Source organism: Zosterops lateralis (genome assembly GCF_965231275.1).
Source record: "Zosterops lateralis genome assembly, chromosome: 4".
In the NCBI taxonomy this organism is placed as follows: domain Eukaryota; kingdom Metazoa; phylum Chordata; class Aves; order Passeriformes; family Zosteropidae; genus Zosterops; species Zosterops lateralis.
The window spans coordinates 38,266,842-38,325,583 of NC_139765.1; the positions used below are offsets into that span (position 1 = coordinate 38,266,842).

At 37.4% G+C, this 58,742-nt stretch overlaps 1 protein-coding gene across 7 annotated transcripts; it reads left to right on the forward strand.

Moving 5' to 3' along the window:
* Positions 1-14,134: 14,134 nt before the first annotated feature.
* ZFC3H1 (zinc finger C3H1-type containing) lies at positions 14,135-54,938 on the forward strand (the record flags this gene model as incomplete). 7 transcript variants are annotated; one of them, XM_083860049.1, is made up of 35 exons in its annotated part: positions 14,135-14,726; positions 19,044-19,463; positions 22,532-22,596; positions 22,852-23,050; positions 23,228-23,454; positions 25,033-25,156; positions 26,728-26,813; positions 27,742-27,945; positions 28,578-28,742; positions 30,311-30,448; positions 30,847-30,965; positions 31,307-31,453; positions 32,363-32,537; positions 32,747-32,878; positions 33,558-34,106; positions 34,192-34,301; positions 35,552-35,683; positions 36,597-36,718; positions 37,258-37,359; positions 37,716-37,832; positions 38,731-38,902; positions 40,654-40,840; positions 41,269-41,460; positions 43,397-43,634; positions 44,783-44,888; positions 44,973-45,171; positions 45,629-45,723; positions 45,975-46,085; positions 48,369-48,473; positions 48,569-48,734; positions 49,407-49,507; positions 50,645-50,746; positions 51,342-51,381; positions 53,837-53,899; positions 54,025-54,938. In XM_083860049.1, the coding sequence occupies 35 exons, from the start codon at positions 14,135-14,137 to the stop codon at positions 54,160-54,162; spliced, it is 5,940 nt and encodes a 1,979-aa protein (XP_083716175.1). In that variant the 3' UTR covers positions 54,163-54,938. The 7 variants fall into 7 exon arrangements, 6 of the variants coding, with proteins under 6 accessions (XP_083716175.1, XP_083716171.1, XP_083716172.1 ...); XM_083860045.1 differs by having other exon boundaries at positions 26,716-26,813; positions 54,025-54,937; XM_083860046.1 differs by having other exon boundaries at positions 22,855-23,050; positions 26,716-26,813; positions 54,025-54,937.
* Between the last annotated feature and the right edge of the window lie 3,804 nt (positions 54,939-58,742).

The following is a 58,742-nucleotide window of genomic DNA, read 5'->3' on the forward strand; positions in this document are numbered from 1 at the left end:
ATGATGTGTGTTTTATAGGGATACTCTGTGAACCTGAAAGCTTTCATTAAAAGACTGCTCTTTATGTTATCCATTCTAATATTGTTTGGGAAGTTTTTCTTCCAATTTTAGGCAACAGTAAGTTAGCAGGAGAGCACCTGAAGAGCTGCACAAAAGAATTCCAGCCACTCCAGCCAGTGAGTTGGTTTCATCAGGGGGATCCAACTTAAATGGCTCTATGCAAATGCACACAGCATGGGGAATAAACAACAGGAATGAGAGATGTGCACATGCCTACATGCCTACAGGGCCACACTCTTATTGGAACCATGGAGACATGGTGGGATGGCTCCTGTGACTGGTGTTAGAATGGAAGGATACAGCCTCTCAGACATACCAGAAGGATACATCTCTTCAGTGACAGATAGGAGCGCCCTCACATTCACAAGCCCTCACCTTCCTGAGGGACTTCAACCATAACAATATCTGTTGGAAGGACAACACAGCAGGCCATAAGCAATACAGGAGGTTCCTGAAGTGTGTTGATGATAACTTCCTTCTCCAAGTGACACAGAGGCCAACAAGGAGAGGTTCTTTGCTGGGCCTTGTTCTCACGGACCAGGAGGGGCTCCTGCAGCACATGATGCTCAAGGGCAGCTTTGGCTGCAAATGACCACAGAATGGTGACTTTCAAGATACTTGCGGCAGCGAGGAGGGTGCACAGCATGCTAACTGCCCTGGACTTCAGGAGAGGAGACTGGTCTCTTCAAGGGTCTGCTTGGTAGAGTACCACTGACTGGCATTAGAGCTGCATCTCTGCTGTATGACATAGAGCATAGTCTATGCAGAATTATAGCTATGAAGGGAACAGGATTGGCTAGCTTTTAGATTGAGATAAGTTTTAAATGATTCAGAATCATTAAGTTACATACATTTTTATCCTGTGAAAACCCATGTCCTCCACATCTGCCACAGCAAGTAGGTGTAACTTGTCATACATAATGATTCAAGTCAGCAGTTTAACTTGTTTAGGCAGACTGAGAACCAGTGATGGAACTATGCATATATATATTTTCCCCACACTGGTCATAGTTAGATTTTAAGGTCTTGTTGGGGTTTAAAACTAGTTGGCAACTAAGAACCTCACAGTTGCTCACTTATCTCCTCCGCACCCTGGTGGAATGGGGAGGAGAATCAAAAGGATTATATATCTCAACTTATAAGTTGAGATAAGAACAGTTTAATAATTGAAATAAAGGTAAAAAAGAAGGACGTAATAATAATGACAAAAAAAAAAGGAAAAACAAATTATGAACAAAGCAATTGCTCACTATATGCTGACCAATGCCAGATACTATCCCTGAACCCCAGTTAGCCCCCTTTACAGGTGACTCCCTCAATTCATGCGACAAGGCCAAGTGGTCTATAGTGTCGAATATCCCTTTTGCTGGTTCAGGTAAGCTGTCCAAGCTATGCTCCCTCACAGCTGTTTTGTGTCTTCTTCTTGTTGTTAGGGGTTTTTTGTGGGCTTTTTGGTTGGTTGGTTGGTTGAGTTTTGTTTCTGTTTTGGTGGGGGATTTTTGTTTGTTTGGGGTTTTTGTTTTGTTTGTTTGTTTGGTGTTTGGGGGTTTTTGGGGGGTTGAGGTTGGTTTTTGTTGTTGCTGTTGTTGTTGGTTTTTGGTTGTTTTGAGTTCTTTTTTGGTTGTGTACCACCTCACTGTCAGAGCATGAGACCAAGAAAGTCCTTGGATAAACACACCTTAGCAACAACCAAAACACCAGGATGTTATCAGGATTATTCTCATACCGAATCCAAAACACAGCAATGTACCAGCTATCAAGAGGAAATTAACTCTATCCCAGCCTAAACAAGGACAGATCTTTGGCTCAAGAACTCTGTCACATTTCCCTTTAGGTTGTTTAGTAGACAATTCTGGTAAATACCTGTTGCATATAGGTAAAAAACCCTTATAAAAGAAAGGTCTTATAAATCATGGCTTAGGCTTCTTACTTCAGCTAAGTGCAGCTGAATTAATAGCTAGCCTGTTAATTCCCATGAAAAAGAATTATGAATCAGTTAGAGAATGAGAATCAGTTAGCACAACAATCTATTCTTGTAAAAAAGCTGTTCACACCTGTAAAAACAAGAACTCTATCCCATGAGAATCTGGAAAGAAAATATGTAAACACCTGTGGAAAGAGAGTCTTAGCATGTACACACAGAAGTATTTTCTAACCAACAAATTGAGAGGCAAGAAAGTTACTAACCAATTAGAGTTAAATATGATGTCTTTGAAAACTGCATAAAAATGGGCTGTAACATTAAAGATTGGCTTTTCCTGCATGAAGAAACAAGAGTCCTGTCTGTTTATACTGCAACAAATACTGCTAAAGATTTAAGATCTTTCATTGTGCTTAAAATAATTTGTAAGTGATACTGGGAGGTGAGGGGGTCAACCAAAGCTACATCTAGATATGGAATAAAATCTTAATAAAAAAATATTGCCTCCAGGTTGTTAGTGACCTGGCCTGGATTTTGCCAAGCATTTTAAAAAGATTTTTTGTGTCTTCTTGGTTATCAAGATTGAATGTAATGAACTCAAAAAGAGATGTCTGACTGCAGACATGACAGTTTTATCAATAACTTGGAAATCACTGGGCATGTAGAAGACTAATGCTTACTAGTCTTGACTTGCCAGAAATAAGTAGAACAAGGATGGAAATTTGATTTACTATTTTAACTGACTATTCCAACCATCAGACCAATGGATTTTCTAGGGGATGTCCATATTACAAGAGTTTTGTTTGCATTCTGTACTGAGTTTAGAAAGTTTCCAACAACAACGACAAAAAAACCAAACAAAAAACCCCAACAAACAAAAAACAACCAAACAAAAGCCCAAAAAGTCAATTACAACAGGTATGCTTTTATATTAGCTCAGCAGCACTTAGCAAAAGGAAAAAAAATGTAGTATTCTTAAACATTTCTTCCTAATAAAGAAACCACAGAAACAGGCTATAAAGTCCATCTATTTGTGAATTTATGTTTCCTTGTAGAGGTTCAAAACATAGACCACACTGTGAGTCACTGGAAGATGAAGAGCAATGGAAATGTGTGGCTCATTCCAAAAATAATCTCCTTAATGGAATGGTAAGTTATCCTTTCTTTGAACAATGCCTCAAGTGCCAAAATGCTGTGCATATGTAAATAGTTTTTGACTGAGACTTTTCAAGCAGTTGCTCATAATGTCTTCATCTGCATCTGAAATAAAAGAGCACTAAACTACACACTGCCTGTTTGAGGGGTAAACTCTGCCAGTGTAATCAAAGGGCGATAGTGTTTCATCTGTTAGGTCTCCAGTCAGAATATGACTTTATATCTTCCCCAACATTTTGGGGAAGATTTTGCCAACATTGTTTTCAGTTGCTCTAAGCTATAGTGACTCCAGTTCTCCAGTTTTCCATGTGAAGAGAGTGGGATGCTTTTGTAACAAAACAGACTTCATGCATTCTGGAGTGAACCCTCTGTAGCTGTGCGATGCTGCAATGCCACACAAGTCAGGGAAGATGCAGTAATACAATGTGAAGATTTACCCAAAATCTCAAGGGAGATATATCAACACCATCCAATGGATTAATGAAACCATGTGATGAATACTAGTGGGCTCCTGGTAGCTCTGATAGGAGAAATATAGTAACCATCTCTTCACTTCATCCACTATTCAATGTAGTCCTCATTTATGTCTGTTTCAGTTGATTAGGATCAGAGGCACAGTAGAGGTTACTGCATATGTACTTAATTCAGTTCTGACTAAGGAAGTATAGAAAAATAGTTCTCATACCTCTTTTCTGCAGTTATATTTCTTATTTTACATTTATAATCCATTATATACAATCTGCTAAAGCATGTAAGATGCCTCAAATCACCTTCAACTTTATTTCATCTTGTTACTAAAAGCATGGAATAGTTGAAAGTGAAGTATCAAAATTAATATGAATATTAAAACTGAATAAAGGCACTGTTAGTGTTACATTATGGCTGGGTGTTATATGCACAAGAATAAGCTATGAAGACCCAGCTTAAATACTGAGGATATTGTGTCTCTCTGAATTGCAAGAAGTACTTTATGTTTCTATAGCAGCTAATCAGAAGAAGTTAAAAACCTTCACAAATGGGCAAAGTTTAAGGAAGGGAAGTAAAATTGGTCAATGCCTTGTTCCAGATCACATGAAAAAGTTAACAACAACAACATAAACCCAGCTGATCTGCCATTTTTTTATACATGGTGAAACATTTTATTAAACGTTTGTAAAAGTTGCTTTGAGCCCTAAGCAGAATCTCTGGACCCTGTAATAAGATAAATTATAAAATCATTCTTCAATTGTTACCCATGTAACTACCAAAGAAGTTATAAGGAATGTTCATAAGGGAAATATCCAGCTGTGGGTTGAATGCAAATTCAAATCCACAGAACAATGGGACCTTCCACATTTATTACAATGTATTGGTTTGGTCTTGTGCCAAAGAAGACCCTACAATTTAGTAGCAGCCTATTAAAAACTACTATGGACAGCAGTGGTGCCTTATATTTTGGGAGATAATTATTTTTCTTACATATACTGCAGCGATTATTATGAAGTTTATAATATAAATTAAAACTCATAATTCTTAGATTTACTGTAGATTGTGAATTTGTATTTGTACAGATGTATCTGAAAAATTATATATTGTATCTTACCTGGGCAAGTGTTCAGTTTTTTGTTAAACCAGATAAAGATTATTTCCTCAGAGAGATAAATATTAGAGGATAATGCACTTGACAAGTGCACTACAGATTTAGCTGTATTTTGTAGATAGACAAAGCAGCAAGTACTCTGTGATCAATAAACTGGATTTTGGGAAATCTACTTTTTAATAAAGAATGAATTTTGTATCATTGAATACTTATTAAATCAAAAAATTAAGTCACGCAAATACAATATTTTGACTTTGGCAGTACAGAATTTTGATCCTGGTTCTCCCAGGGCAAATACTCACACATCCAACTTCAAATACTGCTGTGGAACTGAAGACTTTTTCTGTTTAGAAACTGGATAATTAAGTACGAAATATGAAAATATCCTGGAAAACTAAAACTACAGAATAAGGAAGGAAAGCTTACTGAAAAGAGGTGGCTGTAACAACACGTGTTCAAAAATGAAGCAGAAATACCCCTTACCTTTTTCTCTTCAGTCCAGATTCAGCAGAACTGGTGAAGAAGAAGTATTTCAAAAGTTAGATGAGTTTAAATCCTATGACAAAGAATTGAAGATTCCCAATGTTTTCAGGAATTGAAGCTTCTCATCAGAAAGACTATTGCACTATTTGCCCTGATAATTTATTCCCATTCTTTCAGTCAACAACAATAAAGTAATGCCACAGGAAATCATTCGGTCCTAAAGCAGATTAAAAATGGAGAAATCAAGACGTTAACAAACAGGGTGGAGCCCAACCCACTCTTCTCATGCCAAAACAGTGTCAATTAAGGATTTATTTTCTTGTTCTCCTGACTTCAGAGATCCACCCAGTGTCAGAAATTGGTACTGAAGTCCCAGAACATCCTGTCACTGTACACAACACTCTAAGGTAGCACTAAAGTTTTAATCTCTAGAAAAAAGTTTTGAGAAGCTGGGAGGGGGGGGGAGGGGGTGGAAGCACCTTCATCTGTGAAAGAAATCTGCATTTATGCCTTATTTATGCATTTCTCGTAACAAACATAAACAAAACTTAGTGCTTTGCTCTCCAAGACATGAAATTCTTCAGTTTTGTGAAGTCTAGGACATCACTATAACAACAGAAGGTTATCTCCCAGCTGCCAAGTCTTGCAATTTATTTATTTTTTCTTGATGACATTGACATTTGTAATGTGGATGAAGAAATGAGAATGAGTAGGATTAAATCAAAATCTTCCCAGAAGAAATCTCAATAAATTAATAAGAAGTGTGTCGTTCCTGAATTTCTTGCTTTCAAGTGTTTGAGTCTTTGCAGCACCTTCTCACGCTGCTTCATGTAAACAATATCGTATTCTTAGAAATTATCTGTATGTTTTGCATTCTTGTTCTCTGAGAGAGAACTTGACTGATGGTCATATTGACCAATGGAGTCAGGAGGTTGTAACCTCCTTGGGCCAATCTTGGCCCTCTGTACAAAATGTATATAAGCCTTTGGAGTCAGATAATAAAGAGCTTTCCATGATTCACCAACCTGCTGCCTGCTGTCCTCTGTCAAGGTCCACTCCCACGTCTCAACATGTTGCCCCTAAAAGGCTGGGGTAACAGAAGTGAACATTTTTAACATCCATGATTACTTTAGTAGAATGGCTCATGACTTTTTAAAAATGTATTTTGGAGCCTTTTGTCCTGAGACTTTATCAGCCTGCTTTTATGTTAATTATTTGAGACTTCCACTTGTAAATATATCCAACTGTCTGGAATTCATCTTATATGTTTAATTTCTCTTATATAAGACACTGATTTAGGTGTAAGCTTTAGGCATCCTGGAGTTTTTGGGTTTTTTTCCTTTTCCTAAAGATTCAAACCTAAAAGAACATTTGTAACATTTGTCAAAGGCTGTGAAAATGAGAAACTCAAGAACCCTTCCAGAACTTCCGGAACTGCCAAATGGACAGATTCTGAATTTGTTTGTTTGTTTTTTTTTTTTCCTGAAAAATGATCTTAAATAATCAGACCACTAGTAGCTGCTGACTAACATAAGGTACTGAAACCGTTGCAGAAATAGCTCATGGCATGATGTTCAAGAATTGTTGTAGGACATTTGCATATATACAGTCAATTTGAGCCTATGGATGTCACTGTCCTCCTGCTAATTAACACAAGGAGATTCCTGCAACGTATCTCCCCTTCTTTCATGTAAAGGAGTCACTTTACATGACGGGAACTGAAACAACCAGTAAAGAAACTTTTCTTTCTGCATTAACTTAGAGGGAAGACTTTGAGTATATATTTATACTGCTAAATGAAAAAAAAAAAAAAAATAAATAGCAGCTGGGTGCAGCTGAAACACTGACCTCTCAGTAATTGACACTGCTTATCTGTAAAGCTGCTCTCCAGATATATTTGGACTGCTCTGAGGAGAGAATTCCAGGAAGTCCCTAGAGAGTGGGGTACTCCTAAGCAGCAGCTGGTCTTGAGAGATTGAATCTAAGCCCACTTATTAAGCAGAACAGGCAACGTCAAATGTCAACTCTCTATGCCTTTGTGACTACCATCCCCTTCAATGTGCAAAGTTTCCTTGCAAAGTTAAGGTTCCTGAGTGTAGGAACATCCGTGGACAGCAGGGAGAGGGAACTCCGCACACCTGAGACACTCTAGAAACGTGGTTTTATTGCAAGGGTAGAGGGTAAAAAGGGCTTGCCTTCAGCCACCAGCCTCGGCTGAAGGGATGCCCCAAAGAGAGAGGGAGAGAGAGAGAGCCAGAGGGTAAGAGGGGTAAGAGAGCGAGGTCCTTGTTACAATACATTATATCTTCTTTTATGTTGAATATTCAAATTTACAGTGAACAACCAGCACGAGATACAAAACCTACAGACTTTGCATCCAGCCTATGAGAACTGCTATATTACCATATAATTCTGTATTCTAAATTCTAAAGGCTACTGTCTTATCTACCTTTTCTGGATCCTTTGGTGTCACTTCGTTGTCACTCAGCCCATCTTCCAGTTAATCAGTCTTCCTGACTGCCATGCCGACATTTCAAAGCTGGCCTTCATTTCTATTTCGCTCACAGGTTTTATATTTTCAGTATTTCTTGCCAGGCAATCGTATTTGTAAGCTTTTCCTGTCTCATCTTTCCCAACACCTGAGCTTTCTTGAAAACAGTGTAAAGAAAAATTGTTTGGAGCTGGACAAAACTTTTAAAATTCTTTAAACTTCCTACTTATTCATAGTTCAGATTACATTTAAAAAGAACAGTGAAGTGCTGCAAGAAAAGCTGAGTAATTGTCCTGGCACTGAGGGTCATGTCACACCTCTTTACACATCAGTTTAATTCTCTGGGCCTGCAGACCCAACACTTCACAGCTACCAACCAAGAAGTAATACTCCTTTTTTGTAATATCACTTTTATAAGGCATTCATTTTTTAAAGTCTGGCTCCCTTGTTGGAATGTTTAATAGTAGAAATAATCAGGCAACCTGGAGGCACAGTCCAGTGGGATGTCTTTTTCAGCTGGTATGAAAAAACATTGAAGGGAAAAAAAAAAACAACTAAATAAAACCTTAGCAAAAGAAATCATGGAAAGTCATTACAGCTGTTTAATTGAAACAAAACCCCACCTTGATACTCTGGTTCTAGGATATCCCCTAACTGTTGCTATTCTCCACCCTCTTTTTAAAAGGGAAAACTCTGCATATTTCCAACTAGCAAAGACACATTTTCCAACAAAAACTTCTGTCAACAGCCATGACTCTTGCTGCTCTGTCCTTAACCCTGTAGCATTACATCATGGCCCTGCCTGTGGAGATTGCCACGACTGCTCTGCTGTCATAGAACAACCAATCTGGAAAACTCTGAAGGCAGAAATTCCTTGTCCAGGATCACAGATGGGAACTGATCCAAACTGATCCAACAGAGATATGCATGAAGCTCCAACTCCTACCTATCACCTGGATTTGGTTGCACTGGGAACTTGTTATTTGAAAGCAAATGCAACATGTCACATGAGACAGAGAAATTCTCAAAATGCAGGACATGATAGGATATTGCTTCTATATGTTTCTACAGTGTTTTTTACAAAAAGAAAACTGTCTTCCATAAATAGATTACGATGCTGCAGTATAATTTCATGCTTCTCATCACTAAAAATTTCAGAAAATTTATGTGAAGTTTATTTCTCCACTTCTTTCACCTTCCAGCATTCTGTGTGGAACCAAATCCATTGCAATATTTACCTGTCAAATAGAAAAGTTACAATTGCTTATATTATTTTAAAACATGCTAACTTGAGCTTTTAGTTTCAGAATTTATGTTTTGAGGAATATCTGAAGTATTTAAAAAGAACTGAGGAAAACATCACAATATTAGAAAGTGCTGCACTTAATCTACTATATATGTACTTGCATATCTATCAAAGCATAAAAAATTACCACAGATGTTTGATCTGTTAAATATCTCTAACTTGTCTGTAGCATTTGCATTCTATAAATAACACTATAAATAACTATAATCAACCCTGTACACAATTTGAAGAATTAAGGAACACCAAACATGCCATTAAAGAGAAAAAAAAAGGCATTACACACTCACCACAGTCTTTGGGTTTAACCATGGGCTAGGTGTCCAATACAAGTACAAACTCAACAGAAAAAGCCTACAGTCTTCTTTGACCTAAGGAGGGCATGAGTTGTATGGTTCAGTTTCTGATTTTGCTTGCTTACTTCTCTTCAACATGTTGCTCACTTCTAGGAGGCCTTGCTCAAAGGCATGTATAGACAGGGTCTCAAGTACCAAGGTGGGATCCTCAGTTGAAAACCTCTGAGGATACAGGGAAGGGTGCTGAGGTTCCTGAGAGGAAATTGCCATTCTTTTTAGCAACATCTATCAGGAGGGAGTTAACTGCTACTTGAGTGTGTTCCATCTGAAGTAATCTGCAGTGATTATTTTATGCTCCTAAAAATAAAGTCGCTTGCAAAAGAAAAATGCTTCTTGTATGCAAGAGTTCTGTCTTTTGGAAAGACAGAACTCTTACAATCAGCTCTTCCATCAGGCTATGAATATCACATTTTGACATCTTCCAGATTTTGAAAAAGTCTTCTTTAGTAACTGATAGGTACTGAATAATTAATTGCACAGTCATAAAAAGGAGATTTTTGTCATCACCAAGTGCACGACTGAGAACATAACAATGTGACTGATTTGTATTTTAGCATTAACTCACCAAAATAAAGATTACAGACTCCATTTTTATTTAAAAAGCTTTTATTAATAGTCTTATGTAAAGTATCTCATTTTCATCTCCTATCTCATATAAATATCTCATACTTTTATGTTATCCAAGGGAAGATTCCTTTAGATATTTAATATAATTTGCTCAGATATATCTCTTGGTGAAATATTAGTTGATTTTAAGCATGTAATGAGGCAAGTATTTAATTCTATCATTATACAGCCCTACCTGCTATTTGAATGTGATTCTTTGTTCTTTTTACAAACTTATGGTCTCTAATTTTTACTTCTTTTTAATTTCATATGTATTTTGAAGGCATTGTGTTCAAGACACTGTGTTCAGATGGTGTTCAGTAAGAACTTACCTACACTTAGTGTTTATTTTGAAGTTGGATGCTTCTGCTTGAATAGAAACTGCTTTCTTCTTTGGAAGATTTCACACAGCTTTCTGTTAAAAAAGAAGAATGAAATAATCCAGAAGAAATGAGTTAAGAAACAGAACAGCAAAATTATGTGAAATTGTGCAACAGTGTCCAATCACAGATTAACTGGACATTGTGTCAGCTGGCACAGACAGAATGCAGGAAAAAACCACAAAACTGCAGAAGAAATGTAAAGAATACATTTATCTTTGTCACCTCACCAATCAGGGGATCCAATCTGAACCTATGATAGTAATTGACACTTTCAAAGCAAGAAGAGCAAAAATAATTTTAGCCTAAGCCAAATATTATAGTACCAAAAAATACTGAATGCCTTTTATATTCTGAAATCTGGCCAAGTCCTTGTAACTCAGATTGTGCTTCTGTAAAAAAAACCTTTACTTTTAAATCATTGAATTTAATTTACATAGTAAACATGTTACTAATTTCTTGCCTCAAACTTTGAAACAAGTCAAATTCTGTGCTCCTGTACTAAAATGTATGGTCTTCTGTATTTTAAATGATTCTATTTGTCCTTTACTGAAAATATATTCACTATTTAATACAATTCCTTTTTTCTCCGGCAGCAATATAATCTGTTTCAAAGGCATGAAGTCAAATGCAGCTAAAATAAAATTTATTTTTGCTCTTAAGTTCATACATTGCAATGAAACCTCACAAAAATTTCTTTATCTATTACTCATGTCATAAGCAAGGAAGATTCATGTTTTCTATTTGAATGGCAGCTCCCCTTCAGTTTTCAAATGTTTCTGGCCTTTGTTCAAATGTGTAGGTAGCAAAACTACCAGAAAACCACATTCTTTTTACACATTCCTTTTTATTCTCTTTACAGAAAAGAATTTAACACTATCAATTTCTCTATTTATTAATTGTGGTGAATCTGCTTCTTTCTGAAAATTTAAACTTACTTGCACGATAACCCTAGATGTTAGCAAAAAGCTCGGAGTATCAGATTACTGAAATGAAAAAAGGGACATGTGATACCACAGGATATACAAAACCATTGGAAGATTCTCAGGGTATTCTTTTGCAGATGGTTAAGTTTTCTCTTAGACAGAAATTTATACTACAGGCCATATAGCATTTTTTAATAAATTCAGCACACTTGTTGGATGAACAGTAATCAAACATACAATAACAATCCAGAGAGGGGGAATACCCACATCAGAGTTATTTCCCATAAAAGAGCTGATGTTTTGCCAATACCTTACAGTTCTATAAACATTTTCCTTTCCTGTCTAAAAGATACTGATACTAATTCCCTACTGGCGCATGAAAACACATAGAAATAAAGGTAACTGGAATCAGGTATATGCAAAGCTCTGGGATGCCCAAGTAAGGATGTTTGCTGGGAGGGAAATTTCTGCAGCTTACATGTAGTGATACTCAAACCGCTTTGTAACTGCAGTGGATTAGATTTCAGAAATGGACATAGGCACCTAGCAATGTTTAAGAAAACTGCTTGACCTCCAGCTACTACTTGAGAAAGTTTTCAGTATGTCTTATGTCATATTTGCATGTTTTTAGTACTGTGGATATGTAAAATAATGCAAGCCTGATTCCTAGAAATACCAACAATTTGAATAGAAGTACTGACACAAATAAAACACTAATGTAGAAAGATGTATATATGGGGTGGGGAGGGGGAGTGAAAAAGCAAACCTTTAACTTGTTTCCCTGTAAACATCTTCAAAGAATGCACACTGCTTTAAACAGAAAAAAAAATTGAGAAATTTACAATATGATACACCTTCCATTACAATACGATATACCTTCCACTACTCTGCCCTGTTTTGTATAAAGTCACTGCAATGATATCTATTTTGAGTCATATAGTTTGTCCCATTAAATATAAAGAAGAGGGTGAAAAGTGTTTTGAGCAAAGAAAAATAAGCTTGTTTGGCACAACATTTTGGACTTTACAAAGCATATGCATTATCCACTCTACTCTTGTTGGATTTAAATGAAGTCTAGAGAGGAAGGGAAAAGAAATAGTAACATGATACTGAGCTTTATTTTGGTGCTTGTGATTTCATAGCACGTTACGCACTAAAAAAATGCCCAACAAAACATCTTAATAATTTACTTTCAGGAAAAGCATGAAGACACAGCCATCTTTCTCCAAGTTTAAAAATCATGGCAAATCTGCAAAGACATTTAGCATGCATAAATGAAAAAATCTCTCAGGTTTCTCAGTTTTAAAAGTCAGGCTTTGTGAGTTTTACAGGAGACACCATTCTGACTTAGAAAGGCTTTATTTAAAATGAGGTTTTTTTCTGCACAAGCAAGTCATCACTGCTCTCCAGTCAGCAGTTGTGGTAGGATGTTGCATCCCTTAACAACCAACTAGGTAGCAAGGGAATGCTACTTAGAGATATTGTGGGGAATAAAACTTGAAGGACCTGCTTTATTGCTGAACATTAATAAAGTTCTCTCTTATTAATTGTTAATTAAATCTATGTAACCTCCATTTGTATTCTATCAGGTTAATTACAGTAAAGTTCTCTCTTGTAATCTCTGTTTGTACCTCCCCCAGTTCCTACTTCCCCTGCGTGGGGTAAGACACTTCTGCTGCTCCCGTAAGGACATGTGTGCATCTACATATTCCAGTGAGGAGGCCTCAGCACTGAACAAGGGACTTCCAGCAATGAGCCAGAATCAAACAGAAGCACAAACTGACCACCTTGAGTGGGCGAGACCTTGAGGAACCCTCGGCTCTCACAAGGTACACCTCGACCTCTCGCTCTAAATTGATCTGAGGTGACGAGACAGACACCGCCAGAGCTTCGGAGGCTTGGTGTGGCCTTGTGGTCTCAGAGCCTTGTGGAGGATTCCCGCAGGAGGGAAGGGCAGCTCTGCCTGCACCACAGTGGACAGGGCTGCGGAGTCCTCCTCTCGCAGGTCGCCCTGCGAGCAGCGGGGCTGTGTGTGTGCCCCCAAGGCCCCAGCCTAGGCTGGTTTAGTAAGGGCCGTTTTAAAGGAGAAAAAAGTCTCTTGCCCGTTCTTAACAATATGAAAATTAAAAAAAAATGATTGAAGGTGTTTATGCACTTGTTTTACAACTCTGTGATGCTCATTTGTTACTTGTATCACTTGTTACTGGTATCAGGCATTAGGGCCAATCTGAACTTCTAGGCAATTACAGGTCTGAAAAGCCTTGCAGAAACCGCCTTCTCAAAGATTTTAACATTAGTTTAGCTACTAGGAGGGTTCTGGGAGTTAATGCCGGAACACTCACTGCTTTCCCTTCTTTAGCAGCCTGTGCACTGTGCAGCAGGGTACGGGCCCCACGGGCCCCACCAACAGAGAAACGGTACCCAGACTCGCAATGAACACCCAGGAGGCCTCTGCCCCCCGCAGCCTGGACAGCACTAAACGGAGCTGTCCCTGACGTCCCGCCGCGGAAGGCAGGGCAGGGCAAGGCAAGGCAGGGCAGGGCAGGGCAGCCCGCCGCCATGCCACGGCTCACTACCGCAGAGCGCCGTGCCCTTCCATAAGATGGCGGCCTCCCCCCTCGCCTCCTCTACCAACATGGAGGGCCGCGCGCCCATTGGCTGAGGCGCCGGCTTCCCCCGGCCGTGCTTTGTGCGGCCTCGCCCTGAGCGGGAACTACATTACCCAGAATACTCCGCAATAGGGGCGTTGCCTCACGCGATTTCCTTTTTGCGCATCGCGGCTCTGTCTCCTCCCGGGCAGGGCGTGGTCTCGCGAGAGTCCGCGCGGGGCGGCGGAGAGGGTGCAGGGCGCGCCGAGACCGTTGTCGTGGGCCCATGGCGGCCGCGGAGGCGGCGGCCGCGCCCGACCCCAGCGGGCTCTCCCCGAAGGAGGAAGGGGAGCTGGAGGACGGCGAGATCAGCGACGATGACAACAACGGCTTCGGGCCCTATGGCGGCGGCTCCGAGCCTGCCGGCGGCCTCGGTAGCGGCTGCAGCAGCAGCAGCAGTAGCAGGCCGTACTCGAGGCGCCGGCCGCCCCCCGGGCTCCACGGGAGCGGCTCCGTGTCCTCCCCCGGGCGGCCCTTCCCGCGATCGCGGCACCAGCCCCCGCCCGACACGGGACACGTGCACGGCCACGGCGGGTACCGGCCCAAGGACTCGTTCCGCTCCCACCCGCCGGCGCCGCGGATGCCGCCGGGCTCGCACTCCGACACGGGCCCCCGGCTCTCCTTCTGGGAGCGCAGCCACAACGCCCTGGACCGGTTCCGCTTCCGAGGCCGGCCCTACCGGGGCGGTGGGCGCTGGGGCCGGAGCCGAGGCTGCAGCGATCGGCCGGGCAACCCTCCGGGGAGGCCGCCCGGAGGGGGAGGCGGCGCCGGGTTCAGCAGCAGCAGCCAGGGCTGGAGGGAGCCCTCGCCTCGAAAATGTATCCTTGAGCCGTGAGCGGGGCGGGGGGCCCGGGTGTGACAGTGCCGCGCTACGTGGCCGAAAGCCTTGCGAGGGACGCCTTTCCCTCCCGCTCTGGCCGTGGATTCCCGTAGCGGTAACGGAGGGAGAGGCTTCCAAGCTAATCCTGGGGCTTGGCCGGGGCAGCCGGCCCTGCTTAAGGAGAGGCTACTGGGAAGTCGGATTATTGCGGTGACCTGGCTTGTGCCTTGGCCCGTCCGTTGGGTGTGGGGAAAAAGGAAAAACGTAGCCTGAAAGGAAGGTTTTGTCAGTTGGATTGCGGGCGGCTGCTTTTGTAGCCCCAAGTGCGAATATTGTGAAGTGGGGTCAGTCTTTGGTGCGGCAGTTTTAATATGTGTAATTAGTGTCGCAACTGTAAAGCTAAAACGCTAAGCTTGTTAATTTACTGTGCTAGGCAATGAAGGATCTACTATTTTTTTCATTTTTTGCTCTTATCCTTTCAGAGCATTAGCTAGGTTTAGCTTTAGTCAGTTTTAGCTAAGCTGGAGTGGGTCTGCACACACAAATTGTAGTTTATATGGGTATTCAGATGAAAGCCATACCTACCATTTCTTGTAGGATGTTCTCCACTGATTGCTCTTAAGAGTTGTTTAGGTGACTCATGAGGGTTCTGATATTTCGTCCTTTTAGGAGCCGGAATTGTGAAAGTGATTGAAAAAGCTTCCCTGATTTTTCTTGTTCACCATGGGAAGTAAGGTATAGAACCGACGCTGAGTGTAGCTTGGGGCAGCCTGGTTACTTGATGTCACTACATTGTGAAAATGAAGATGAGTGTGAAAAAACAGTGAGCAAGAAATAGGATGGTTATATCCTGCTCTCCGGAATTTTACAGAGTTTTATTGTCCATATCAATAGTCAAAGGGTGTGTTTTTGCTAGACTATGGGTTGATTTCTTGAATCTTGTTTTTGATACAAGATTATTAATGTCATTAATATTTTTATTTGTTTAAATGTGTATGGAATATGTAAACTAGAAAGAGAGATGCTTTTATTTAATCTCACGTGGTAAAGTTACAGCATTAGGGAAGGTCTTCATTCTAGGGTTTTATCTTAAGAGGCAGCAGGTGAAGATGTGATTTGCCCTAGGTTTCACAGTAAGACATTTCTAAGGCAGAAAATAGCTTTCCAGTCTCTCACTTTGCAGTGTAGCTCTGAGTACCTGGAAGTGGTTACTTTCTGTGTAAGGAGTAATTTGCAGGGCAAATGTAGAGGTTGTCCTAACCAGACCTTGCAATGTTTCTTAATGAGACCTATGCAGTCTTCTTTTCCCTTTTAATTAAAAGAGTATTCAGAAATGAATAATTCGATTTTCAAACCAAAAGTAGAAAATGAGGATGTTGAAAGGATGAGGATGTTTATTGCTGGCAGTTAAGATTCACTCACTTGTTGAAACATGGTAGGTGGAGAATGTTCCATTACTCCTGCTTTTTAATAAGTGACTATTCAGTTGTTTATGGATCATATAGTTAAGGAAGGTCCATGAATTTCCCTCAGTATGAGTTACTTTCTGTATTTTTTGCATCCTTGTCACCTTATACAGTCTATATTAGAGAATTTATAAATACTAACGTACCTCTGTGTTGCTGACATTAATGGAGTACTGGTGTAGTTCATTGGCATGGTACTTCAGAGGACACTCTCATATCAACTGGTACAAGGAGGCTTGTGGCTGGAATGGTATTTGAGGTTCCCTCTGGAAAATAAAACATTTTAAGTGTCTTGAGTCCTGGTTTTGGCTTCTTCATAGTAGCCAGTACGGTGCTGTGTTTTGGATTTAGTATGAGAATAATGTTGGTAACACACTGATGTTTTAGTTGTTGCTGAGAAGTGCCTGCACTAAGTCATGGACTTCCAGTGTCCCATGCTCTGCCAGTGAGGAGGTGCACAAGGAGCTGATAGTGTGCAAAACTGAGACCCAGACCTAGCTATAGTGGGGTTGTGTACCACAGAATGTCATGCCCAGTGATTAAACTGTGGGGAATTGGCTGAGAGACACCAATTGCTGCTTGAGGCTGGGCTGGCCACCTCTCAGCAGATAGTGAGCAATTGTATTGTGTATCACCCTCCTTACTGGGGCATTATTCCACTCCTTTTTTGTTATCTCCCTTTTCATTATTATTACTATTTTACTTGATTTCTGTTATTAAACTGTTCTTTTTTCAGCCCTTTCCCCTCAATCCACATTACCTTTTTCCAAGTTCTTTTGGCATCCCATGGAATGGAGGGAGGAGGAGTGAGAGTATGGGATAATAAGTTACTGATCAGGGGTGAACCATGACAGTCTCATAAGACAGAGATTGTTTACTTGACTTATCCTTGGAACTTGTGCTTTGCACCACATTTTATAGGAATATATATGTAAGTGGAATAAAGAACATGGTGGACCACTTAGAGAATTCTTATTACTGTTTTTGGGGTAAAGCTTTTGACAGGCTTTTCTCTTTCAGTTCTTGGCAACTTTAATGTATTATATAGTAACTTTCCAGGAATTCTTGCAGTAGAGAATTGTGGAATTTGAGTCTGAAATACAAAACCGTTATGGGACTTGCTGTTGCCATTGAATTCTGAACTCTTCACAGTGTACTTTTTTTCCTTCATTACTAATGAAATGAAATTTCTTCTTTTTGGTTCTCAGATGAAGTTTCTCTTGAGTTGGTTGAAGCACCGTTGTTGTTTTAACATATACATGCCTGTCTGCCTTTCACAGCACTTCATGGAGTCTTGCATTCTATGTGTAGAACACATAAAAAGAATTTTCTACGTATGTGAACCACAGAATTTCTGGTTAACTCCATTGTGGGAGATTCTTGCAGTTGTATTATCCTGAGCACCAAAAAAATCTCAAAACTGTCTTGTTGCCCGTCTCCAGATGACTTTAGAAGCTCCCTATTGAAATAGTCCAATAGCAAATGGCAGTTAAGACTTACTTTTATAAATGATAGTAAGTCAATTAGTTTCAGTATTTGCTGTGACTTATGAAATGATGAACGTAGCTGGCTCTTAGGAGTTTCGTAAATGTGCTTGTTGCATAATTTGGTGTTATACTGCATACAGCTTTTAGTATTTTCAGCATGTTTATGGACTGTTTGTTTGCTTTTTGGATTTTATGTAGTTTATTTTTGCTAGTTTCTGTGTTTTGTGCTGATACTTAAGAAAGCAGTGTATAGCAAAACATTTCCTGGTATCATAGAGGTAGCTTTTGCAGGTTACATACCAAGATTCTTCATACTAATGTTAGAACTTAATGTAGCGAAACATCCAAATAGTCGATGCTTGTGAGCAGAAGACAAATAGGTTTTCCTTTGGATTCAGTATGTCTGCCTTCAGAGGACACCTATTTTAGCTTCTGGTTTTACTCTGTTTATTGTTTTAAGAGATGATGTTGTTGAAAAAGCATTTTGCATAACTGGGTGTGTGAGTCAGCTGTTATCACAGTGGGGTTGATACTGTGAGTCAAATGAGTAAACCCTGACTTGGTATCCTGGAAGATTTCCCCTTGAGCATGATTATTTTACAGGATCATTTTCAAAGGTCAGGTTAAGGTAAGAGTAGTTGAACCTCTAATGGTGACAACTTTTGTTCTGGGTACGGGTGCCTAAGAATATTTCTACTGCTTTCCTTGGACTTTCATAAGTAACCTTTTCCTGAGTAATTAGTAATTCCCAGTTGTCTTCAGCATTTCTGAATGTTTTGTTTGCAAGTCTTTGTTACTTTTAAAAATTCCCTTCAGTTGTTCATTGATTCTTCTGTGCCTTCTCATTTGCTGAGCTGCATTTACTGTAGCATGTAATTATCCTATGGCCAGACCTAGTATTGGCTAGATGTGGCATTTTATGAAAAGCTAAAATAAATGAGAAAGAATTTACCCTTTTTTTTTTTCAGAATGTTAGATGGGGAGTCAGTATTGGAGTTATGAACTCTGGAAGTCTGACTTTCCATGATAGAGAGCCATCCCAGCATTATAGCTGTTGTTTCCAGGAGGATGGTGTAAGAGATGAGACTTCTCAGCAATTCATGACCTTATGAATTGCTGAGAATATGACTCATGTCATAAGTATTTGAATATTTGAAATGTTTGTCAATATATAATAATAATGGCTACAGCTTTTGCATGCTGCTTGTATTTATTAAAGATACTTTTCAAACTAGCCTTAAGGTAAAATATGTGAGAATGGTTTTAAGTTGTGTTTGTCCTAATTTGATCTGCAGTGTTAATATTGCCACTGTTTTAAGATGATACAAGTTCTTGTCGTAAATTTCTTGACCAGTAATTCAGCTAAAACTTTTGGAAGGTCCCCATCTAGAAAGCAGAACTACTCTTCTAAAAATGAAAGCTCTGTGGAAGAAAGTTTTGAGGATCTGCTCTTGAAGTATAAGCAGATACAATTAGAACTTGAACACATTAATAAAGATGAAAGACTGGCTTTGAGCAACAGGGAAGAAAATGAGAAACAAGATGATGAAAAAACAGTGGACACTGAGGACCAAAAAACTGTAGAAAATGACAGTATTAAAATGGACACTGTTAAAGAAGTACCTCCTGAGGAGAAAAATCCGGTTATGGGCTTTCAGGCGTTTGAACTGAAACCTCTCAGACAAAAACTGCCTACTCCAGCTGAGAGGAGCAGATTGAAAAAAAGCAAAGAAGGAATGAAGCAGTCCTCACAAAAATCTGAAGTAACAGAATCTGGCCAAGGTAAAGAAATGCTTGTGAAGTTATTTTAGCTTCTGAAGTTATATTTGCTTACTATTATCTATTTATTAGATATCGGGGAAAACTTTAATTAAAATGTTAAAAGTTACAAGTTAAAGATTTAATGTACTTGACTCTTGTGTTCTGTAATTCCTTGAATTACATAAACATACCTGGAAGCATGTTTTTGCTTTGGATTTCTCTTTTTAAATAATGTGTTTTCTTAGACTGATTGTTTGGTAGAAAGCATGAGGTCAAGACTTGAAGGTTTTAATAGCTGTTAACAGCTGAAATCATTGACTTTTCATTGAAAAGTCAATGATTTCTGCTTTTGCCTTGTTCTTTTCTGCAGAAGCAAAATGTGGGGTTTTTTTAGCTGAAAAGGGAACATTTGGAGACCCCTTTTTCTGCATTTCGTCTTTGTGTGTTTTCTTAAGTGTAAGATCAGGATCATGGAATATTCTGATTTGGAAGGTACACACGAGGATCATCAAGTCTAACTCTTGGAAGTTAGTGTCCCATACAGGGATCAAACCCACAACCTTAGAATTATTAACACCGTGAGATATTTTCATGAGAATTATTTTGGTCATTGTTGATATTCACAAATAGTCAATAAGTCATAGGCCAGAAATGCTAAAGATTTGTAGATAAAATGCAGCCAAAGGACAGAATAAGTGTCTTGTCGAAGATAGTTCTGGACTGCTGACTAAGGAGGGTGATTGCTGAGATGTGTTAGCCAGTTATGGAAGAAAAAGCGATCACGTCCACCTGGCCTGTGGTGAAAGTGCTCGAGCTTTCTTCTAAGTCTGCAGCAAAATAGGGCAGCTGACTTAAGCTTCCTACTCGGAGGCTTCATGTCTTTCTAGTAAGTGATTGCTATGCTTGAGGGTGGTGCTTGAGGCTATCACTTGTCATCTGATGTTCACTAATTTGCCAGTGTGTGTAAACTATCAATTTGAGTGGGAAGAGACAAAGTAGTTAATGGATTGAATAAGAACGCTGGTGAGTAATTGGCAGGAATATGAAGAAAGGTCGGACTAGAGCACTGAAAGTCAGAATGATTTATATATGACTTCAGAACAAGACAGATCTTGTAAAGAAAACAAAAGAGAAAACTGGTAGTTAGTCAAACCACCTCATTCTAGGTAATTTCTCCCCCTTGTGTGTTTCCCATTAATAATAGATTTCTTTTTGTGTTCTTTAAGAAGTCATACAGGTTTTATTGACAGATATGAAGAAAACAAATAAATTTTGGTGAGAAAAGAAAATGTAGTAGTCTGTGGAAAGAGAACACAGCAGGACAGGAATGAAGCAGCCATTTAAAAAGCCAAATAGTCTCAAAAATCCAGCTTCCAAACTTTAAAGCACTGAAGTAGATAATATAGTTCATATGATAGTGAAAAATAGATGCTGTAATATGCATATTAAGAGCATTTAATTTTTGCGTGATACTCAAATCTATGATATATGAATGAACTGAAGGCAGACAGATTATGTATGAATGAATGTTTATGATAATATAAGGCAGGCTTCCAAAGAAATTCACCTGATTGGAATCATTGCAGATTCATGTGTACTAAGTGAATATATACTACAAAAATCTCGTTAATGCCACAATACATGCTGCATGTATTGGGAAATCAGCAAAATTTGATTTTCCCATTTTATTTATTTTTAACTGGTGTACTGAATGTTTCTGCAGACCTATAAAAGTTGAGGAACTTGTCTTAAAACTCAGGAAAGTTTCAGTCTCTCTCTCAAATTAATTCTCTGTGGTTCAGCTGCTCTCTGCTCTGACAGGCTTGACAGTATTCCCTGCTTCACTTCCTGTGTTGTGCATTAGCCTGTTGTGTCCATGTTGTTCCCTTCTGGTTTGAAAGAGCATTTGTACTTATACAGAATGTCCCATCATATGCCTGCATTTAAAAAAAAGCCAAACTACTGTGCTACCTGTCTTCCTACTTTCATCTTTTGAGCTGGATGGTTAGGAACTTTACATAGTATACTAACTTCTTTGATTTTTTTTTTTCTATAGTTCATATGGGTGTTAGATATTACGCTTTTTTGGTATGTGCATTTTTAGAAAATGCATGTGCAAGGAGGAAGACCTTCAGCATTTTTTAAGTTTAATTTTTGTTTACATATAAGGTACTTTAAAAACAGTGCCTTTGTGAATGCAGTCTTTATGAAATGCTAGGAAGAGTTAAAGCTGTACAGAATCTGAGTTTATTTTCCACCATTTTGAATTGTGGGAAGGAATCTTTCTTTGAAGGAAGATTAATACAGCAAAAGAACTTCAAGCTTCCCTAAATGTGTCCTTCTTTTGTCTGATGCATATAAACATATAAATATGTGGTTATATAAAAAAATGCACAATTAGTTTTTGCAGCCAATTATATTACTAATTATTTGCTATAATAAAGTAATAGTGCAATATGTACAGCATTATGTATACCATGTGTAAAATACAGTATGTTAATATGTGCGTATATATATGTTATGAGAATTGACTATATTTTGGGAAGTCTTAAGAAACTAGTATTTTAACATCTAAACGTTTAGCAGGAAAACAGTGCTGTACTATTCATTTCATTTTGGTGTGAAATGTAGCAGGTGTGTTCTTACTGCAGCTTTGGGCCTTTATATTTAATTCTGCAAAAGTGTGACCAGTTACTCAAAATAGCTGCCAGTGAAATATGAGATGCTCAGGACAGCAGCTGATATGAGATGGTAGTATAAAACACATGACAAGAAGTCTTTTCCTCTTGTCTGCAAATCTGTTTTTCTTTTTTTCTTGAGGAAGTACATGTGAACCTTAAGATAGTTACTAAGAAATGACAAGTCTTGCCTTAGACTTAAGGAGTCTTGATGATTTTATCTGACATGCCAAATTTATATGAATGTTTGTTCATGTGATCTTGCATGTACCACTGCTATGGGTTTATACTGTGTATCAGTGATAGTGATAAATTGTGGTTGTATACATTAAAATTCATGTATCATTTTGATGTAGCTCTGTCTCATGAGAAACAGCTTGTTCAAAAATACGGTATTTTTTCTTTTGGAAGGTACAGAAGACAAAGAGCAAACGTCAGTGCGAAAGCTTAGCAGTTCGGATGTTACATCTGAAAAGGTAAGAAAATATTCCTCCATAGGTGAGGCATGATTGTATTATGATACTCTGGTGGCTTTTTCCAAATGGCAGTCCAGAAACATTGCCTTAATAGGAACTGTCAGTTTTTAATAAATGACACTTTACCAGTAAAGTAGGATTTTGAGCTTTCTTTTAGTAAAAATATTGTGGAAAGATTTCAAAAGACTTTGTAAAGAAAAAGTTGTTGAGTTGTGTTTCTTGGCTTTTTGTCCTTTCTTCTGTTTTCTTCTCAAGAAGCTGCTTGATGATGAGGAGGAGATGTCTGAATTGCAACTTAGGCTTCTTGCACTTCAATCTGCTAGTAAAAAATGGCAGCAAAAAGAACAACAGGTGATGAAGGAAAGCAAGGAAAAATTAACAAAAACGAAAAGCGTAACACAGAAAATCAAAGCCAGTACAAAAGCACATTCAACAAAAAAACCTAGTACTACAGGTAATAAGTTAATTGTTACTGAAATGGTTGTCAATGGTGTGGCCTCAGAGTTATGTGAGCAATGAGCCTTTAGTCATTCTAAACTCTCTGACGTTTACTCGAAGCTCTTGAAGAATCTAGGGTTAGGTGGAACCAATTAGGTAAGATGGAGTTAATCACATACTTTTTTGTTTAAAGGCAAGCAAACTTTGAGGAAGCAACAGACAAAGACATCAAAGAAGATACAGCAGCAAAAGGAACTAGACAGGCGGCAGAAAGAGGAAGAGCAGAGGAAACAAGAAGAGGAGGAAGAGAGAAGAAAGAGAGAAGAAGAAATAAGAAAAATTAGGGACCTCTCAAATCAAGAAGAGCAGTACAATCGATTTATGAAGCTAGTTGGAGGAAAGAGGAGATCAAGAAGCAGGGTAACAAATTTCTTACATGATATTCTGGCATTGCCTTTAGGATTCACGAATGATTTCTGTCTTCCCCTGCCTGGTTTTGCGTCACCATCCTGTCTGAATTCCCCTGTTCTTCTCCCTGCTTTCCCCACTCCTAGAATAATCAAAATATAGCAATGAAAGGAAAGCTCAATATACTTGAGTGTTTACAGTGTTTTAATCCCATGCTAGACAAGCATTCCCTTTGGATTTGGAAAATAGTTTTGTATGAGTTGTACATTTGCAAGTCAATGGTAAAGCATTTTCCTCCTACAGACATTTTGAACATTGTGATCAAAGATCAAACAGCCTGTAATTTAATGTTAACCAAACAGTGAAACTCTCTGGCTTTCTTCTTTCAGATTTCAAGATTTTCTTCTCCATATTTTCAAGCTTTTTCTGTATGTGCAGCTTCAGTGGCGTGCTTCTTTCAAGATGTTGTTGGAGGGCTTGCTTGCTTTGTAGTATTTTTTCAATGTAGTATTTAATCTATTTTGTTGAGGCGTAAAATTTGGCCCAGAAATAATTGGTTTACCTTCACATAGTGTCAAATTGATGAAGTAATAGCTACTGCAGTGGTCATCATGCTATCCTTGTAGGCTGTTCTTGTTCTCACGTTGAGATTAGCAAAAGGCACTTGAGTAACTAATGTCTGTCTCTAAAACATTGGTACAATACAGAAAAAAATGACTGTTTCTATAGCATTCTTTCAGCCTGGAAGCAGTACAGCCACTGCAGCTGGATGCTTCAAGTGCTTGGCACTATTAATGCTGTAGAAATAAACAGCATCTAAGGGAATTGAGGCTCCTTGTTTGAGGTCATGTTGTAGAAGAATCATGTTTATAGTAATACTGAGTGGAAAATGGAGACTAAAAATGTTTGACTGTAAACAGTAAATATTCTAGAAGTTACCAAAATGTCTTCTGTATGCCTCTAAAAGATACAAGTTACGGAGTCTGAGAAGTTGTATTTAGGTGTTCTGCATATTTTCAGTTCTGGTGTCTGTATGGTGTTAGGAGATCTGTAAACAATCTGATTTATGAGTTGACAGTCTCTGGGTTTGGCTCAATGTGGCATGTGGCTCCTTCTGGGACAGTAAAAAGATTCTTCACCTGAGAGTTGTTTCTAGCAAAGCATTCCTGGTAGTTGTTTCTACCAGGCACTCTTGGTAGTTGCCATGGCAGATTACCAGAAATAATAAAGCATTTAATTCACTTGTAGTCTTTCAGAAATATATAAACACACCCATTTACCAGATACAGAATGACCCAAAAGGTATTTAAAAATTGTTTCCATGTTTTGTAACACCCTGACCTGCCCCCCCCTGCCCCCCATCCTGGAAGAAATACTGTTTAAAGCTGCCTGTCAGTTTGTCAAGTTGCTACCTGCAGTGGATTTGATTAAAAGGCAGTATTCAGATTCTTGTACAAGATAAGTGAATTGTATTTATAAATCAATTAGAAGAATATATTCTTAGGGCCTTCTTCCAAAATTTATTTCTTCGTGATTTTCTCTGAAATAATGATGTAAGACCAGCTAAATAAAAAAATTCTTTGTTTTTAGTCATCAGATACAGATTTGAGATGGTCTTTGGATAAGCAGTCTACAGAGAGTGCAGGAGGCATATATCAGTATGATAATTATGATGAAGTTGCTATGGATACAGACAGTGAAACTAACTCACCAGGTAAGACTTACTTACAGTTTCCTTATATGGTGCTTGGTAAAAGTAGGTAAAATGTAGGAAATAAGCCACTATTCTAGAAAGAAAGTGTTTGTTTTGAGCTGTCTGAATTATAGAACTAACATTAAGGTGAGCTAATTGTGTTAACTCTTTCCACCTCTGCTGTAGTGGTATTTTTAAGGTCTTCAGGGTATATTTTTCTCATTGCAATGCTGTAGGTTTTATGCTTGTATATTCCCAATCAACTATGTAGGGTGTTGACTGGACAGACAGCAGCTTTGCAAAAAGGGGCCTGGAGGTCCCAGTGCACCTTGAGTGACATGTGGGTCAGCAGTGTGGCTTTGGGTGACAGGTTGGGTTGTAGCCTGGGTTGTGGCACTGACTATTAGGGGTCAGTGGCTGGAGGGGCCTGTTAATTACTGAAGAGATTGCCAGTTTTCTGGTTTTACAGTAGGAGAGAATGACATTCTAGAATGAGCTTAGCAAAAGACTTTTTTGACTAAGGGAAACGTTCAGGCCTGTTTTTCATAAAGTTCCTTGGGGGGGACTGGGGCACTTGGCTTACAGAAAGAGGCTGAGAAAGTTGGATTTGTGTTGAGAAGGCTAAGGAAGGATTTTGATCTTGTCTTCAACTACTTAGTGGGTAGTTGCAGACAAGACAGAACTAAACTCTTCAGTCAAGTGGGCAACAGAAGGACAAGTAGCAACACTTTAATTTGTAACAAAACAAATTCTGATTAGATGAAGATGGTCAAACACTAGAGCAGGTTTAAATGTTGTGGAATCTCCATTGCCAGATGTATCTGGAACTTGACAATCTGACTTTAAGGGCAGTCTTGCTTTGGGCACTTGTGTTAGGTCATACATCTTCCAGAGATCTCTTCCAGCCTAAATGATTTATTGACTCTTGAGTCTGAGGTGCATTTAAGGTAGTCAGGTTTCTGTGTTCCATCTCAACATGTGGAGAGTTGGGAAAACTTCATTAAGCATACTACTTGATTGGCTAGGTTTTTTTTCTCTTGCTTTTCATCTTCCACTCTTTATTCTTCTTTCTCCTTTCTTGTCAGCCTTCCTTATACATTACTTTGTTAAAATACTACACCTGCTATTTTGTATGTGTAATCTACACTTAATCTCTCTTGCTAAAGCATCTCAATCTTTTGTTTAATGTTTCAGAATTTATCAGCTGTTCTTTGGGTCTCCTTCTGTCCTACTTTGTGTTGTGTTGCATTTTTGGTAGCCTGTAATCAGGCTACTGAGATCTTGTTTTAGAAGGTAAATTCTTGCAAATTAAATTTAATTAGGGGGTTTTATTAGCTTAGCAGTATTGGTTTGCTGTACTTATATTTTGTATATAAAACAGAAAAAGAAAATGTAACTACTCTTTTATAAAATATACATACATGTAAAAAAAGGCACAGTGCTGTGTCTGGTGTTATCTTTGAAATTAGTGCACTGTAAAAACATTTGTCTTTCTGCTACATTAAATCAGTTGAAACATAAAGCAGGAGTTGTTTAATAAATACCTGTCAGATATCTTACATTCAGTATTTTAATTGCAGCTTCTTCCCCAGTGCAGCCTCCTTTCTTTGAGTGTCCAATAGGATATTTTCCACCTCCAGTACCACCAATTTCCTTGCCACTACCTCCTCCAATTCCAGTAAGTAACCTTGATAATTCTCATTTTGTATCTGATTTCTAATGCTAAAGCTAGGATTAAATTTAGATTCTGGTTTTGGTACTATACTCTATTTAATGATTCCCTTGAACTATCTGTTAGACTTGTGGTTGCTTTATTTCAGCATCTGTTGGCTGATGCAGTTGTTGGTCAGTGGAGTTTTTCCCTATTGAATTGAAATTCTCTTCATTGTTAGAGCTGTGCTTTTTCATACAGAAATCAAAAACTGTCTGAAGCTTATAAGGAAAAAGAAATAATTGGAACGGTTAGTGCAAGGCAACTATTCTTCTTATCTCTAGGCCACATATGTAGGTAGATAAGTGTGATCTCTGACTTGTTACCTAGCGGGGAAAAGCCAAGACGTATAGCTCATCAGTCATTCAAACTTTGTGCCTTTTGACTGTGTTTTCTGTCTTCTCACCTAAGAGTCCACATGGAAATTGAATTAGTGTGGAGTTTTTTTCAGTGAAAGATTGTTACTGTTCTCAGAAAAGCGATAGGAAGGTACCATTTCCTCTCACGACAGCTTCTGAACTTCTGACTAAGGGAAATTGTAATTTTGTTAGCTAAGACAGTTTCATAAAGCTGTCTTCATAAAGACTGCTCGTCAACTATATTTCTCTGGCTAGACTACCTCTGGTTCAGATTTTCATTTACATTTAGTTTGTAAGTATCCACAGCTTCCGCTATCCAAATCTAACTTTATTGCATTAACTTGTGTGAGAAATAGCTGACTGTTCAGTGACAGCCTTTGACAGGGATGTAAATGTGGTTTGAATGTTAATTAAACTGACACAGTTTAGGTTACTTTTAAAACATAGAATAATTTAGGTCTCAACCTCTGCTAAGTAATCATAAAGGAGTAGTAATTTTCACATTTCAGACCTTTGTTTTACTATTTTTTTCTCAGCCTGTACCATCTTTGAACCATCTTTACATGGAGGGTATTCCTTGCGTTTCTCTTGAGCCACCTCCACCTCTTCCCCCTCTTCCCCCTGAAGAGCCTGAACAGCCACCAAAGCCTCCGTTTGCTGATGAGGAAGAGGAGGAGGAGATGCTCTTAAGAGAAGAATTACTCAAGTCTCTAGCCAACAAGCGTGCTTTCAGAACTGAGGTACTCGATTGTTTTTTTAATGTAAGCCTCTAGATGGCAATCTTGACCAAAATTTCAATGCAACCTGCTATAAGTGAGGGTTTTATGCTGCATTTCTGGAGACTTAAAAAAAGGACAAGAGCCACTCTGGAATTGTAAATTGCACCTTACTGGTTATTTCTGAAGCAATTACGAAACTTCAAGTTACTGAAAATGGAGTTAAGTCAAAGGAATGGGGATTTTCTGCCAGAAAATGCTTATTACTTTAAACTTTCAGTTAGAAAGTAAAACAAGTAACTTTGTTTCAGCCTTTTGGGAAAAGGAATTAGAAGAGGTTAACTGTTTTTTCATTGTTGTTTTGAGGATTTCTGTTGAAGTGAGAAGCTAAGCTTGTGGTTTTGAAAGAATATATTGATTTTGACCTTACTTAAAAGGTCTTTTGCAGTTGACCTGTGAATAACTGGCCTGCTCTTGTGTGCCTTTTTGATATTGCTGCAGAATTGCAACATTTCTCTAATACATTTCAATAGTCTGGCTAAATCACATTTTCAACTTCCAAGACATGTATGAAACAGTCTCATTTATACTGATGCTTTTTAAAATAGCTATGTATGGTGTGTATTTTTAAGACCATATTTTTGTTCTACTTTTAGGAAACATCAAGTAACAGTGGTCCACCTTCCCCTCCTGTCCCAGACAACTTGCAGCCTGTGCCAAGAAGCAATCTGTCTGCTGTCAGTATTAATACTGTGTCTCAGCCACGAGTGCAAAATACAAAGTTTGTTAGAGTACCACGGCTTCCACGAGCAGTGATCACAGTAAGGAAATACTGGTGCTTCCTACTTATAAGACTGAGTTGAAACTGTGCTCAGTTGAAGTGAAGAGTAGACTTAGGTTTTCTGGTGATACAGCAGAGAAGAGTGAAGCTTCAGTTAAGCATTTGAATTTAGTCACTTTGGCAATCAATGTGCTCCTCTAGAAAGACTTTGACACTGAAGCAAGAATTTATAGCTGAAGAGAGCATCAAAATATGCCAGCATGCAGTGAACTAAGAGATTGTAAATGCAGTTCAATTATTTTCTTACCCAGACTAGCACAGAAACCCTTGTCAAAGCAGAGGCAGTCTTGCTCTTCCTCCTGCACCTGGCAAGTTGGTATCTCCTTTCCTTTAAAGTGGGGTCTGGAGCATCAGTCCTATTGCTGAACTTAGTTAACATGCTAAATTGGTTACAAAACGAACTTTTGTGGGGGAAAAAGTGCTTTCCTTCTTGGAGGAGCTGAATTTTTTTCATTGAATAGTGTGTATGTCAGAGTTAGCATGTCTGAGTGTGGCAGAAAGAGGGTATTTGTGAGGAGAGGACCAGTGCCTTGCACCAACATAAACTGGAATTTCACCTGCCTATCCTGTTGTGGTGAAAAAATGATGCAGCTGGAGTACATTCAGAAGTAGTAGATATAACCCATATCTTGAGAATTGCCCAGAGTATCAATAAGAACTTTTTATGGAAGTTTGAGTATTTTTAATGAAAAAAAGGTAGTATTTTGATGGGGTTAATGCTTTAAAAGACACTTAGAGCTTTGACAGGGTTCTGTTCTGAGATAAAGAGTAATGTATAACTACAGTTGTCCAGACCTACAGTGGGAGATCAGAAGAGCAGTCCTGGAAATGTGAAATAAGTTGCTTTTTTTTTTTCCAAGCTTAACTCCAGATCATTTGAGGTTAATCTAGATTGTCTGCTTGTTTGTCCATTTTTCTTTGTGCTGGAATTGGCAGTCACCTGATCTTCAGTGAGCTTTTTAAACTTTTGTTGGCAAAAGGTGATTAATCATGATTTCATCTATTCATTACATTCTGTTGGTGTTCTACCAGTCAAACTGCCTGAGCAGCTCACTGTGGGATCAGCTAATTACAGCTGTGGGACAAGAGACATTGCAGCTGTGTAGCAGAAAGATCAGGGAGTTTTGGTATGTCTTCTACACCAATTCTAATGCAGATTGGATTGGCTGTTACCTCTCAGTTACCTAAAAAGAATCCTTCCAAATGACAGATGATAATTTTAATTGCAGTTAAAGTAATTAATCAAGTATAGGAGTTAGATGTTTGAGATTTGTATGCTATGACTATGGACCAATAAATGTGCTGCGGATACTTGGGAGTAGATTAAAAACCTTGGAGTACCTTTCATGTTACAATATCAAGACTATGTAATATTACTGTCTTGTGGAGATGTACAAATGCTTATTTTTTTCTTGCAATGTGGGATTGGTAGATGTGATAACAAAAGGACTTAACCTTCTTTTTTTCTTCTTGTAAGTATGTCCTCTGTTACACCTTTGTCTCTAACTTTGTCTTCTTACTGTAAAACCTTTTACATTCTCACCCCAGCTTCCAAAACACAAGTCTGTTGTGGTTACATTAAATGATTCAGATGACAGTGAGTCTGATGGAGAGCCCTCTAACTCAACTAGCAGTGTGTTTGGAGGACTAGAATCTATGATAAAAGAAGCAAGGAGAAATGTTGAGGTAAATGCTGTCAAAATTTTAATAATTTTAATGATTTTTCTTTATATATGGAATTTAAACTTTAGAATTCAGTCAAGAAATACTGCAGTTGCATCAGAAGGGAGTAAGAGTGAGTACATTACTCCTGTCTGAACAACTACATTGTAATCTGGATTGCACAAGTTAATAATTTTTTTTTATTGAAGATGGCATCCTGAATATAGAACTTGTAATATATTTTGATACAGATTTTTTCAATTAAAATTCAGTCCATCATTAAGCAAAAAAGTAGTGGCTTAGAAGACCTTACTAGCCTTGAACAGCTTTAAGTTAGTGCTGAAATTCCTCTTACAAATACTACTTGATAGCTGTATTTTAAACTAGTGTGACTGGTACTGACTTGAGTGTAATTGTAACAGGCATCAAAAATCAAAGCCCCTCCAAAATCAGAAAAAGAGAATGATCCAATGAGAACTCCAGAGGCTCTGCCAGAAGATAAGAAAATAGAATACAGGCTTCTAAAAGAAGAGATTGCCAGGTAACCTTAGTTTAATTGTTAATGTAAAATATGTTTTATTCGTTGCCTTTTACTAGTCTTTTGTAACTTTAAGGAAAATCTGAGTTTAAAAACCTTGCAGTCACCTTTAGGTTTTTTCCACCATGCAGTTTTTTTGGGAAGACAACATAGAGGTCTAAAGAAAGTCCTTGGATTTGAACTGACTTAAGACTTAACTGATTGCAGTTGTGGAAAGTACTTTTTCTTTTAACTTGAAATTTTGTCCTGCTATGCTTTTCAAAGATTTAAAAACTCTTTGGAGTACACATTAAAATTAATGTCAAAGTGACTGAATATCTTTGTTTTTAATACTTCTGTTTCAGTCGTGAGAAACAGCGCTTAATTAAGTCTGATCCAGTGAAGAACAATTCATCCCCTGCAAATTCTGATGGTGAAGTTGATGGAATTGGGAGAATAGCAGTAGTGACCAAACAAGTCACAGAAGCAGAAACAAAGCTGAGAAAAAACAGGTATGCATTTCACTGTTGTGAGTCCTACCTTTTGCTTAACAGGGTAAAAAGAGTAAATATTTTTACATGTGTAGCATTTCAAGAACAATGAACAATTTTTCCTGTTGTCTTGAACTCTTCAGCCTTTAATTAATTCTATTGCTGTGCAAAAGGAATTGTGTTGTAGTGCCAGTGTGGTGTTTGATAACTTTAGGTATGTTTTGTCATACTAGGTGTTTTCAGCTGTGTTTGTTCAGTGACTAGAATATGATTTGTGCCACCTAATATGGCTTTTCTCTTGTGGTTTGCCTCTTCTGTGTTTCTCACCCTAATTTCAAATCATGGTTGGAACTATAAGTGCTTTGCATCCTCTTCTCAGCTTCTTTTGCCACTTGCTTATTTCTGTATGGTCTTGTGAACAAACTGGTTTGTGGTCAGTCATCAACTGAAGAACAATCTTCCCTCATCTCTTTATCCACACCCATCTACCTAAGGGTTTATCTTCTTTTGATGTATAGCTTTTTGTAATTTGTCTAATCTATTGTTGAGCCATAATATTATGGCTTGTAATCTAGTAATGTGTGTATGTGCCCTAAGATGGAACTAGATTGTTACTTAACAGAAAGCAAGAACGTGTGTGCTTTGGTCATCATTATATTCAGAACAGTCTTAGAGCATTTGTTTACCTTCCCCTGTCCTTGTAACTAGAACGTTTTCATCTGCATTATACTTACATGCTGAACTTCAGATGCTGAAACATACTGTATATATTGACAGTTTTTACTGTCTTATGAATGTTAGGACTATCTGGAGAGGCTCAATTTGTAGTCTTTTTATGTGTTCTTAAATAACTGGGGTTTTGGAGGAGCAGCAGTAGCTCTGAGCAACTTAGCTTTGGAAAAAATTGTGTACATTCATTTTCTATTTCAGAATGCTGTTGATGAAGGATGAGTCTGTCTTGAGAAATTTATTGCAACAACAGGCTAAGAAGAGAGAGAATGTTCGAATTGCTGAAAATAAAATTAACAAACTGGCTGAACAGCTACAAGCAACAGAGAAAATCTTGAATGCAAACAAGGCATTTCTCAAGAGGCTTCAGGAACATGTAACTGGCACTTTGAAATGTTTGTTTCTTAGAGTTGGAAATCTTGAAATGGGATGCCTGATTTTTGGAGGCAGTAGGCTTTATTTGAATTACTAATTCCCAGATAGTTATATTATATCTAATTAATTCCATGTAATTGTATTTTATCTGGCCATATCTGTAAATTTTCATCTTACTGTAGTATTTAGTTTTTATCTTTACTTTTTCAGATACATAAAGTTCAACAACGAGTTACAGTAAAAAAAGCTCTGGCATTAAAATATGGAGAAGAACTTGCTCGAGCAAAAGCAGTAGCAAGTAAGGAAATTGGGAAACGAAAGCTAGAGCAAGATCATCTTGGTGTAAGTCAGCATGCTTTTAAACCAAACTATTTGGAAAAGTGTCAATTTTGATTAACAAAGTTCAAATGGAATTTCAGGAAAACATTTCAGAAACCATGTAGGGAGTATTCCTATTGGATTGTTCATCTTTGAGAATTCAAAAAAGCATTAGTGACTTGAGGAAGAAAACTCTTCAAAACCTACATTTCTATGCTAGAGGAATGGCATTGATAGATAAGTAATAAGAGGAGCCATATGGCTGTGAAAGAAGAAAATACTGTGTGTAGACATCAATGATTTTGTTAAACTATCAAGCTAAGTTGCTGCAGAGGGGATCTGATGCTGTTTTGAAAAACAAAATACACAAAAACAAAGCTAAAATATTTTTCTAAGTTTTAGTGCTCCTACTCCCAGCAATACTGTGTGTACTTGTTTTGTAGCTCAACTTTTAACTGGGGCCAGAACTTCTGTTGAAGCCCTGTACATGGTGTAGGGTAATTTTTATCACAGAGCCTGCAAATCTGCCAGTTGAATTGTGACAAACTTCTGTTGTTTTTCTGCTGTTTGTTGAAATCTTCAGGCAAAAGTTTAAAATGTTTTTATAAACCCCTGAATTAATTTTTTTGCCTGTGTTCTTCCCTCCTGTTGATAGATCAGTAGATGAGAAAACTGAAATAAAGAGAATTATTTTTCTTTTCAGCCAAACAAAATGTTGAAATTGGATACCTCCCCTGCATCAAGTCCAAAAAAGCCTTCAGCAGAACTGATTGCACTAGAGAAAAAACGACTGCAGCAACTAGAGTATGAATATGCTCTAAAGATTCAGAAGTTGAAGGAGGCCCGTGCACTTCAAACCAAGGAACAATCAAATACTACACCTCATATAGAAGAGGAATCTGAATTTGCATTACCTCAGCCATCACTTCATGATCTTACGCAGGACAAATTGACTTTGGACAGTGAAGAAAATTACTTTGATGATGAAGTTTTGTCTAATTCAAACAGAGAACGAAGGAGATCTTTCAGAGAATCTAATTCTTTTACTAAGCCAAATCTTAAACACATGGACACTCCAAAACAAGAAACTATAAACAAACTTTCTAAAAAGGCTTCAGAAGAGCCTGAGCTGTTCCTTGGGTTGAATATTGATGAACTGAAAAAACTTTATGCTAAAGCTGACAGCTTGAAAGAACTGCTAATGAAAAGTACTGCCTTTATTGTGCCTAAGGAAGATGTCTTATGTGGTCAGGTAAATGTTTTACAACTAAATGTGAGGAGGCTTGTCTTTATTAAGTAGTTTGGCAACTGCTGTAATCTGTCTGTGTGTTTTCTAGGAAATTTCAGTGGACATGGATTTTTTTACATCACAAAGTAAACAAGCTGAAGTGAAACCATTTCCGTTTGGACCGTATCGTAGTCCTCTTCTACTATTTAAATCCTACAGGTATGAAGACTGTAGCAGCTCTTTGACTTATGCTTATGTGTTCTTGTACAAATGTTCTTCAGTGCTCTTCCTTGATACCCAGGCATGTACAGAAAGATGAGTCCCAGTGAGAAGCTTGACTATCCCTAAACAATATTGCCTGGTTTAGGGAACCTAGTGATTTTATCCAGTCTTTTTTTCTGCTGTGCATGTCCCTTGGTTTTGTGCAATATGCTGCATTTACATCATATTGCATGTTGTTGGATCCAGCTAAACTAAGAAAGTGATTAAGTGTTTGAAAACAGGATTTTTCTATCTGGTATGAGGCAGTGTAAATCCAAGAAGCATATTTCAATTATGCAGTCTTTGAACTTGGCTGGGATTTACATTATCTGAGTCAAAATTGGCTCAGTTATCTATTTTTGGATTCCTCCTCCGTGGAAAGAGCCATAATCACAGTGATTAGTCTTGACCTGACAGTAACATCCGCAGGTGTAATCAATTTGGCACATCTGTCTTCTTGACTAAAGAGAACTTTGTTCCTACATGTCAAATTTTAGAAAACAAGTCTGGAATTTAAACTGGAGGAGTTGTATCCTACCGTGTGCTTTAGGTTTTTTGTTGCAATGGTCTTATGTAGTAGATGATGGAGGATGCCATCTTTATAGAAGTATTCATTTTAACTTGTAGGTTATGATGTCAATTTCTGAAGGAGCTAGAAATCCCAAAATTGAGGTAGTCAGACTTCAGCTAAAGATGTAAAACAAGTGTTAGTCTGCTAGACTAAGACTGATTTTGTTTGTTTATACATTTTAAGGCTAATTGGATTTTTTTCATTTGGGTTTTTTTTTCCCCCCACTGTTTCTTCAAGTTAATCTTTACAGTTCTCTTTACACTTTTATTTGGTGTTGGTCTTAATGCTGATTAGAGCATGAGATTTTTTTATAAACTACTGAAGTGGACTTTCAGTAGTTTGCTTTCCATACTGTGTTTTTACTACACTTCCTGTTTTCATATTAATGAAGTTCTGCTCCTAAAGTAGAAGAGAATGCTAGAGGAAAACCTAGGTTGAGAAGTATTCTTTTGTTCCCTTCCTCGCACTTTTTTTTTTTTTTTTTTTACTTTGTTCTTAGCCTTAATGATGGTTTTGGGCAGTAGCAGGGTTTTGGAAATAATGAGATTTAATACAGAGTGATTTTTAATTACATTTTTTAGAAAACTGATGTCTTGCCTTGTGTACTTTATGACAATAACTTGCTGTTTCATTTTAGGTTTAGTCCTTATTTTCGTACCAAGGAGAAGTTGTACCTCAGTTCAATCACATATAGCAATATGATTGAGCCAAAACAGTGTTTCTGCCGCTTTGATTTAACAGGCACGTGTAATGATGATGACTGTCAGTGGTAAGTTCTTTTTCATTTTCTTAGCTTAAACTAAATCTCTTCTAGATGTCTGAGTCTGAAATAAGTATGGTTTTCTTTTCTTTGGAAGATCTGGGTATGTGTTTCTATGCACGAGTTCTAAACATGGTTATTTTTAATACTCTATTAGAGATACTTAGTTGGAAGAAAAACCCCTTTCATCTAAGCCATAAAGAAAGAGGAGGCTCTTTAGACGTAAATTTAGAAAAATAATATGGCCTGGTAGAGAACATTTTGTATTTTTCTAGTAACTCAAATGAAACTGGTTACATATGACTTCAGCAAAACGACAAGTCATTGTAGAACCTCACATAGTGGTTGATACTATTAAGCACACTTGGCATGAAAAACGTATACCAAATAAGAAAATAATATTGTAGTGTAATTCTAGTTTCCTGGAAAAGTACTGGCTAAGTTTGTTTCTTTAAAGGCTGGTATTAAATGGTATTAAAAATTGTTTACCGATGTTGTGCAGTGTATTTAAAAGTGGCTATGAATTGATTGGGAATGGAAGTCTATGGAAACCAATATGGAAATGGAATCAGTGGAAATCAATATAGAAACCTAACTACTGGTAAAATAGGAATGAACTTTATTCTGGATAAGCTTTTAGCTGTTGTCATCAGACCGTTGTTTGGCTCTTTAAGATACAAAGATACCAAAGTCTTATAATTGCCTTTTTTGAACTGGAAAGTTCTAAATATGGTGATATAGGCTTAAGTTTAGAAAAGGCCCAGATATATTTAACCAAATTTTGAAGTAAACAAGAGTTTTTCTGTGGGGTATTGTTTTCTTTATGCCTTGCCCAATTGTATACTAAAACCTTCTTAATATTTTGTTGTATTAATTTATGCAATTAATGTAAGTCTATTAATTGTTCATTTATCTGTTTCAGGCAGCACATGAAAGATTGCACTCTTAACCGTAAGCAGCTCTTTCAGGATATTCTGTCTTACAATTTAGAACTGATTGGCTGTTCAGAAAAAAGCACTGATGAAGAAATCAGCACTGCCACAGGTTACTATCAATCTTTTGTTCTCTTTTGTACCTAACATTTAATTTCTGAAGGGAATGGATTTCATCAAAAGCTCTAGCTGCAAGGACTTTTATGTGAAGCAGAATATAAGATACAGTTATATGAAGCTTTCAGTTGTCCATTTCAATCCTTTGTAGCAGGTAGTTAGTTCCTTAGTGTCTTACAGAAAGAAAACAATCACTGATCTGAGGAACATTTCACTCAAAAAAAAAAAAGTATGGCTGGGATTCAGGGTGTTGGGGAGCAGTGAGCATGGAATCTTTACCTCTCTCATTTCTCATTTCTTTCTGTAACTACTGCACTGACCTGTTTCAGTGGAGCTGGAATTTTATAACAATGCCTTTCCCATATAGGCAAGTTGCCGAACAACTTCCTTTCTTTTCAGTTCTGTGTTAAATCACCATGCCTCTTAAAGCAGTCATATTTCATAAATTTATCATAGATTGTGTTAAACTGCAGTTAAGTTACTGAAGTGTTTTAATTCATATGCTTACCTAAGCTGCACATATTCTTGTTTCAGAAAAATATGTTGAAAAACTTTTTGGTATAAACAGAGATCGTATGTCAGTGGATCAAATGGCTGTTCTTCTGGCCAGCAATGTCAATGAGAGTAAAAGTCACAGTAAGTAACTTGGTAGATTAAATACAATATATATAAACTTAAAAACATTATCTAAGTACCTTGATGATTCTGTAAACCAAGAATATATTTTCATGTCTTTTATTTATTTCATTATAAGTTCTGATTGTGGTAAAATAAAATCAGCAGAGTTTAAGGCAGTAATACGATAGGTTTGGAGTTCCATTTATAGAATTTATTTATGCACTTAAGCATAATAAATTTTAAATAAGTAGTATTGAAATACATACAGTTTTGTTGAATTCACAGAATCTTTTTATCTAAAATCTTTATTAGGAAAAATATTTTACTCTTGAATACAGAAAAGTGAGAATTTTTACTACTTTGTTTATTTACAGCACCTCCACATACAACTTGGAAAGAGAAAAGGAAATGGAAACCAAAGTACTGGAGAAAACCTCTATTAGATAGTAGCAGCAGTGAAGAGGAACAGTTTGTTGGACCTATTAAATATGGTAATCTGGATGTGTGGTACTCTTTAAATGAGTACTGGAGGAAAAAAACCCACCAACCTCTTTCTACCACTTGATTTTTAAAGTGCTTCTTGAGAATACCACTGCTTTTAATATTTTTCTTGACTTTACACACGTATTTTGCATAAACGTCTAGGTAAAGGTTGACCTACACTTGTAACTACATTCGATTTTTTAAATTTAATTTGACTGGAAATTAGGGTGGAATTTCTATTCTTAAAAGAAGCATAAAGAACTGTTTCCTTAGAATGTTTTGGCCTTGTCCATAAATCATTAGGATTTTCAAAAATTTTATTTTCTTTCAACAGCCTGGCTTTCTCCTTTCTCCTCCCTTGAACTTTAAATAGCAAAACATCAGTGTTCAGCTACCTTTTTTTAAATTTCTACAGAGTTAGTATTTGTTGTGAGATCAGGAGTTTAAAAAAGCTGGGGTTAAGCAGCATTTGAGACTTGGAAGCTGCTCGAGCATCAGTAACCTGACAGTACTTCACATGTGACTTGCAAGTAGGAGCTTTAGGATTTGTTAGCAAATCAATAAAATGGATTTTTTGAGACTCGAAATTGACATAAATTTTTCTTTGTCAGGTGTGTCTAGTTCCTAATGGTGCCTGATGGACTGCCTTAGTTGGTGTCTGTTGATCAAGGCAGCCTTTACTGCTAATTCTTTGATTCCTTCACATTTGAAATACAACCACTTCTCTACAGGCAATAGTTCTCTACAAGTTTGAAGGGTGCTGAGATAATGCTATTTAGTTCTGATCAATGGGTGTACTTGAAATATATAAATGCCACTTTTTGTGAGAGTGTGAGGTCACTACTCTTTTTAAAAGGAATTATTTTTTTTTAAAATTTTGGGTATTATTTACAATCCATCCCACAGAACATAAAAAAAGAGTTCCAGTGCTTGATACCGTGGTGACTCCAGATGATGTCCGGTATTTTACAAGTGAGACTGATGACATTTCCAACTTGGAAGCAAGTGTCCAAGAAAACCCCCGTGATGTACAGCTTTGGATTAAACTTGCGTATAAATACTTGAATCAAAATGAAGGGTATGTGTGCTCCATTTGAGACCTTGCTATGTTTGCCCTTGCTGCTGTGATCAAGTTTCCTTTTTTGATGTTAAAGAACTTTCTTCAACAATGCCACAAATAATTCATTACTTTGAAGCAGGTTAAAAAATAGATTAGATTATATTTTCTACTATATTTAGTACATTATAGGAGTAATAAATTACACTGATGCTTTATCTTTGGGTAGATTTTGATTCAGAATGAAAGTTGATGGAAAGTGTGGGAGAAGTAATTATTCATGTTTGAAAAATGCTCTGTGTAAGATTACAGTGAAATGTTGTACTTCCAGCAGTAAAAGTGGACCAATGAACTTTAACTATTCTCCTCTACAGAGTGAACGGCTGGAATAATGTTTGAAATTGCTTTCATCAGCAAACTTTCTTAAAAGTACAGTTCTGCTAGTTAGTTTTATTCCTGTAGAAGTCATCCAGTTGAACATCTGGTTTCTAATTTTGTGGGTTTTTTTTTTTTAATTTTGGTTTCATAAGTTTCCCTTAAAGTTATGCTGCAGGGTACTGTGTTTCTATTGGCAATCAGATCATTTCGTTAGGAATTCTGTCATGATGGTTTCATCCATTATGATGATTGACTTCAATTTTAATAGTAAGGTACAGGTGAGCAACTATAGCAGGGAAGCAAGGGGAATGGACAGGAGCAGCTCTGCTTTAAAAGCCTTGTATAAACTGTGGATAATGGAAAATGTTGGAAAAAATCAGTTTAACTGTATCAGTAGGTGCCTGAAAAATAGAAGGGGTAGAACTGGAAAGGCCAGTAATCAGTATTACCAGCAAGTGGCAGCATGAGAAGAGCATGCCTTCTAAATATAAGTGTACTTGGGAAACAACCCAGAAAAGAAGGGAGCAAGCCTAGTGGAAGATATGCATCCTTTTATTAAAGCAGCCACCTCCCCCATTCCCACTTCCTCAGTACTCTGAAGAAATTTGAATGCTGTAGTAATGAAAATAGTGGGATTGGGAAAGCTTCAGACTTATGCATGGTTAACTGTGTTAGGTTTTTTGAGACTTGTGTATTTCTTCTCATAAATGTCCATGCAAAATAATTTCTAAAGATGTTTTCAGAATAAGGGGAACCTCAGAAGCATTTTGTGGTTTTATGGAAGATGTATTTATGTAATATAGCTTGGCTCTGTGGTTTGCAGTATAGTCAGTTATTTCAATTAATCTTATATTACTTGGTGGGTATCATCTCGTGATTTGTTACTTCAAAAAAGAAAATCAGGGTTTTTTTAATGTCTTAGAGACAGAACCTGTATGATATGCTGAAATAAAGGCTTACATTTAATGACTGTAGAAAGTAAATTAAATATTTGACAAAAATATAACTTACTTTACTACACCTTTAAAATAGCTGCTTAAGTTCTTAAGCCTGTAAGCCATTTAAATGTCTTTATATCCTTGCAGCTTAAGAACATTGCTTACAGATCAGTTTTACCCATTTTCAATTAATTTGCACTCTTTTATTTGAATTGGCAGTCTTCATAGAATCCTTACTTCTGTGCGCTATGATAACTGTACCTGATAACCTCTGAAGATTGAAAACTTGTTGAAGCTTTGAAACCTTGATAGTAAAGGACAACATGTGTAAAAAATGGCCGAATGTGTGTGACTTCCATTCCAGTTAAAAGCATCTGTTTTCATATTTGATACTGTCTAAGTAACAATGCCAACACAGTTGATGCGAATACTTTTTTCAATATTCAATTTTTACAGCTCATCATCTGAGTGTTTAGATTCTACTTTAAATGTTTTGGCTCGAGCCCTTGAGAACAACAAAGAAAATCCTGAAATTTGGTGTCATTACCTCAGACTTTTCTCAAAAAGAGGAACCAAGGAGGAGATACAGGAAATGTGTGAAACAGCAGTGGAATATGCTCCCTCCTACCAAATCTGGTGGACAGTAAGTAAAAATTTCAAAGTATATATGAAATGTTCCTGTAAGTATGTGTTTTCTACTGTGTAAAGTCAGCATGTGTGACAGGGAAAGTGTCAAATAAAAAGGACTGTAGCTTTTTGAAAACTCAAAAGTTGAAAATGAAACTATTGAAGTTCTTGCAGGTTATTTGTAGAAATCATCAGTTTTCCTCAGGTAGTAAGAATTACTTAAAATCAGTATGTTACATTGAATGCAAAGTTTGGGTGTTCTTGCACATATTAATAGTGGTATCTTTTGAGGTTTAAAATGAAAATTTGGTGTGATGGAAGGAAACAGTTCATAAGATAGCAAAAGACATTATTCGACGTTTGTGATCTGTATTATTTTGAAACTTTAACCTAGAAGCTTTACTTGTATTGTGATTGTTGTTACTATGATTTATTTCTCTCTAGTTTTTGAATTTGGAGAATTCCTTTGATGGAAAAGACTATGTATGTGGGAGGATGCTACAGTTCCTAATGGAGGTGACAGGAGGAGGAGAAAACCCCAATCTTGTTTCCTTTCAGTTGCTGGAGACTCTCCTCTACAGGGTTCATTTAAGCCTGTTTACAGGAAGACATCAGAATGCTCTTGTTCTGCTGCAGGTAACTTCCAAGTTACTGCCCCAGGAGTGTTTTCACTTTTTCACCTTTTTATTGCGTGTGACTGTGGGAGTTTGAACTTTAGTTGGAACTGTGCCTTCCTTTAGGAGAACTTACTCAACAAATAGACTTCTGCGTTGAGCTGTGATGCCGTTGTAAAAGCTGGATATAGCTTTGGGGGTTTTGTTGCCTACTGTTTTTGTTTGTGTAGCTAATAGCCTAGACTAAAATGACTCAAAATAATTCCCAGGGAGAGATTTAATTTTTTGGTTTCTAGTAAACCACAGATCTGTTTTTTGCGGTGAAGCCTGTGAGTATTGCCTCATGTATTCAAAATTTCTACAGAAATTATTAAACCAGTAGTTCTTGGGAAAGAACATAGTAGTTATTTAACAGTATTGCCCTGCTTTTGAATCTTGAGACTGTTAAATTAGATTTTATTGCTCCTATCAACTCTGAAGTCATTCAGTTATCTCAGGCCAGAGCTGTGATTGTAGAAGTAGTTTAAGTGACTGTTAACTGTTGGGTAGGTAAAAATAAAAGTGATGGCTGGCAGTGAGAAATGGACATGAGCCTCTTCCAGAGCAGGAGCTCTTGTCCTTCCAGTTGCAGGTTGTTCCATTCCTGCCAGCAGGTGCCGCCTGTTGCTTGCTGCAGCCTGTCACTGCCCTCAGACAGAGTTTGAGAACGTCAGGCTTTTGTCTGGCTCCAGTTGGAATAGGAAAGCACAGTGCTCTGCTGGCTTTCCCCAGATGTATTGAGAAATGTAACTCCAAATGAGTAAAAAGAACAGAGCGAGAAAAACTGTTTGTGTCAAATCAACATGGAAATCCAGTGAGAGAATCCGGGTGAATAACACTGGTTGGTTACCCTTACCTTTCTGCAAAGCATCATCACAAAGCCAGACTTTTTTCCCAAATGCTTCTTAAATGTGTAGTTCAAAAGAATGACTTGGCAAGAGATTGTTAAATTGCATTTCCGAGAAAATAATATCAAAGTAACTGCACTTCAGAGTAAATAGCAGTGTGTATTGGAAAACTTGAAAGCTATTTTTTAAACGTATTTTGTGGAGTGAATAAGTGAAATGCTTTTGAAACACCAGCTTTCACCAACTGCAGGACATGTGTCCTGCTGAATTTTGCATACATTTGCAAATATATTCATTCTCTTGAAAAAAACGCATTGTTTGATCAACTGTGTCTGTCCAGAAAAACGTTGGCACATCACTAGTCATGAGGTTCTTTTGTGTTTTAGAAGGAATTTGCGTTAAGATTTTATTTAATTGCATGCTCTAATTACTTTATTTGGGATCTGCTAGTTTAACTGGACTATTCTATCTTTGCATATGACCAGCAGAAAAATTCGAAATAGTATCCTTGCTCTCAGTAAGGTTTCCAAAACATCTTTAAAACATGTCTAGAGATGGTGGCTCTTTTAGTAGAATTGAATAGGTGTAACTTAGTAGTTTTTTAACTAGAATTTAATAAGTAAAAACCCCAAGCCAAACAAACAACCCCAAATGCACAAAACCCAGTAGGATATAGTAAGTTGAATCCCGGTTGCAGATGAATTGTATCTAGAGCTACTGTATTACTTCTGTGGAACTGGAAGTAATAGGAGAATGAAGCAGGAAAATGGAATGAACATATGTTTAGGAGATGCATGTGTTCAAAGTGTCTCTCTCTTCACTTTTTACAATAACCATCTTCTTCAGTTTTTCTGAACCTCTTACTAGAAACTGTACATAATTTGAATAGCCATACATTCACAGAAAGCAAATATGATCCATATATGAATATGATTTACATAAAGAATTAGTTCCTGTCTTCTCTCTGGAAAAGTTTTCAGAGTATTAAAACCTACTCTACCTGTTTTCTTTTCCCATTCTTAAATCTTAAAGACTTTGTGGCTGAAATGTAATTTCTTCTAACCTTTACAGAATGCTTTAAAATCAGCAAATGAAAAGATAATATCAGAACACCTTACTGCAAGTGACCGTTGCTTGGCTTGGCTGGCTTACATACATCTAATTGAATTTGGTGTTCTCCCAGTCAAGTTCTATGATCCAGCTAATGTCAGTCCTTCAAGGATTGTGCACAAAGAGCCATTTTTAATACCATGGCAGACAGTTCAAGATGTGAAGACTGATCCTGATACACTTTTAACTATGTTTGAAGGTAAGATTAAGGTGGTAAATATTTAATACGTTCTTCACACGTCGTAGTTCAAGAACTATTATTCAGTTTTGGAATTTCATGGCAGTGCTGATGACTGCTAACCCATTGAATTAATCTAGTGAATATTGCATTTTGATTTGAACAGAACAGTAAATCCATGTTCTTGGGTGCTTAACCCATGCATTGAGTTTTTCATCTGTGGTTTCAACCCACAGCTCTTTCTTGGTAGAATATGATAGTTCAGAGAAACAATCACAAGCCACTGATTGGTCTTTGACATTGCTAGTTTTCTTGGGCTTATGCAAGCATGAAGCCAAGCTTCTTCAGCTGTCATTCTTTCGTACCCTTACTCCCCTCAGTAGGATATGTTTATTGGAAAGTTACTTTCCTGGAATATTAATGTATTTCCTGAAAAGAGGCAGAACAATGCATGTGTTTATCTTAATTCACAGTTTAAGTAAATTGAATACATTTTTTAAAGTGTAAAATAAAGACATTAGAAGAAATTGAGTTTTTAGCTTATGGTGGTGCTGCTAGAGATAGACTTCATAGTAGCAGAGAAATGCTGTTATATAGTATTTAAAATGTCAGTGGTTAGCCAGCAGCAGTATTGAGTTGCCACTGAGAAAATATCTATGCTGCTGGTGGTAATGCAGTGTTGAAATACTCAAGGATCAATGAAATAGCCCAGCTGTGTGAGTGAAGGCAGTCTAGCTAGTAATGGGGTGTGTTCATTGTTGGATGACTTCTTATTATGCTAAGGAGAAAAATAATATCCTGTATTAGCTTTTGCTTCAACAGTTTTCGGCAGCTATGCCGAAAATCCTGGAATGTGATTTTAAATCTAGGGATATGTTTCTGTCTGTAACATTACTTTAATGTTTCATTGGTAAGGTGTTTCCTGTTTTTTAAAATGAATAAGAGATGAAACTGAAAGATTTGTCTTTATAGTGTGGTGTTAAGTAAAGAGAGCTTTTCCAAAGATGATAATCTATTTCTAGTAATTTGCAAAAACAGACTCTCAGAAATATCTTTTCATGCGTATGTATTTGCCTTATGTTCAAAGAGACATTTTATTATGTTAAGGCATCATATAATTTTGACACTGTTTGAGGTATAAAGGCTTTGTTTTTACTTTTGTTTTGAAGATGCGGTCAAAACGTGTACTGATGAAAGCCTTGAGGCTGACAAAAGAATAGCTATCTGCTTTCCTCTCTACAGAAACATGATAGCTTTGCTGAAACTTCTTGAAAGGTGAGTTGTTTCAAGACGTTCTTAACTGGAGTACTCGACTATTTTTTTTTTTACTGTTAAAATTAACTGTTACTTTTCTTTAAGGTGGGAGTCTGCTGCAGAACTTTGTAAATCTCTATTGGAGCTCTGTCCTAACAACTGTCAGCTCTTGGAGAGTTTGGCCACCTTGTATTTGCAGATGGAGCAGAGCGAAAATGCCCACAAGGTGTGGATTGGAGCTTTTGAGAAGAATCCTCAGAATGCAGAAATTTTTTATCAGCTGTGTAAATTTCTTGTTTCACAGGTAATATTCGGCTACAAAACTTATTTGCTGGTCTGCTAGCTGCAGAGTTTGGGGTTAGTGTGTTGTTTAAAAATCTTGCCAAGTTGATTTAATTTAGTGATATTTTTGTGATGTCTAGTATTCCTTCCTATAGGAAAATTATAATAGGCAAGACAAGTGACATGATAATCTTAGCAATTACATAAAATCATTGATTTATAATTTGGGTTATTCTGATTCAGTGTTAATAATAGCCTTAAGTAACAAAGTAAAAGTATACCCTGTAATGTTTTTTCTTCTTTCTACTGCTGACAGCCTCATTTCAACTTCATTCATGAGAGAACGAATGAAGACAATGACGTGTTGCAGAGATAGATGCACCACTTGTAATTTATTTTGCCTAAATTAGTCTTACCATATTCAGATTGATGTGTTTGGTTTTTTTTTTTTTTTTTTAAAACCCCAAACAACAAAATAGGAAAGGTCAAGCAGTATTCTTCCACTGTTGCAAGATTTTGTGGCGGCTTTCTTTGAGAATACATGCCAACAGCATGGTCCCATGGATCTCTTAAGGTATGTTTAAAATGATTTTTTTAATTTAAATTTTGGCAATATCAGCATTTACTTGAATTTCATGATAGTCTAGAACTTTAAATTTAAACTCTGTTTTTTACCTTGGCATATTTTGCCAAAACTTTAGTGAATGGTGATTTGGTATAAGATATGCATTTGTTTTTGCATAGACACTATTTTATAAAGCTATGAGCTTCTAAAAATGAAACAGCAAGCAAGTTGAATGTCTGGATTCCTTTCTTCTGTTGTAGATATCTCTTGAATTTTCCAATGCCCATTGAATTTACATCACCTCTCTATAAAGAACATCTTACAGATGATGTTGTTAACCAGCAAATCCCGTATCTGTGGCAGATCTACTGGTGAGATTTTCCCAGGAATTTCTGAGAAACAGCTATTGTGTCTGAGTAAATTTTATTTCCAAAAGCAGAATATTCATGACTTGCCTAAGGGTGTGTCACTTTGGATTCTCTGAATAAATGATTGGCCAGTCCTTAGAGAACCTACTGGCCTGCTGCACAATGGAGATAATTTTATGAAACTGAGTTGCATGTCAACTTAAATTTTCCACTTGAGAAATCTTTCAGAAATTCTGACCTATGGAAATGGTGATAGGTATGTTCATATCAATTTTTTTTTGTTAGTTTTACTTTTGGTTTAGGTTGCTGCTATTAGTAGTGTTTTTCTTTTGCTTGGCTTTCACTTGTCTCCCTTTTTATTTTACAGTAGTTTTACTTTCCGTTCTGTTCCGTTTTAGTTTTTGTTGTTTAGTCTTGATCTCCCCAGCTCCTTGACTCATTGTTTCAGCTGTTTATGGAGAAGCTTCACAGCAAAGTAATGCAGGAGGGTGACCTATTCCTGTGCAAGAGGTTGTAAAGGAACATGTCTTTGTCATGTATACCCAATCTTTTTTCTTTTTTGCTTTTTTCTTATTTCTTCCATAATTTCTTTTGATGGCAGCAGTATACAGGTTTGCCAGACACCACATTATTAGCTGTCTGTAACTTACACTAGTTACTTAACTGTGGTTACTGAGGTGCTTTAGGCTGTTAAAAAGTTTACCATTTCATGGTCTGGCTTTGACAATCTTCACAAGTAGCTATTTGGCTTTTCAGATAAATAAAAGGGCAAGGATGATATTACTTCACATACTGAGTGAGGAATCCTCAGAACTTCTTCAGCACTATTGCTTATTGTTTTTAATTGGTGGACAACTTACAGGTAAAATGTATGGTTTTAAAGAAAACTTGCTCTAAACCTTATATAAAGATTATCTTTGTTGGTGGGTTTTTTTTAAATTGTCTGTTACTACCAACTTAAATACTTTTAATTTTTTTTAACAAAATACCTCTTGACAAGCTCAGTTTTGTGTTTGGCACTTACACAGTAGAAGTATTATTGCAAAGTCACTTGAGGTCACTATTTAGTCATAAGGTACCCTGACATAAGCTCAGATTCTCCTGTATTTTAGCACCTACTTCTAAGAGGAAAAAAACGTGTTCTTGAAATAAGCAGCTGAATTACTTTCAGAGCTAATAATTGAGTGTTTCTCTGTTTGAGTTTTGCTGCAATAAGTGTCTAGGTACTTGGGCCTGTGTATCTATATTTCCTTTCTTCAGGCATGGAAGAAAAAAGACATAAAAATTCACTTCTACCAATTGAAAATAGATTGAAATGAGCAAAGCCTTAAAGGTCTTGTAACAAAGTTTTACTTGGAAAGATAATTTGTGTGCACACTTGTGTTTGCACACAAATGTGTACATGCACTATTTTAGAGAGAGTAGCAAATAGCTGATTTAGTTCATAATTCCTGAAGAAAGCAGGAGTAGAATCAGCCTCTGATTATGTGACTTTACTGAGGAGGGTTCTGTAGCAAGGTCAGCCCTATCTTACTTTATGTATTTCTGTATACCCCGTATTTATGAGGTTGCTAGATTCCTCTCCCCCCACCCTACTTATTGCAAGTCTTAGCCTTTTTTCATTGTTACATTACACTTTGAAATACCGAGTTTTTGCTGTGTCTTCATCTGAGAATGTGTCTGCTCCTGTCTTTGATCAGGTCCTGTATGTTGTTCCAACTGTATGTTTCTTTGAGAAGCTGTTCAACAAAATTAGGGGGGAGAGCGGTTTGACCTTTCTTATCAGTTTTTTTTCATCTGACACAATCAGTGTGTTTCTACCCCAGATCCTGGTAATACTTGTTTCAAAATAATAACTTTGTTGCCAGACACTGATACTATTTCTCAAGTGGCTTTAATTGGACTTGAAAATGTGTTGTTCTGGAGCTTTCCAAATGGAAACTTAAGACTTGTCTCCATTCTGTAGCAATTAGAGCATTCCTATTAGAAGGATTAATAAGAGGGTACCTTACGAGAGTAGAAGACAGTTTGAAAGATTTAATTTATTTTTAAGGGTTACATTTTAAACTTCATGGTTGTTTTATTATTCCTTGTTGCCTGCTTTTGGGACTTACCCATTCTAATAAATTGACTGATAAATCAGTCCATGATACTGTTAATTGAAAACAACTGGTTTTTTTTTCTTGCATCTGAGAATGGGAAATTCTTAATCATGTTTTACTCTTAATGTGTAACAACACATGTTGTTTATGACAAACAACAGTTTTTATCTTCTTATATAAACAGTTTGTGCCAATCTCTTCATGCAAGTGTTGGTGAAGCACTGGATGCTTATGAAGCAGCTCTGGGGGCAGTGATGCAGCAGGAGACTGTTCAGAACATTTGGTTGGAGTAAGTTCTTAAGGGAAGAAAGTTAGTTAATCTCAACTACTAAGTGAACACTACTGGAACCATCTTTTTTCTTTTCTTTTTTTTTTTCCTTCCAGTTACCTTGTTTTTCTCAATAGCAAAGTTGTTGAATCCACCAACAAAGTTCAAGAATTCAAGCTTTTTACTGATCTAGTGAACAGATGTCTGGTGACAGTCCCCACACGATACCCAATTCCATTTAGTACTGCTGATTATTGGACCAATTACGAGTTTCATAATAAGGTAAAAATGTGTCTGTGGACAATTTTGGTTAAGCAAAGAGGCTGATGACCTGTTAAGCAGGTACCTTTAATCTGTTTGTTCAAGTATAGCACCAGTATATGAACACTGAGAGCTAGAAAAAGAAGGAAGTGTCTGAATATAAGTAGTGTTTTGAACAGAAGAGTATCTGGCAGTGAACTTTTCAAATGAAAGTCTTGTAATGCAAAGAGAAACCTTATGTCATGGTAATAAAAAATAATTTTTTTCAAGAGAAAATAGGTAAGGGAAGGAAGACATGGTTACACAAGAGGGGTCTGCAGAGCTGTACCACTGGTGCATGGAAACAGTTTTGATCATAGAAATTATAATGCTTGAGAAACAGAAGAAATAAAGTAGGAAAAAGTTGAGCACTTACACAGACAAAATAAAGCTTATAAAAATCTTGGATCCTATTTTGCTAACAAACTGCATTTATCTGTGCACTGAATGGAGGCTAGAAGGACTAAGGCAGGTGGTGCTAGCAACTTGACATTAAATTCGTATTACACAAATTTATTTCTGTACCCTTGAGAGAGATAAGGTCTGAAGGTGGCGACTCATTTTTAGTCATAGTGTTCATAGTTTGTCATACCATTATTCTTAGCAAAAGAACATCTATAAAGTGGATTAATGTTTATAATTCAAATTCTGCAGGTAATTCTTTTTTATTTGAGCTGCATTCCAAAATCTCAGCATTCCAAAACCTTGGAACGGTTTTGTTCTACCATGCCTACTAATTCTGGACTTGCACTGAGGTATGTAAAAATACTTTTAATTAAGGCAGGTGGTTAACATAAGTATTGTTTTTTGTGCAAGATATGCATGATTTACTTTCTACTACAGAAGTAAAACTATTCCTCTATTACTGCATGTTGCTTGAGGCACATTATGCCTTCTGACGTCATTTCAGTCTTAGATTTGACAATGTTCTGTTCTATCTACAGGCAGGTTATAATTATACAGAAATTAACTCTCATTGTACATGGTGACGACAAATGGTCCACGTTTCAAGTGGTTAGAGAAACGTCAGATACATATAAAAATCTTGTTGCTGCTTGATGATCTATTACAAGTATAGTTCCAGCACAAATAAAAATGGATATACCAGTCTATAACAGTGCTAGCTTAAGGCTTAACTTGACATCTATTTAGTAATGATAAAACATAATTTAAAGGAAATCTGATGAGAAACAATCAGTTAATGTAAACATTGCACTGGCTCTTACTTGAACAGTATTTCAGAATGTGCTCTGCCAGGATTAAGGTCCATGTTTGTTTTTAAGGTCCTATGTTCAGGTACACTGAATGCATGAATATTTGAGTAGTATTGAAAAGTCCCAAAACACTGTTCATCATCAGCAATGACCCCAAAGAACTCAAAGCAGGGCTCATGTGTGGTTGTGGGCATGGGGAGAGTGTGACACACCTGCCTTTTGGCACATGAAGTTGAATGGCTTCATTTTAAATCAAGTTGCAATTCTGTACAGATGGAACTTGCAGCTCCCTTAGACAGTGTTGATACTGCATGAAATGGGTGAGCAGAACTGACTGAACAGTATCCCTAGCCCATTACTATAAAACTAATTTGTCTCTTTTCTAATGTGCAGTTACCTTGTGCATGCTAAAAGTGAATCCACTGTAATATGCCAAGATCATGTTTTCTCTCTGATTTCACACTTCTTAGTTATTCTCTGAAAGTGTATCTTAACTTGTTTTGTTCTGAGAGCATGATGAAATCAATATTGTATATGGTGGCTTGGGCTTTTTCCTACTTGAAGCTCTTGACTCCGATTAGGTATAATACGTTTTGTGTAATGTGTTTGTGTCTTTGGGTAGCTTTTCTGTTCCAAGTGATTAGAGCAGTGTTCCTTTCTCATGAATGCCTTTTACAGACTGCTTCTGCGATACTGGGAGGAGAGCAATGTTCAGATTCTGAAACTACAAGCCAAGATGTTTACATATAATATCCCAACATGCCTGGCCATCTGGAAAATGTAATGCAACAGTCATACATCTGTTTTCATAGCTATTGCTTTTGTTTGTAAGGTTTACTTCACAAAGGTAAATCTGAAATGTCCTTCCAATTGGGCTTGTACTGGAAGCTTCTCTTTCATTAGCTTATTATCTAGAGAGTAACTGTTCGTTATAGCAAACAGAGATAGTGTCACTTCTTAAAAATGAGAAATGAAATTTCCCTCTTGGGGAAACTTCAGTGAATGAATATTATGCAGATAACTATGAATGATGTATTTACAAGTTGCCTTTTTAAATTCAACTATTGACTTCTGTCTCCCCTTCTCTACCCCTCCCCTTTATATATCACAATAGCAGTATTCTCCATTATCCAGTGATGCTGAACTGATCTTTTTCTTCAGTGTTTGTTCATAATGGGGAACCACTGAAATGTCTTGCTCATGTAAGGTTGTTTTTAAAAAATGGCTATTTTTATCTTTTCACAATAGATTAACCTCATTGGAAGTTAGTTTCTTCTCAAGGAATTAGTAATTCCATTCCACAGTCAGTATTCTGCCATTAATGGCATTTAAAATAATTCAAGAATAAATGTTTTTATATATTTCTTTTCCTCAGAGCCATTGCTGCCGAATGCTTTCTAATGGGACAAAGAGAAGTAAGTCAACACAGTATACTAAAATGAATAATTATGAAATTCTGTAAAACTTCTCATACCTTGGCTTTATCCAAAGCAATGGTGATCTTGTAAATCCAGGATTTCTAGTTAGTTGAAGTACTCTAGTTTATATAAATACTAAAGCATGTGCTTCAAGTGGGAGAAATGTTTTTAACAGTTGAGGTAGAATAGATTATATAATGAGTGCATGCTCTCTTTGTGTACCTTTCCCATACTGGGAAGGCTGTATTTTTCTTCTTTTTTTTTTTTTTTTTTTTTTTTTTTTAACCTGGAGGAGATTGTTGTTTTTAAGTTCTAGCAGAGGGAAGCAAGACTTATTCTGGAAAGATGCTAATGACTATCTTTACAAGTGGACAAGAGAGCTGGAGAGAAACTTTTTGCAAGGGTGTGTCATACTAGGACAAGAGAGAATAGCTTCAAACTGAGAGGAGGTATAGATTGGATATTACGAAAAACAACTTCACTGTGAGGTGGTGGGACACAAACAGATTGCCCAGGGAAGTTGCAGATCGATTCTGGGGATGAGGTTTCAAGGCCATACTGGATGGGTATGGTCTAGTTTAGTAGAAAGTGTCTCTGCTCATGACAGGGGATTTGTTATCTAGATGATCTGTAAGGTCCCTTCCAACTCAAACCATTCTTTGATTCTGTGAAGTAGTTGGAAGGGTGGATCTGCCAAACTGGTCTATAGAAAGAGTTTCCGTAGTTCCTGACCACACAAAAGATTCCAGTTCCTTTTTCCCAAAATGATTTTTTTTTCCAAAAATAATAGGTTTACTTATTAGTACTTAAGGCAGGGAAATATCGCTCTATGTACAAACACAGAAGAGACTTTTTTGGCACAGCAGCTGCATCACTTTCCAAACAGAATGATCTTCCTGATATTGTTGCTGTCACCTTCAAAATAATCTTCCACCCGTGAAAAGATACTGTGTATTTGAGGGTGGGGGCTGTCATGAGGCCCTGGATTTGTGACTCATCACTTGCTTGTGGTATTTGAGGTTCTCTTCTGCTGTATCTGGTTTTGTGTGCCATCTTGTAGTGACTTACTCTTAGTATCCTTCTTTTTTTGTCAGTGGTCTTTCCTCTGAATCAGTATTAAAGCTTTAACTGATCCAGAAAGGGTAGCATGCTGTTGTTAGACTCACATATGAAATGTGTTCTTTCCTTTTTTGTGGTCTCCTAGAATGTTTAAAAAGAGCATCACCTAAGCAGAATTACTTGGTTTGTTAGATCATATAGCTCAAAGTCAGGATGTATCAAAGGCTGGATTGCCTATTCAACCTTAATTCTGTCTCTGTGTTGATGGTTTGGTGTAATCTTGTAATTACTCACAGATCCCTGCTTCAGTCATTGTATTAGATGGACTACATCTTAAGACACTGCCTATAGTAAGGCTGGTGACTGAAAAGAACTCTGATTTCTTTGGTTAGAAAAGTATATGCCAAATGCATAAAAAAGAGGGCACTTAGACAAAACGAACCAATTCAAATGAAGACATATGTGAAACATTGTAGCTGGATTACACCCAGAAGAAATCTTGTGTTTTCTTCTGCAACCACCTCACTAATTATACGGTATGTGGTAAAATCACTTAAGTAGTCACACACAGTGCAGAGAAGTCTCACATGCTTTTGTGGGGGTCTTGGTCTGGGATGTAGTGCACACCTCAAACTGTTTACACAAATCAGTGATTGTTCCAGATAACTGGATTTTCTAGTAAACAAGTAGGATATTTGTTTAAAATTGAATTGCGATTCAGATTCTGGACTTCCTGTTCCTGGAGAACCTGTCATTTATTTCCTTTAGAGGTCATGTAAAGGTTTCTTAAAAGAATATGGAAACGGGTACAAGTATTTAAAATGCCAACAAATACCTCCCCTAGTGACTCTGATTGAAGTTGGGACTTAAGATACCAGTAGTGGAAGGACACTTGAGTAAGTACTAGTATTAAATATTTTGGTCCTCTATTTTGAACCATAAAATGGTAAAACCATTTTTTTTTGAGAGTTGCAAAGACTCATACTGATTGTTAAAGCATAGATAGATAGATACTGAAGGAAAAAAGCCCATGAAACAGTTATTTTCATTGCAGGATTGTGATGATATGCAATAAACAAGACTTGAGACTACATATTGAGTGGTGAAAGAAATACTCAGTAAGCTGCTTCATTCCTTGAATGTGTTCCATCCTGTGCAATGAATGAGGCAAGAATCTTGTGAAGAAAAATAGCAGGTCCTCATGTCACTAATCATGTTCATACAAGGGTCAGAATTAAGGTCAGACATAACCTTGCCTTTGCTTTTAATACCAATTTAATGCTTGACTTCAAAACTATTTTAAAAATTATTGTGAGAGATTTTTGTGCTTCAAATAATTCATTTTGAGTGCATGAAATCATGCTGACTTTTAATACTTGCCTTTATTTTACAGGTCCATCATTTATATCAGAGAGCCCTTCAGAAGTTACCTCTATGTGCAACACTGTGGAAAGATGTAATGTTTTCTCCTTATGATTAAGTTTGAGGTTTCATATAAATTCTCTGCATATCCCATATCCATAGATGTGGTGATGCTCAGGCTGTGGCTAAATCTTATATCTGCTTCCCCATCTCTTTCAGCAACTCTTGTTTGAAGCATCAGGAGGAGGTAAAACTGATAACCTGAGAAAACTAGTTTCCAAGTGCCAAGAGGTTGGAGTCAGCCTAGATGAGCTTTTAAATTTAAACACTTACAGAACAGAAAACAAGAATCACTGAACGCTGGGTATGGTCAGCCATAAGTCCTATAAAATGCCAAAATCAGTTGAATGGTTCTTCAGGCTGATCCATTCCCTAAGATCTATGTAAGGCAGATGAGTATTGCTGAGCATATCAAGTCTCCAGTCTGCTTTCCTTGAACCTGGAAACAATTAACATGACCTTCTTCTGGAAACATGAACTCCCTGTCTGGCCTTGCTTCTGGGCGCTGCCAGATTCTCATAACGTCATCTACGTAAGTATAGTTAATCAAATGACAGACTTTATTTTTTTATATTTTCTTTTTATTTACTATTTTCTTTGTTTTGCTGTTCCTGATTCACTTGACACTCTCGCTGATGCCTGAGAGATCTGTGTTTGGGATTAATTTACTGGGCTGTGTTTACAGTAAAAAGCAACTAGTCCATTTTGGGTTTTTCATTTTTTAAACCTTTTTTGAGACTTTTTCATTACAGGATTTAAAACAAAAGCAGCCGCTCTTAAGGAAAGTGTAACTGCCGTGGCCACAAGTATGCTTCTTGCACTTGAAGGCTCTAAGAGGGTTGCTTACTGCCCTTTTCTGCATTGGACTCATGGCAGAGACTATTAAACTTGAAGATTAAAGAAACTTTTGCAAATGCCAGTGCATCAGAACCTAAGAGTGGTCAATTATGTGCAATTTTTTGTAAAGAAATTTTAATTTATAATAAAGTTTAACAGTTTAAAGAAAGATAATATTTGTCTGTTTTGTTTTGGTACTATTTTGCACTATTACAGGTGTTTTTACAGAGATATTTTCAATATAAGCTGACATTTTAAAATAAATATCTGTTGTCTTTTTATTTTGATCAAGAGATAAGCAAATACGGTTGAAGTGCCTATTGTGGATATAGAATAGCTGTTCCCTTGGGGGTTTTTTCATCCCCTTGTCTCAGGTACACAGTTGTTTGTCCCATAACAACTATTCCGATCAGTAATACCACTTCAATAAAGGCAAATGCATTTTATATTGTCCTTTTTGACCTCAATGAAATAAGGCCCACTTTCCAAAGTTGCTACATAAACATTGGAGAGAGAGATGAAATAGATGCCAGGTCATACCAAAAGGTGGCTCTAGTATCTGTTCAGTTGCAGGTCTTTCATTAAGATGGCCAGTAAATGAGTGGTATTCATGGTAGAGTGAGGCAAACTGGTTTGTGATGTATTGTTTCCAGTAACTTTCAAACCCCTTACTTTATCTGAAGCTAAACATGAAGCATAGATGAAGCATTTTTCTCTTAAAGACGGAAAAAGTGGGAAATACTGGTTTTCATCCAGGGGAATGGAGAGTGTTTCTTCACCTTAAGTCCTTTTAAATAATTCATACTTAATTTTATGATTCATGCTTAAATGTAAAACCTCAAGTACTCACTTTAATGGCCAAGTTTAACCGCAGACTGCGCAACCTGTATAGGAAAGCTGACTCAAACCTGTTCTTTACTGGAGTATGGTGGTGTCCTGATTTTTTTTTTTTCACACTTATGTCATGCGGCACACACCACACAAGTGCAGTATTCAGGGTTTTTTATTAAAAACCCCTTTAAGTTTGATGAATGCTATCTTCCATAGATTAGCCAAATATTTTTTCATAGTTTGTCTTTAAAATTTTCCAGATAAGCAGTTGATACTTTTCTGCAGCACTGTTTTTTAGTGGGACAACATTTTACCTATTCCACTATTAAAAATCGAAAATCTGTCAAGGGATAGAGCATTTGTTATGCTACCCTGTACAATCTTGTATTGCACTTAGGGCGGTTTCTTGGTGACCTTTCTTGCCTTGCTGTACAGTGACTTTATAGCAGAAGACCTTTCTAAAGGAGATATTAGGTTTTACATTTTCATCAGGGATTAATTATGTCTACTGTGCGTTAATGGCTTCTAAGCACACTTGGAGGTAGTGAAGGGGGAACCAGAAGCCCACAATGTTCTGATTTCCATTGGCCTTAATCCATATTGTTCTGATTAAAATACTCATGGTTTATGGATGTGGCCTTTTGACCCTATCTTGCTTGATGAATATATAAAAGTGCTGATCATAATAGGAATTGTTAATTTAGAGACTGAAATGAAAAAGTATGAAGAAGCTGTATGGTCTTTAGAGCAGCACAAACATTTTTTTTAAAGAAGAAAAATGCACTGCTGGGTAATGTAGAAGTTCCAGGAAGGAGTTAGTGCTTCCACAGGCCTGCCCTTAGCATGAAATCGTCTCCAGGCTCTTATATTCTAGTAAGAGGGCTTTCTCTTCCAGAAACTAGGGGATTTCTAGCTATCATTTGCAAAACTTTGCTAATTATTTACCAGGAAGCCTTAAATTTACCAAGAGTATTAATTTAATTTACATACTAGTCTTTCAAATTAGTGATCTTTCTGTTCTACAAGCAGTTTCTGATTATAGGCAATGGTGGGGAATAACTATGAATAAAAGGATAATTCCAGTCAATCAAGCAAACTACTAGCTGCTTAGGAGGAGAAATAAGGGGAAAGCACAGTAATTTATTCCCTAAAGTTATGCTACTACTTGCTCTGTGTTCAGAACAGCTACTTTATGAAGGGTGGTTTGATTACTTGGTCTAGATCTTTATTAGTACTGCATCAAACTACTCCCACTACAGTATTTTTCATTTCCTGGCTCTTGCAAAGGCACATCAGTATAGGCAAAACATTCAGCTGCATTTATTAGGAAGAATAAATGGAAGTTAGTGGTTTTGTTTATCTTCATGTAAGTCTACAGTGAATCTACTAATCTCTGTTGTTGGTTATTTTAGTGCTTGTTAGTTCTGGTGGGACAGCTGGTGCTCTTACATTCACCTGTGGCAAGGGCCATTGTCCCTGTCCTGTACTCCATTAGGTAAAACATGGCCAGCAGGTCCAGGCAGGTGCTATTTCTCATCTGCACTGGTGAAGCTATTCCTGCAGCCATGCATCCTAATCTGGCTTCCCAGTTCAAAAGAGGTATGGAGTTAGTGAAGAGAGCCCACTGAGTGGCCACACAGATAAATAATGGATGAATATCCCACATGTACGGAAAGGCTGTGACGGGGACTTCCTCAGCCTGAAGAAATCTCCAGGGAAGAGCTTCTCAGTGTGTACGAAAGGAGGATGTAAAGATCCGAGCTCTCTCTTAAGCTCTTTTTAGTGGTGCAGGGCTAGAACCATTGGGCATAAACTGAAATTTGGGAGGTTGTGGGTGAATGACAGGAGAGACTTACTTTTACTGTGAAAGTGACTGCGCACTGGTACAGGTGGCCAGAGATAGTGAGGACATTAAAAAGCTGCCTGGATGTGGTTCTGGACAGCTGGCTCTAGATGTCCCTGCTTGAGCGGGGGTTTGGAGCAGGTAGGTGATTTCCAGAGATCCCTTCCACCTTCGGCAATTTTGTGATGCTGTCATGTTCCTGGTGTACATAAACCCATGTGTTTTCACCACCTTTGTCCTACCAACTTCACTTTCCACCCTAGTTGTCTCTACGCTCCTTTAGTCAAGGGCAGAAAGCACAGGCCAGGCCAGCGGTGTTGGTCCTTTCTGGCCGAAGCAGAGGTGTGAGTATGTGATCTTTTGCACTTGTCTAACTTTGTAAATACTTCTTACCTTAGTATATACAGGAGCTGAAGAACTAGCTATGGACTTCATAGTGTCTTTAATGTTTTTATTGACCCCCACTTCACCTTTTGTTTTGTATAATCAGTGGACTGATTGCAGTTACTGATAGAGACTTCCTGCCTGGCTTTATTAATTCTGGTGGATGACAGTTATATTTTTGGCTTGGTTTTTTTTAAATTCTGTGTAAGTTTTTATTAAGGTGGTTGTCAGAAACAGAAAAACAGGTGGTTTAATTTGAGAAGACGAAGGAGGTGTGTTGATTTTGTGCAGCAGGTATTTGAGACCTTGCCTCATCTCTGAGAGGGGAAGGTACAGAATGGGCTTGCTTTCAAAATCCTTTAGGCATATTTCTTGTGTACCTTTAATGCTACTGCTGTGCTCAGTAACAACTACTTGAAGAGATAGCTAACTTCTCAGCATGGCAATATCCCACCAAACATTAGAAATTCATAATCTTCAGATGAGCTAAGTGAAAAGGGGCTGTGGAAACTTCCACATCCTGTACCTTCCCCATACATTCACTGGTCTGTGCTGGTGTCCTGATACTGTGTCCAGCTGTGTGTTTGGGTCCACTTTCACAGTATACCTAAGATCAATATTGTGTTGATAATGAAAGATGGGGTGTTTTTCCTTGGCTCCCTTTTCTCCTGGATTTTGCTATAAATGTTCTGTGAGATGAATTTATGTCTGCGAGGCTCCAGAGTGCTCACGCTGAACGTTAAGGTTGGAAAATACTTGCAAAACCAAGTTCAACCTTTGCCCTCATACCAGCATGCCCACTAAACCATATCAGGAAGTGCCAAGTTCACTCATTTTTTTGAACACTTCTAGGGATGATGACTCCACCACTTCTCTGGGGAGCCTGAATCTCTCCTTATGCTGGTCAGACCTTGACTAAACCCTTTCCTCCTTGTAGGTAATTTCAGTTCACATCCCATTAAATGTCATTCAGAATCACAGG